The sequence below is a fragment of the Malania oleifera genome, chromosome 1, assembly GCF_029873635.1.
Source record: "Malania oleifera isolate guangnan ecotype guangnan chromosome 1, ASM2987363v1, whole genome shotgun sequence".
NCBI lineage: Eukaryota > Viridiplantae > Streptophyta > Magnoliopsida > Santalales > Ximeniaceae > Malania > Malania oleifera.
The window spans coordinates 85,155,721-85,227,809 of record NC_080417.1 but is presented as its reverse complement, the minus strand read 5'-3'; the positions used below and the strand labels follow the sequence as shown (position 1 = coordinate 85,227,809).

At 36.4% G+C, this 72,089-nt stretch overlaps 1 protein-coding gene across 3 annotated transcripts; it reads left to right on the top strand.

Moving 5' to 3' along the window:
* The first annotated feature begins 37,237 nt into the window (after positions 1–37,237).
* On the top strand, positions 37,238–63,349 carry LOC131159824 (probable inactive ATP-dependent zinc metalloprotease FTSHI 3, chloroplastic). 3 transcript variants are annotated; one of them, XM_058115005.1, is made up of 5 exons: positions 37,238–37,449; positions 37,609–38,820; positions 61,636–61,959; positions 62,393–62,693; positions 62,997–63,349. In XM_058115005.1, the coding sequence occupies exons 2-5, from the start codon at positions 37,621–37,623 to the stop codon at positions 63,188–63,190; spliced, it is 2,019 nt and encodes a 672-aa protein (XP_057970988.1). In that variant the 5' UTR covers positions 37,238–37,449; positions 37,609–37,620; the 3' UTR covers positions 63,191–63,349. The 3 variants fall into 3 exon arrangements, with proteins under 3 accessions (XP_057970988.1, XP_057971004.1, XP_057970996.1); XM_058115021.1 differs by lacking the exon at positions 61,636–61,959; XM_058115013.1 differs by having other exon boundaries at positions 37,238–38,820.
* The last annotated feature ends 8,740 nt before the right edge of the window (positions 63,350–72,089 follow it).

Sequence of the window (72,089 nt, the reverse complement as noted above, 5' to 3'; positions counted from 1 at the left end):
GCTCTTAAAGTCATATATTTATATATGGATTGTTCTTGGTTGTGAACACAAAATCATGCCTTAATATATCTTTTATGATGCATGTGTAATCCATAGGGATAGCTATACTGGTTGCATAAAAGAGTAAATTAATCTTTACCGGTATACTTATTTTAAAAATTTTACAATGAAGGCTTGTACTGATTGACATGTTAAATGAATCTAATCTTTGGTTAGTATAAGCAACTTGTACTCCAATTGATAGGGGGAGCATCTAAAATGAAAATTCTATTTTGCTATGCTCACCAACACTTCTTAGCATAGATATGTTTTAAATCATTGTGCCATGTGCTAAAACGTAGTGACTTTATTGCAAATCTTGAGTTGAAGTATGTTAATTTGCCACAGTCATTTGTTTTACCATATGTTCTTGCATGTGATTGTTAAATCTTTAGGATCATCGTGGTTATAATTTTCTGATTATATTTTAGTATGTGCTTAATTGACAAACCAGAAAATTTGGGCTTGCTTGTTTTAAATTAAAATATTTTTGCAAGCACACCTCCAATACCTTTTTGCAAACATCAAAGGGGGATACATAGTTTTATATATATACTCATATATATTTAATTACATGTACTTTTGGCAAGATATTCTTTTAGATAAAAAACTTTTTATCTCTTGCCTTATTATTATTATATACTATATTTTTTAAAATTGTATAACTGGTTCGGTAACTACACATATAAATGCATGTGAACTAGTTAGACTGTGCTTATGCTCAAACCAAATTTTTGTTATCATATGTCGTGTGCTTTAAACTCAAATCTTTCACGGGTCTTATGATATGTTTCAACTGCAATGGTTTATGTACATTTCGGGTCTAACTATGTTTTTCATGTCATTTAAATCTTTTAATGATCAGTTGTACTGTTGGTGTGCTTAATTGCCATATTTTTCAAAAACAGTTATATTTGTTTTCATGTCATTTTAACTGTTGCCAAAAGGGGGAGAATTGTTTGAGCAAAATGATTGCATATCTGTTATATCTTTCATACTCATAAACTAAATAATATGCATATTCTTAGGGGGCCTTTTTAGGCTAAACCCCATTTTGCTCATACGTGTTCATCATCATCAAAAAGGGGGAGATTATTGACTTTTTGAGTCCAATCTCTAGTTTTGATTATGACGAAACACAAGGATCTTATGTGTGATCTAGTTTGTGTGTAGGTTAAATTAGCAATATCATTTGGTGCACATGGACTTAAGAAGACAAAGACCCAGAATGTTTATTCACTATAATTTAATTAAGTTGTTATTTGGGTCTGTAATAATTAAAGCTCATTGGTCTGTAATAATTAATGCATTACATGCATGATAGGGTAGATAAGCTCAAAGGACTTAGACTGACCTTAGGACCCTCATGTTTGCATAAAAATGTGCCCTATTATTTTAAAATTAATCATTATATGCATAAGGACAACATTATAAAGAGAATAGGACCGAAATGCCTTGAAAGGGTATGCTCGGTCGACCGAACATTAATGTATAGGGACCTTCGATCGACAGAACCTCCATTGGGTCAACATTTTGACCCATCGGTTGATCTACTAGAAATATAAAGCAACTCCCTGGTCAACCGAATCCCCACATAGGAAACCTCAACAATTTGGTCGACTGACCAAACCAGTTCATTCTCATGCTAGTCGACCAAAGTTCGTAAAGTTTGGTCAACTGAACCTAATACAGTTGATTGAACCGTGGAGGTTCAAAATCGCCTTTGGACGGTCGATCGAACTTGTCGTTCAAAAATCTCCCGGTCGACCGAGCTTAGTGAGATGGTCGACCGAACCTTAAAAATGGTCGTACGATACTCTTGGGTTGTAAAATTTTTTACCCAGTTAAATGTGGTTAATTTTCTTAAACAGTTTTAAAACAAATTTAATAATTACACCTATGTCCCCAACGGTTAAAATTTTGGGCATCTCTATATATATGTCCTCATTTGCCCTGATTAAGTGTTGATTAGAAAATAGGATTAACCAAAAATGCTCTCAAATTTGCTAAGTCTTATTTGTTCATTCAAACCCCATACACTTTTTATTTTGCTATTCCCTTGATAGATCAAGTTCCCAAGAGTGTTATTGAGTGATTCATATTGCTAAAACTCTCCTTGCTTGCATTGATTGTTATTTTCATTAAGAGTTCTTAACTAGGATTCTTCCCCCGATTTAAATAATAAATCTTTGACTGGGAATACCCTTACAGCTAGTGAGTCTTTGCATCTTGATTGCAAGACTCATCAAGCTTGTCATATTTTGATTTGCAAAATATTTTTTACACAAGCTTACACATTTTCAAATATCTTTTGAACTATTTCCTTTTAAAATATTATATGAGATATTTTGAATATCATTCTTAAAAGACTTTGAAACTTGTGGTGATTGATTTACATTGATTATTTATTTCAAAGTTTGCTTGGAAATACACTCTAGATCTTAACTGTTGATTTACAATAACTTGAGTTTTACTAGACACATATTTGCACTGACCTTATAGTTCCTATCTGTTTGAGGTGCATTGATTAGTGTTTGTGTTGAATCGGTACATAGTTTGCTTAGTTAAGAAGCGTTTATTTGTATGCCAAATTTTAATATTTGTTGTATTCCAAGTGTGTGCCTGAAGAGGGAGACTAGCCCTATTGAATAGTCTCGGATTGGCTTAGACTCAGTTAGGAAACTAGGTGTACCATCCTAGTAAGGTGTGCTTGTAGGTTGAGGTCAACCCCATTAATTGAGCTGGCTGTAAATGGCGCCACTCCACCTGTTAAGTGAGCATTAGTAGAATCCTTGGGCTTATAAACTAGAGACGAGGACGTAGGCACAATTGGCCGAACCCTGATAACATATCGTGTGTGCACTTTACTTTTCATAATTTATTTTCTGCAAATGTATGTTATTTTATGAATTTTGCGCATGATTTAATTTTCGAATATTATCTGCGCATTTGGGTTTATGCTTGTATAGAAAGACCCTAAGTTGTGAAATACTGCTATTGGATTAGCTAAACCTAGGACAAAATTTTATATAACCAATTCACCCCCCTCTTGGGAATACACCAATTACAACAACTTTTCTAAGCACGGTTGATAGATGAGAAATGGAGGGTGAAAAGCACTTGAACGAACACATTTTTTGGTGTAAACCATGGTATTACCAAGGAGCAGAGCATGAAGCCTTTGTGTATTTTAAGTTGTATTTTTATATTTTATATTTCATTTCGGGTCTATAATTATATTCCAAGGTCTGTAATAATTAGTGCATGTCATGCATAGTAGGGACTATAAACTCAAAACCGTAGAATGACCTTAGGGAGTCGACCGACGGCAGGTTTTTTAGGCTTAATTGAAAAGCCTAGACCATTGATAAACCCTAGGTCCCAGCATATAACATTAAACTCCCAAAGGACCTAAAATGTTAAGTTTGAATGGGATTCGGGCGACCGAACCAGGCAAGTTAAAAATGTCTCGGTTGACCAAACTATTGACTGGTCAAAAGTTTGACTTGGTTCGGGCGACCGAATCAAAATGAGTTGAACTTCCTTGGTCGGTCAAACCCTGGCCGTAACTTTTTCCACCTTCCCCGAGCTTCCGAACTTCATGTTTAAAAAGCCATCGGGCGACCGAACTAAGGCCCAGACAACCGAACCTCGAGTAGGTTGGAAATCGCCTTAGACTCGGCCATCCGAACCATTTTTCAGTCACCCGAACTTCAAAAATTATTTTTCTTCACGTGTTTGTTCGGGCGACCGAACCTATGACTTTGTCGGCCGAAACTCTCAGCTGGCCAAAATTTACCGCCGGTTAATTAGGGTAAATTAGGGTTCTTTTACTTAAACATGTTTAAAACAATTTTAAGAATTACCCTTATGTCCCAATGGTAATATTTTTGAGTGACGCTATATATATATATGTTAATTTGCAAAAGTTAATGAGAGATTAGGGCTTTTGATTAAAAAAATTTCTCTGAAATTTTTAGAGCTTCACTTCCACATACAAACCCATATACTCCACCCTTTTTCATTCATTTGTTAAAACCAACTTAGTGAGAGTATCTTTGAGATTATCTACAAGCTTATACTCTCATATTGATTGTTAATTTTAGGACAGTTAAGCTCAAAAATTCTCCCCATAGATTTAACCTATAAATTCATTTTGTGGGGAAACTTGTTAAGCTTTGAGTCTTTGCACTTTATTGCAAGACTTTCGATTTTGCTTGTGTTTTTTTTAAGAACATTTTTTGACAAGCTTGCTTTGCAAATATCTCTTGTGCTTAATCTTTTGAAAATTATTTTGAAATATTTTATTATACTCTTGGAAATATTTGAAACATTATTTGTGGTTGATATATTTATGTAGATTGTTTCAAAGAAACTTTGCTAGCACACTCTCATACATTGATTGCACATTGACATAATATTGAGAGTAGTTTCACATATCTTCACTGATCTTATATTTTCTAACATTTGGAAGAGCATTAGTTTTTGATTGTGTGTATTGGTACATAATCTACTTGTATTAGAAGCATCTTCATTTGTACACAAAATTTATATTGTATTCATTGTTGTATTCCAGGCGTGGCCTGAGGGGGCGTTGATCTAGCCCATAAGGATTGGTAGGGCCTTCAACACCCCGCAAGGAGAGTGTGCAAAGGTTGAGGTCAGCCCTGGTAATTTGACCTGGTTGTAATCGATGCCGCTCCACCCGTTAAGTGAGTATTAGTGGAATCCTCGGGCTTGCGAGCTGAGGCGGGGACGTAGGCAGTATTGGCCGAACTCTGATAATATTTCTTGTGCCTGCTTTTAATTTTTATTATTTAAATTTCAGCACTTGAATGTTTATGATTTATTATTGTGAATGATTAGATTTACAATTGCATAAATAGACCCTAAGTTGTGTTGTACTGCTGCTGAATGTTAAACCTAGGAGAAAATTTTTAATACTCAATTCACCCCCTCTTGGGAATACACCAATTCCAACAAATGATGTCATAGAGATGGATAGACTGTAGTCATCAAATAAGATGAAGTTATAGAAATTTTGGTTGTTGATGAAGTCGATTTGGGGAGGGTGATGGGAGAGGTGTCACCAAAGCCATTGCAAAAAGAAAAAAGAAAAAAAAGTCATTGTAAATCATTGATGGCATAACAACCATAGTCGGCGATGTCAATGATGCGACCATGAGAAGCGGCAATCATAATCAAACCATTACACAAGGAAGTGGTCGCAAGAAAATATTTTCATGTCAAAACTACCAACTCTACCAGGAAATGAAACTAGAAATTTTTTTTAGTACTTATTGTGCAAATTAATGTGTAGCGAAAAATCAAATCACACAATGTAGCAACCAACAATGAAATATAAAGAAAACCACAATCATGCAGATTATATGAAAGCAATAAAACAATGACATGAAGAATTATGTGGTTCGGCAATGCCTACATCCACGGGAGCAAATGACTGTGAATTTTCACTATCATGTGTCAAAAGATATAGAGTTACAACATACAATATGTATATATAACTTTCTCAAAGGTTTTCCCTAGAATCCCAACCTATACAATTTCCCACTTCAAATTTTGAAAACTAGCACTGAGTCACCGAGCAAAATTGTTGACAGTTTCAGACATATCGTTGATGGTTTAATACTGAGACCAAATAGCTGATATAAAGTTGTAAATCCATTGACTATTTCTTCTAGATCTGAATAAAACCGTCGATGGTTTTAGGCAAACTGTTGTCGATTTCTTTCTACAAGTCAGCTTCTCTATTTTTCCACCATGTTTTCTTTGTACATGCGTTCCACTCAACATATAAGCCACATATAACAAAAATCTCCACCTTGACGAACATACACCTCTTAGGAGAAAACTAAAAACATAACCCACAGCTCCACCTAGGGCAATAGGTTGGGATCGCCTCCTATCTAGTAACTAGAGACATTAAGCAAGTCCAAGCAATGCTTGAACTTATCCATGGTAATAGACATTATCAATACATCTGCTGCATTCTTAGAAGTGTGAACTTTCTCAAGCAAGAGTTCACCAGAAGAGACCAACTCCCGGATCCAATGAAACTTCACATCTATGTGCTTGGTTCTCGCATGATACACTTGGTCCTTAGCCAAATAAATGGCACTCTGACTATCACAACATAGTTGAACTCCACCTTACTGTATACCCAACTCCTTGACTAAACCTATAAGCCACAATGCTTCCTTGATAGCTTCGGTGGCTACCATATGCTTTAACTCAGTTGTTGATAGTGCAACCAGAGACTATACCATGAACCTCCAACAAAGAGACCCTCCCACAAGGGTGAACACATACCCTGTTGCAGACCTCCTGTCATCCAAGTCCCCCACATAGTCTGCATTCATATATCCCACAACTGATGAATCACTTTATTGTCTGCCGAACATGATGCCATAGTATGATGTACTCCTTAAGTATATGAAAATTCACTCTGTAGAGACCCAAAGAATTATAGTAATTAAATAATAAAATAAAGGAGAGAAAAGGAAAATTCTAAAGGGGACTCAGCAGGGTATCATCGATGAGCATAGAGTGTTCATCGACGAGAGGCATTCTTAGGCACGTTGATGTGGATGCGTGTCTCGTCAATGAGAATTTACTGAGAGGGTTATACTCAAGACCTAAATTTCGTCGACAAGGGTGAAGTGTTCATCGATGAACCTCCTTCTTGGTCTCGTCGACAAGGCGACATGGCTCATCGACGCAGACATGTGGACAACACTCTATATAATGCCAAAAACATACTTTTTGCAAGAAATTTGCATGCTAGGCTCCTTCTCTCTCTAGAAATCTATCTCCCCTTCCTTCTCTCTAGATTTCCAGCTTTGTTCTTCACCGATTCGATGATTGAAAGCCGCCATGCTACTCCTGGGAAGATTCTCTTGAAGTTTGTTGGAGTAGATTGTTGGTTAAGCCAACTTGAGCACCATCCAAAAATCTGGGTAAGTTGGTTATTTTAAGTTTTATAAGGTATTTGGTAATTCTGGATTGAGGAAAATGTATTAGGTGAGATAATATTGGAGTTTTGTGGGGAAAATGTGAATTTCAGGGTGTTGAGTTAGGAACACACACAGTAGCAAGTTTGGTTAATTTTGTGGGCTTCTTAGTAAGCCAACTCAAGGGATAAATTAAGTCAGCATTTTTCATGAAATTATTTATTGTCATACAGTAGTTATTTTCAGAAAAATATGTATGATATATAACTATATTTGGAAATACTACTATTGAACAGGGAAATGGTTTTAACGCATTTTATAAGAAAATATGATTTCAGAACAAATTATGAGTTTAGAAGGCTACTTACGTTTGTGTGGCATGAGTATAATACTTCCATGAAAATGTTGTTATACTAAAATCTTATGATGTTTCCAAGATAAGCATGATATAATAATTTTGAAGAAAACCATAAAAACAGTATAGGATCAATGGTTTTAAGAATATTATGTTCAATAGTACAGGACTTCCATGTTTAATGTGTTATGATATGCTGGCGCTAGAGCCATGATTTATATGTTATGATATGACGACGCAAATGCCATAATTATGCATGTTATGTCAAGATTCAAGAAAATATTGTCATGTCATGTTCTACTCTGTAATATGAAACTACAATGTTTCAATATCATGAAATGTATTATATGTTATCACAACCAAGATGGCTTAATTTTGTTTCACGAAGCATGGTACCGTAGCTATATGTTCACGATTATGTTTATGTTAGTGCTACCACACATCTCAAATAGAGTGTGGGAAATGGCAGTCGATGTGGCTTTATGGGAGTATTATAGTTCCCTTGGTAGTCCGGTACCGGTGGAACAGGACCATCGTACTTACACACCTATGTTTGACTTAGCATGGTCGGCCAGCCATTGCTAGGTCCCGACTACGGGCAGTACAACCCTATCATGTGGGGGGTAAGACATGACAACAACTAGCTATCTATCCTAGGTAATATTTCAGTATGGTATAGTTATATAAGGTGATTTTTATATACAGAAATGTAGTATGTTAAACTATGTTATGACAAATCATGTTTTATTCAGATATGATACAAATTGTTTTTACCAAGATATGAATTATGTACTGTTTATATGTATAACACGAAAATACTCATATTGCCACACACTGATATTAGTTTATATCCCTTAATGAGAGGTGTCTCACCCCAGCATTACAATAATTTAGGAAATCCAGGTAGAAGAGCGGATAAAGCCCTACAGCAGTAGAGTTTGACTGAGTTGCCCTACCAGAAGGGTAAGTTGTTGAGCTAGGGTCAGCTTTTTTGGGTTAAGATCCTAGGATACCTTTATAGTCTTTTTGGGACATATACCTATATATAACAAATTTAGTAGAACTCTGGTATCGTGTTTGATGTGGTATGGCATGCATGTAATTTATATTTTCTGCTGCTTAGGTATTAAAGTTGTATGACAGGTATATCCCTAGTACTCATGGGTCTAGGTTGATCACGACTATGACAGTTTAGTAGGATGTTAAAATTATTATAAATATAACTATGTGAAAAAAATAAATAAATAGTGAAAATAAGCAGGTTGTTACACACTTGACTGCGTCCAAATACTATCTACCTATATTTGAAAAAAATTTGCTCACCACACTAACAAATTGTGTCAGATCTGATCTTGTACATATCATAACATACATTAAACACCCTATTGCACTGGAACAGAGGACCTTTGATATGTCATGAATATCATCATCCATTTTTGGGCACTGGGTGGTAAACAATTTAAAATTATTCGCCAACAGTGTACTTACCGGTTTTGCATTAATCATGTTAAACCTCTCCAACACCTTCTCAAGATAGGTGTCCTTAGATAACCACAATCTCCCTTTAACTATATCCCTATGAATCTCCATCTCAAGAATCTTCTTGGCCGCACCCAAATACTTCATGTCAAACTCTTTATTCAACAGAGTCTTCAACTAATTTACCTTGGTCATATCCTTCTTAGCAATCAGTATGTGATCAGCATAAGGCAACAAAAAAAAAAAAAGAAAAAAAAAACCATCATCAAGACTCTTTATATACACGCGACAATCATACTCACACCTCCTATAAATAATCCGAATCATGTAGGAGTCAAAACATTTGTACCACTGCCTCGTGTAAAGGGAGACTACAAGAAATAAGGGTATTAGTTTTAAACCATCACTAATACTCAAAAAATTGTCACTAATACAATTAGTGACGGTTCTCTCAATATTAGTGACGGTTCTAGCTTTGTCACCATATCTGCGGATACTAATACTTATTAGTGGCAAAATATTCAAATCGTCACTAATAGACTATTAGTGACGGTTCTCTCAGTATTAGTGACGTTTCTAACTTTGTCACCATATCTGCGGATACTAATACTTATTTGTGGCAAAATATTCAAACCGTCACTAATAGTGGAGTATTAGAGAGGGAAAAGAACTGTCAGTAATAGTCTACGACCGTCACTATTAAACTGCACATATGGTCGGCTCAACTTCGTCACTAAAGCGCATTTATTAGTGACGGATTTAATAACCATCACTTATATGACTGTAGTAGTGATGGTCAAGAAACCATCACTAATAGTACACTTTTTAGTGACGATTATTAAAACTGTAATGACCCAAAGAATAATGGTATTTAAAATGATAATGAGTGAGAGAAATGGAATCAGTAACAGAAGAAGCAGTAGACTTCATCAACGACATCGCATTTTGGAGATAATAATAATGATAATAATTTCAAGGAATTGCCAGGATTCGTCGATGAATACAAGGGTTCGTCGACGAGTGCATAAGGAAATTCATCGACGAATACAGTGCTTCGTCGATGAAGGTCTTCAGGACCTTCTCGACGAAGGCAAGATTTCATCGACAAGAAAATACCGAGCAAAGGTTTTGGGCTGCTCTTAATTTCGTCGACGAAGGGTAAGATTCGTTGACAAATTTACTGAAAGACTCGTCGACAAAGTGACGTGTCTTGTCGACGAATCTGACCCTATAAATAGCCAAAACTCATATTTTTATCAATTTTTAATGCCGCTCTCTCTCTCCTCTCTCTCTCTACGTCCCTCTCTCACTTCTCTCTTCGTTTTCGGGCCTGTTTCTCGCCGGATCGAAGATTTGAGGCTACCACGACACTTTTGGTGAAGTTTTTGCAAGTCTACCGGAGCTGATCGTTGGAAAAGTTGGGTTGAATTTTGTCCCAATCTCAGGGTAAGGCATTTTATTTAGTATTTGCCCTTCCCTCAGTTATAAGAAATGTTGTAGGTAAGAAAATACTGATATTTTGTTCTGGGGGATTTTATTTTCAGAAGGTTGAGATAGGAACCCCGCAAGTATAGAGCCAGAATTTTATAAGGGCTTTTCAAAGTTAAGGTAAGGGATATATACTATGCTAGGGTTTTAAGAATATTAACAGAGTTTTCATAGATACATATATATATATATATATATATATATACCAATTATTATGCAGTTTCTATAAAATGAATGTTTTAATGTTGTGTGGCCTGAGTAGATATTCATTTGATGTAGATTTATATAGATTTTATTCAGTTCATTATATCATTGTTTTCACAGAATGTCATGTCTTCCTGAATACCATAACACACACTTTATAAAGAGAGATTATATAGTTATAGCATCGAGATGCTACAGTTACTCAGATTTTACAGTTCAGAATTATAGCATATGGTTATTTTGGGAACATAATGAAAACAACAAAGGTATATATATATATATAGATGTACTTATATAATATCAGATCCTTGTGGAGTTATTACAGACAGATATAGTTTATAGAGCACGGTACTATTGCTATATTTAGATAGAGTACAACCACATATCTCAGATAGTGTGTGGGTACTGTCTAACCGTGCTCCGAGAGGATGCAACTCCCCAGTACATTGGGTTGAGGGGGCCCGTTAGACGAGGTAGCTGCCAGTCCCGCGCTTATGAGTGGATGCAGTTTGGCCGGGCTGAGGTAGTGTAGAGTATGATGACCTACCTGGAGGGCCGACCAGGTTAAGTCCCGCCTACGGGCCACACAACCCTGTCATGAAGGGTCAAATCATGACATATAGAGTCTCAGGGAAAAGAACACAGTTACATATTTATATATGTATACAGATTTATAATTTTCATTATATATAGTATGTTATAGCAGTATGAATAATAGAAAGCTCAAATGATACAGATGTTTTAAGCTTTTATACATGTGTTTTATAGATTTGTCAAATCATGCAGTTTTAAATATTATCATTATAATTTTATGACTCGGTCGCCACACACTAGTAATAGCATATTTCCACTTACTGAGCGTCGACTCACCCCATTACATTACCATTTTTTAGGTGAGACAGCTAGGCGAGTAGATCAGGCTCGCAGATAGAGAGTATATCGATTACCCTGGTTCAGAGGGTAAGTTTTGCGTAGGGTTTATGTTTTGTGTAGTGAGCACTGGGAAGAGAGGTGTATTATAAAGCTATGGTTGAAAATACTGAATTCTGGTATTGTATATACATGTATGTGTGGTTATGTGATTTATGTTTTTCTGCTGCATAGGGATGCCCATTACATGCAAGTGTTGGAGTAATTCATTATATAAAAAAAATGGAGAAAATTTTAAGGATGTTACATTTTGGTATCAGAGCCTAGGTTGCTAGGTTCTGTAGACTCTAGAGTGCAAAAGAAAATAATACCAGAATATAGGAAGAAGATTTGAGGTTTTATTCTGTGATCTGGATATGAGATTTCATGATTTGTTTTGTGTTTTTCCTGGGGTGACAATTCCAGGAAAACCATAGTAAACTGTTGACGAGTCATGTGTTTGGGTTGTAGGAGTTGATTTTGGGGTTAGGATCAGGAAGGGTAGTTAATAAAAGATTTGGAGTTTAGTTGAATAAGTTGGGTCTGTAGGAAAATAGAATTTTGAGACGGTGTTCTATGTGTTTGCAGGATGGACCTAGGAGGCAATAGCGCTCACGCTAGTGGGGATGATGGAGCTGGTCCTTCTGGCACAACAGGTGGGGATTCAGATGCTGTGCTACGTAGTGTGGCTCTGCAAGTTATGGCTAAGATAGCACGGAGTTCTAGAGAGCAGGGAGGTCCATCTTCTGCTCAGGGATGTACCATAGAGAAATTCATGAAGATGAATCCGCCAGCTTTTTCTGGAGCGACTGACCCTGCAGTTGCTGAGAATTGGGTGCAAGAGGTAGAGAAGATTCTGACAGTACTTCACTGCACCGATGAGTAGAGAGTTATGTACGCTACGTATAGACTAGCAGGGGAGGCTGAGAGGTGGTGGACGACCACTAGACTATTGGAGGAGCAGAGGACGATTCCAATGCCGATGACCTAGGCCCGTTTCAGGGATATATTCTTTGATAGATACTATCATGTTTCGGTCAGAGAGGCCCGAATTCAGGAGTTCCTGAGCCTGTCCCAAGGTTCGATGACAGTTCAACAGTACGCAACAAGATTTATCGAGCTCTCGCATTTCTGCCCATATATCGTCCCTAATGAAGTAAAGAAGGCCGGAATGTTCGAGAAGAATCTGAGGCAAGATATCTACAGGCAAGTGGCGGTACTGAGGATCCAGGATTTTGCAGAGTTGGTTGACAGGGCCATTATAGCAGAGGAAATTTTACCGAAAGAGATTCAGACATAGAGCCAGAAGAAGAGGACCGCACCTTCGAGCTTTCAGGTAGGTCCCAGCCAAGGCCCTTGGAGGGGAGGTAGATCTGGCGGAGGTTGGACACAGATAGTAGAGCAGGGTGGATCTTAAGGCAGTCAGTCTCCCTCCATTTATACCAGATGTGGACAGAGACACCCAGGTGAATGTTGATTTGGGGAGAATGTTTGCTACCGCTGCGGGAGACCTAGACATATGGCTCGATCTTGTTAGATGACACCAGGTTATGCACCGGCTCCTAGGCCATTTTGGGGAGGATACCAGGTGCCCCGCGGAGGTCAGCAGAGAAATACTACGTTGGCGAGGGTCTATGCATTGACACCGGGGGACGCTGAAATGGCTGGAGACGTGGTCACAGGTACCCTTACTGCTTTACCATATACAATTGTTGTTTTTTTTATACAGGTGCCACCCATTCCTTTATATCGGCGGGGTATGTCAGAATAATTGGGTAGAGACTCAGCTCCTAGATGTAGAACTATCTGTGGGTATGCCGATGGGATCTGTGGTTAGATGCAGGAGGGTACTTCAGAATTTTCCAGTAAGTATCTAGGAGAGAGTGTTGTTAGCCGATCTTGTGGTCCTAGATATGTAGGGGTTCGATGTGATACAGGGCATGGATTGGTTATCAACTTATCATGCAAATATTGATTGTCATTTGAAAGAAGTAAATTTTAGACCCTCGGGCGAGTCAGAGTTTAGATTTTCGGGTTCACGTGTACGTGCCTCACCACAGCTAGTGTCGGCTATTTAGGTGAGGAGATTATTACAGGGTGGTTGCCAAGGGTATGTCACATACATAAAAGAATTGTCAAAAGAAGAATTGAGACAAGCTGACATACCAGTAGTGAGGGAATTCCCAGATGTATTTCCAAAAGAATTGCCTGATTTGCCACCAGATCATGAGATTGAGTTCACTATAAATTTTTTGTTGGGATCTGCACTAATATTAAAAGCACCATACCTATGGCCCCGGTAGAGTTAAAAGAATTGAAAGAACAGTTACAGGAATTGTTGGATAAATGTTTTATCAGGCCCAGTGTGTCGCCTTGGGGTGCGCCAGTTCTATTCGTGAAAAAGAAAGATGAAACCATGAGGTTGTGCATCGATTATAGGGAGATAAATAAATTGACAGTCAAGAATAAATATCCTCTCCCTAGGATCGATGATTTATTTGATCAACTCTAGGGGACCCAGGTTTACTCTAAGATTGATCTGCAGTCAGGTTACCACCAGGTGAAAGTTAAAGCAAAGGACATTTCGAAGACCGTATTCCATACCAGGTATGGGCATTACAAGTTTTTAGTGATGCCATTTGGGTTGACTAATGCACCAGCGATTTTCATGGATTTGATGAATCGGGTGTTCCACCAGTATTTGGACCAGTTCGTGGTTGTATTTATTGATGATATACTGGTCTACTCGAGGAGTTTTGAGGACCACGAGTATCATTTGATATTGGTGTTGCAGGTATTAAGGGAAAGGAAAGTATATGCAAAATTCAAGAAATGTGAGTTCTGGTTAAGGCAAGTCACATTTCTTGGCCACGTGATCTCAAAAGCAGGTGTATTAGTTGACAAGCAAAATAGAGGCAGTGGTGAATTGGGAGAGGCTAGGAAATGTTTAGGAAGTCAGGAGTTTTCTGGGGTTAACAAGTTATTACCGATGCTTTGTGGATGGTTTCTCCAGGCTATTAGGTCCATTAACACGACTTACGAGGAAAAATGTAAAATTTGATTGGACTAATGACTATGAGTAGAGTTTCCAAGAGTTAAAGCAGCGGTTAGTTTCAGCTCCAGTACTAGCTATTTCATCAGGGGAGGACGGTTTTGTAATATATAGTGATGCCTCTTTAAAGGGTCTTGGATGCGTGTTGATGCAGCACGGCAGGGTTATTGCATATGCGTTTAGGCAGCTTAAGGAATATGAGAAGAATTATCATGTTCATGATTTAAAGCTTGCTGTAGTGGTGTATGCTCTCAAGATTTGAAGGCATTATTTATATGGTGGAAAGTGCGAGATTTTCACTGATCATAAGAGTTTGAAATATTTCTTTACTCAAAAAGAGTTGAATATGAGGCAAAGAAGGTGGCTAGAACTTATTAAAGATTACGATTGCATGATTAGTTATCACCCAGGAAAAGCAAATGTAGTGGCAGATGCTCTAAGCAAGAAATTAGGGGGATCCGTACTAGCATCTATGGAGATTCAACACTCAATTCTGGTGGATTTGGAGAGGCTCAGTATAGAATTGGTAGAGGAGAGTCCTCAGGCAGTTATTGCTAGTCTAGTGGTTCAGCGTACACTTTACGAGAGGATTAAAGCAGCTCAGGGTGATGATGTAGAGTTGGCAGTGGTGATGACTAGAGTGCGTGATAGTCAGGGTGAGGAGTTCAGCATATCAGATGATGGAGCTCTGCGATTCCGTACTAGGCTATGTGTTCCTGTAGATACTGAGATCAAGAGAACTATACTGGAGGAGGTTCACAGATCCCTAAACACAGTCCATCCCGGCAGTACTAAAATGTACAGAGACCTGCGAGAGTATTTCTGTTGGAGTGGAATGAAGAGGGAGAAGGCCGAGTTTGTTTAGCAATGCTTGACGTGTCAGCAAGTTAAAGTTGAGTACCATAGGCCAACAAGGCAGTTGCAGCCGTTGTTTATTCTAGAGTGGAAGTGGGACCACATTTTGATGGACTTTGTTACGGGGTTACCATCAGTGCGACAGGGATTGAATGCGATTTGGGTGGTTGTTGATCGTCTGACGAAGACCACTCATTTCATCCCTATTAAAATCGATTATTCCATGGATAGATTGGCAGAGATATATGTTCAGGAGATAGTTCGTGTTCATGGAGTACCAATATCCATAGTCTCGGACTGAGATTCTCGGTTTACTTTACAATTCTGGAAAAGTTTTCAGGAGGCTATGGGTATGTAGTTAGCTTTTAGCACTACTTTTCATCCCCAGACAGACGGTCAGACTGAGAGGACGATTTAGACACTAGAGGATAGGCTTCGTGCTTGTGTTCTTGATTTTGGAGGCAGTTGGATTCAGTTTTTGCCGTTAGTTGAATTTGCTTATAATAATAGCTATCAGGCTAGTATCGGCATGGCTCCATATGAGGCACTGTATGACAGGAGATGTCGTTCTCTTCTCTTCTCTTCTGGGATGAGCTAGGAGAGAGGCGAGTTTTGGGTCCTAAGATAATACAACAAGCATCTAACATAGTCCGATTAATTAGAGAAAAAATCAGTACAACACAGAGTCGATAGAAAAGCTATGTAGACACTCGCCCCCGAGAGTTGGAATTTGATGTGGGAGATCGAGTATTTTTGAAGATAGCTCCTCTGAAAGGAGTTATGAGGTTTGGAAAGAAGGGCAAGTTGAGCCCTAGGTTTGTTGGCCCTTTTGAGATACTTGAGAGAATAGGGTCAGTTGCCTATAGGCTAACTTTGCCGCATTCTTTGGCTCGTATTCATGACGTGTTTCATGTTGCCGTGTTATGGAAATATGTCCCAGACCCATCCCACATCATTAGCTATGCAGAGATAGAGCTTAAGGATTCATTGGTATATGAAGAAGTACCAGTATGGATTTTGGATAGAAAGGTTCAGACTTTACTCACTAAAGAAATATAGTTAGTTAAAGTTTTATGGAGGAATCACGCCATAGAGGAAGCTTCTTGGGAACTCGAGGAGCAAATCAGACAGAGATACCCACAGTTGTTCAACGAGGTATAGAGGTAATCAGGTAAAGTATAGTATTTAGATAGTGTTTCTTTTTCAGGTACATGTATTGATTTTAGTTAGTAGATAGTCTTTAGTTTTATATGTGTAATCTCCCAGAACTACCAATGTAACCACGGTATTCCTCCGCCATAAGTGAGGGTAGGTAATAAAATAAGTAGACCATTATCCTTTACTGAATGATGGAGAGTATAGAAAAAGATACAGATAGTAAATTTCGAGAACGAAATTTTATAAGGAGGGGAGAATGTAACGACCCAAAGAATAATGGTATTTAAAATGATAATGAGGGAGAGAAATGGAATCAATAACAAAAGGAGGCAGTAGACTTCGTCAACGAATGCGGAGTGTTCGTCGATGACATCGCATTTTGGAGATAATAATAATAATAATAATTTCAAGGAATTGCCAAGACTCGTCGATGAATACCGGGGTTCGTCGACGAGTGCATAAGGAAATTCATCGATGAATACAGGGTTTCGTCGATGAAGGTCTTCAGGACCTCGTCGACGAAGGCAAGATTTCATCGATGAGAAATACTGAGCAAAGATTTTGGGCTACTCTGAATTTCCTCTACGAAGGGTAAGATTCGTCAACGAATTTACTGAAAGACTCGTCGACGAAGTGACGTGTCTCATCGATGAATCTGACCCTATAAATAGCCAAAACTCATATTTTTATCGATTTTTAACACCGCTCTCTCTCTCTCCTATCCCTCTTTACGTACCTCTCTCACTTCTCTCTTCGTTTCTAGGCCTGTTTCTCGCCGAATCGAAGATCTGAGGCTACCACGACGTTCTTGGCAAAGTTCTTTGCAAGTCTACCGGAGCTGATCGTTGGAAAAGTTGGGTTGGATTTCGTCTCAATCTCAGGGTAAGACATTTTATTCAGTATTTGCCCTTCCCTCAGTTATAAGAAATGTTGTAGGTAAGAAAATACTGATATTTTGTTCTGGGGGATTTTATTTTCAGGAGGTTGAGATAGGAACCCCGCAGGTATAGAGCAAGAACTTTATAGGGGCTTTTCAAAATTAAGGTAAGGGAAATATACTATGCTAGGGTTTTAAGAATATTAACAGAGAGTTTTTATAGATACATACACATATATACCAATTATTATGCAGTTTCCATAAAATGAATGTTTTAATGTTGTGTGGCCTGAGTAGATATTCATCTTATGTAGATTTATATAGATTTTATTTAGTTCATTATATCATTATTTTCACAGAATGTCATGTCTTCCTGAATACCATAACACACACTTTATAAAGAGAGATTATACAGTTATAGCATCAAGATGCTACAGTTACTCAGATTTTACAGTTCAGAATTATAGCGTATGGTTATTTTGGGAACATAATGAAAACAACAAAGGTATATATATATATATGTGTACTTATCTAATATCAAATTCCTGTGGAGTTATTACAAACAGATATAGTTTACAGAACACGGTACCGTTGCTACATACAGATAGAGTGCAACCACATATCTCAGATAATGTGTGGGTACCATCTAACCGTGCTCGGAGAGGATGCAGCTCCCCAGTACACTGGGATGAGGGGGCTTGTTAGATGAGGTAGCAGTCAGTCCCGTGCTTAGGAGTGGATGCAGTTTGGTCGGGCTAAGGTAGTGTAGAGTATGATGACTTACCTAGAGGGCCGACTAGGTTAAGTCCCGCCTACGAGCCGCAGAACCCCGTCATGAGGGGTCAAATCATGACATATAGAGTCCGAGGGAAAATAACACAATTACATATCTATATACGTATACATATTTATAGTTTTCATTGTAATAGTATGTTATAGCAGTATGAATAATAAAAAGCTCAAATGATACAGATGTTTTAAGCTTTTATACATGTGTTTTATAGATTTGCCAAATCATGTAGTTTTAAATATTATTATTATAATTTTATGACTCGGTCGCCAAAAACTATTAATAGCATATTTCCACTTACTGAGCGTCGACTCACCCCATTACATTACCATTTTTCAGGTGAGACAGCTAGGCGAGTAGATCAGGCTCGCGGATAGAGAGTATATCGATTACCCTGGTTCAGAGGGTAAGTTTTACGTAGGGTTTATGTTTTGTGTAGTGGGCACTAGGAAGAGAGATGTATTATAAAGTTATAGTTGAAAATACTGAATTCTGGTATTGTATATACATGTATGTGTGGTTATGTGATTTATGTTTTTCCGCTGCATAGGGATGCCCATTACATGCAGGTGTTGAAGTAATTCATTATAAAAATAAAAAAAAATGGAGAAAATTTTGAGAATGTTACAAAAATAGTTACTAATAATTGACTATTAGTAACGATTATAGAACCATTACTAATATTTGGCCCCCATAAGGTTGATTTAGTGATGATTTTGGTCATTTAGTCATGGCTGACGATTTCTAAACTGTCACTAATACTTCATCTTCCCATTATTAGTAACAGTTTTGCAAACCGTCACTAATGCTTTAAAAAAATTAATTTTTTTTAATTCCTATAAAAACCTTTAATTACATTTTAAAATACATAAAATTGAACCAGAATTACTAAAACATTCATAAAATATTAAATTTTAAAAAAATAATTTATTCAAAATTAAAATACATACAAGTACAAATTCAAATTAAAATATAAAAATTAATTATGTTTAATTAACAAGAAATACAAGAAAAGTAAAAAGTTGTGGGCATTCAACCCAACTAAAGTGTCTGGCATCATTGTAGTGTTGAGAGAGCCGCAAACCCTACAAAATAATAATTTCACAAGAAATTAACTAGCTAGTATACAATGTTTGAACACATATATATATATATATATATATATATATATATATATATATGTACATAACATGATGTTGTGCTCATAACCAAAGAACAATTCATATTTAATCACTTATTGTATGCACTTTATGACCATTTTATCATATTTTATTTTTGAAAAAATCAATTGAAATTTTGGCAACATGCCATTTGTAAATAGAGTTTTTTTCCATAACAAAACATACATACAAGCCTGAAGCAATTCAGTATACTCAATATTTCAGTAATAATCCATTCAATACAAGCAGTTTAGTATACTCAATATTTGGCAATATTATGTTCCATTCAACACAAGAAGTTCAGTATGATTTGTTCAAACATTTCATACAAATAATCAAGTTAAGTAGGTCCTTGCAAACACTAGTTAAGCATAATTATTTTTCATTACAAAATTAAAATAAATAAAAAGTATAAGATGATTTGCATCAATACACCAAAATAGATGCAAATAGTCTATAACATCCTTAAGAGAAGCAATGAAAAAACTTTCTTGACTTCCAAAAACACCATCAATTCAAGCACAAAAAATGAACACCATCCTCATTACCATCCATTTCTCTCCCTTTGCCATTATCAAAAACAGGGGGCTATCACTGCTGATGATCTAAGAATGGTGATTAACTCCTCTATATATGTTATTATGCATGCATTTTCAATTTAGGATGAAAATCAATTTTCATTTAGCAATCACTCATCCACTCAATAACAATTTAAGCAAGCATCATATTATAAACATTTAGCACTTGATTTTTGGGCTTTGATTATTTTGGGAAAAATTTTAACAAAATTTCAGTAGCATATTGTCTGTAAATAGAACATTTCCCAAATCTGTAAATAAAAAAGAGTATACCAAATAGCCTAACAGTTTTCTATAGCATACAAAACATAAATCACTGCATCAACCATGCAGGTGGCATTCTATATAAGGCATGCAATCCAGTAGCTTAAATAATAGGTCATACAAAATTCAACTAACCTTGAACCTTTGTGCACATACATGGACCCCTATTTTGTACTTCATTTCCCCACCTCATCAACAAAGTCGTATCCTCTTCCAAACACAAAATCCTAGCCTCTAATTCCACAAACCGCTTCTTCCAAGACTCAACCTCAGCCTTGGTTCTCGCCTTCGCACACTCCAAATCCTTCATCTTATTCTTTAGATAAACAACAGTCTTCTTCTAACCTTCAGGAGAACTCCTCGAAGGCACCAATAACCTCTTGCATCTCTCGTTCCTCCTTTTTTCCCTATCACTCGTTACTCTGTTATCCTCTCGTGAATGAATGATTGCCTCTTTAGTGTCTGAAAACTAAGGTGTAGCCCTAAGAAGGGGGGTGAATTGGGTTATAAAAATTTCTTTTAAATCCTTTTATGAATTCTTAAGCTTTTATAATTCTTTCAAAGATTTCTTGACTTCTTTTAGCAATCACATAAAGGCTTAAGTCTTTTATTCAATCCACAACCACATCACAAATAAAAAATCAATCAACTACTCAAACCAATCAACCACAATATAAGTAACCAATCAATATATGCTTTGCAATTCTCTTGGCAATATTCAGCTTGATTGTTTGCAGCCCTGTGTATATGAATTTGTAAGTCCTGTAAAGAATGTAGTTGGCCTTTCAATTGATAATCAAAATAACATCCAATCACTCTTTCCAAAATCAGAATTCAAATAAACCTTTAGTTAATAGGTTTTGGGTTCTTAACCAATCAACGTACTCTCTTATAGTTTCCACAAAATATTGATTAACCAATGTACTCTCTTTCGGTTTCCGCAAGCCCAATAACAAATTAAACTTTGGTTTATTTAATTTCCAATACACGTTGTTTTTATGATTGAGAGAATTACAACATCCACACAGTTTATATTTTTGCTAGAATTTAAATATAATAAGGGAAGAAAGTGACACCGGTGTTCTTACGAGGTTTGGCTTATCCCTAGCCTATGTCCTCGCCTTAGGCAAACCACCTAAGGATTTCACTATACCTGTTCCTTTTTAGGCGGAACAAAAACCGTTACAAGTGAATTCCACACTCAAACACTCCTTCACTAGGTTAGAGCAAAGCCTCTCCAAGTAATACCCCACGCTTAGGCAACGATCCAACAACATGGAATCATCAAAAACACTGCAAGAATACAAGATAAACGCTGCGTACAAGAACTCTCTCTCAAAGAGTAGATTAGTATAATTTTAGAACTATATACTTCAAACTTTAAATATCAAGATGAAATAAGATGAAACTCAAGTATAGACTTCACCAAGATTCCTTCTTAGGATAAGGACCAGTAGTAAAAAAGGATTAGGATGGATCATCACTTCAGTATTCTTCAACAAAACAGATGAACAAGAGAGAGCTTTTGAAGAGATTTTAACTTGAAGGCTTGAATGTTGATTATAATCCTTTGGTTCTCTAATTCATTGGGTTAAAAAAGTATTTATAGAGTTTTCTTGAGAAAGATTTTCCTTATTTACCAAGTTGACTTGGAGTTGGTCAATTTTGCAAAAGATTTGAAATCCTAGAATTAAATTTGAAAATCTTCCCGTTAAGTTTGAATTTCAAAATCTCCGTGAAGTCAGTCGGCTAACTCACTCAACTGGGTCAATTTTGTGCAGGTCAGTCAGCTGGACAGGCGGCTGACAGCATTTTGTCGGTCCAAAAATTAATTCCAATAAATTGTCAGTCAGCTAACTGAACTTAGTTCAAAAATGTCAGTTGGTTGGATAGATCAGGTGTCAGTCTGCTAACTAATCACAAGTCAAAATGACGTCAGCTGGGCAGTTTATTCATTCTGGTGTTTTGTCAGTCGGCTGAGGAAATCCTGTGCAAACTAGTCAGTCGGCAGACCAGTTCATTTTTCTGGTTTTTCATTTTTAGTTTTCAAAATTAATTTTGATCTCTTGTTTTGATCTTTCATAAAAAATTTTCCAATATTTTAAAATAGGTTTCTAAGTCCATAAATATCCCCTAAAGATTCCCTAAAGAGCTTCAAAGTATTTCAAATGATATTTAAACATTAAAGTACTTACATAAAGACTTCTAAGACATTTGGACATTCTTGGCGCTTGAGTCTTCGTGTTTGTCTTTTCTTTGAGCTCTCTTGCTTTGCTTTCTCTTATCTCTCTTGTTTTTCTTCAAGCTTTGATATACTTTTAAGCTTTCTCTCATATTCTTGAAGCTTTAAAATATCATCTTGAAATCCATACTTTAAGCTTCTTTTGATCATCCTTGTATATATATTCTTGAGCTTCAAAAATTTGAATCCTAAAATATCATTACTCAACCAAATATGTTAAGTTCCATTTGTTTGTTAGCATCAAAATAGGATGTTAAGCCTTGTAAGGCCCACAACGTCTTTGTATTTTTTCTTCAAGTCTTCCAATTTATCTTCAAGCAAGCATTTACTAAGCACCAGTGCTTGATCAATGCTCCTATATAAGTGTGATTTTCACCAGAAGATCACTCATGAATGGAGAGTAGAATAGAGAGATGGCGCTCAGTAAATGCTTGCTTGAAGATCAATTGGAAGACTTGAAGAAAAAGTACAAAGACGCTATAGAGACGATCATTCATTTGTGAGAGGATAACAAAGTAACGAGCGATAGGGAAAACAGGAGGAAGGAGGGAATAGTGACGGTTGTTGGGGCCTTCGAGGAGTTCTCGTGAAGGTGAGAAGGAGGTTGTTGCTTGTCTGAAGAATAAGATGAAGGATTTGGAATGTGCAAAGGCGAGAGCTGAGGCGAGGGTTGAGGCTTGGAAGAAGCACTTTGTGAAATTAGAGGCTAGGGTGATTTTTTTAAGTGGCAATTGCGAGTTGATAAGATACACCTTCGCATTTATCTTGAGCAGAACATTTGTAAGATACTAGTCGATAACTCTAGTAGGAGCAATGCATGTAGTGACAATTCCAAAATCAGCAAGATTCCTTCACTTCCAAGGATCTTAAACATTAGATAAATTCATTAGAACCAACCAAAAATTAATTTTATAAATACAAAACAAACTAGCCACAACCATAAATAATTGCATAAAGTCATAAAACATTCTTAGGGTGAAGGCTAGCCCCTCCAATACAGAGTACAAAATAACTGGCTTGAGATAAATAACCAATTATTTCTTGTACAATTCAATTTACTACTTTTTCAAACTTACACAAATTCATCATTCATATGTAGGACTCAACATAACATGACATCAAATTTAGCATGCAATGTTTGTAAACTTACATATAAGTGGTACAAAAAAAGAAGAAGATATAAGTAAGCTTTGAAACACTTTGATCTATTTAAATATATATATATACACACACATCCATCCATCTATCCATCCATCCACCCATCCATACATACATACATACACACACATAAACTACCTTTTACATACCTTCTAATAAGAGGAGGAGCCACCTGCATCGTCTGGTCAAGATTGGCGCATCATTTGTTCGAGTTGAGCTTGCCTGTTCATCATGGCTTCCAGCCAGCCTTCAAAGGTGGACACCTTCTCTTTTTTTTGACCTTATAGATCATATCTCGTTTTGATTATGTCAAATACTTTGATAGTTAATGGTTGATGAGTTTGTGTGTAGGATCAATTGGAAGTATCATATGGTGCACACACATGGACTTAAAGAAGATAAAGAACCAAAACATTTATTTGTTGTAATTTAGTTAAATTTTATTTGGGTCTTTAATATTTAAATATCAATGGTCTATAATAATTAATGCATTGCATGCATGATAGGGTAGATAAGCTCAAGACCATATATGGACCTTAGGGATCACCCTATGCTGGATTTTTAGGGATTAGCTCAAAGACCTTAGACTGACATAGGTCCACATATATTGCATGAAAAAGCTCCCATAATCTTAGAAATTATTATCATGTGAATAGGGGTGACTTCAAAAGAAAAATAGGATTGGAATGCACAAAGTTGGGGTGTTTTGTCGACCGAACCAAAACATACCTTACCTTCGGTCAACCGAACCTCCCTAGGGTCAAAAGTTTGACCATTTGGTGGACTGTCCTTAAAATGAACATTAACACCTTGGTCGACCAAACTAGCACGTGGGGAAATCCCAATACCTTGGTTTATCGAACGTGAAGTAGAAAAGTGGCTTGGTCGACCGAACATCTAAATTCAGTCAACCAAACTTAGCCTAGTCGACCGAACCTCGGAGGTTCAAAAATCGCCTCAAGTCTGGTCGACCATCACCTCAATTCAAAAACTCCCTAGTCTACCGAACTGAGTAACCCGGTCGACTGAACCTTAAAAATGGTCGACCAAACCTCTCAGGTTGCTCGAATATTACTGAGACTAAAACGTGGTTAATTTTTAATAACCCTATTTAAACTTTCCCAAAAATACCAGATAGGTCCTTAATGGTTATAATTTTTTGGGTGTCTATATGTACCCCCGCATTTGGATAGATTAGTAACAAATTAGCAAATATTATTAGCAAATTCTCTCTAAAAATCAAAAACCCTATTTCTCATATTCAAGCTCTCCACTTCCATTCTTACTCATTCCCATTACAAAAATCATCTAGTAAGAGTGTTCTTGTGATTATCCTATAAGGCTTACACTCTCATATGCTCTGTTTGATTGAGATTTATTTTTACTTGAGAGTTAGCTTAGAGTTTTTCTTGGAGACTTTGTCAATAAGTCTTCCTTGGGAAAACTCCTTAGAGCTTGTGAGTTTTGCATTATCATTGCAATACTCAAGAGCTTGTATTGTATTTTGTTTGTGAAATACTTTTTACAAACCAATCTTAAATATCTCTTGTGCTTATTTTTGAGAAAAATATTTTTGAGATATTTATTTGTGTGCTAAAGATCTTTGTCGTTGTGTCTTGTGATTGATATTATTATTTTGACACAAAGATCCTAACACAATACACTCTCACATTCTGATTGATATACTAGCATTATTTTGAGAGTAGTTATTAAGACTACATTGAGTTTATCATATCCTATCATATTGTAGTGTGTTGATTATACTGGTACAAATCTATTTGTTTGAGAAGCATACACTTTGTACACAAATTGTATTGCGAATCAGATGTATTCCAGGTGTAGACTGAAGGGGTGATAATCTAGCCCGGAATGGTACCTCGTTAATTGACCTAGTTGTATTAGGTGTCGCTCCTCCCTTTAAGTGAGCCATAGTGGAATCTTTGTGCTTGTGAGCCAAGGCAAGGACGTAGACACATTTTTCGAAACTCGATTTCATATCAGTGTCCTACTTGATTTACTGTGCATGCTTGAGTAATTTATTTACGCAATTTAATTTCAGCTGCATTTATTGATTCATTTAATTATCTGCTTTATATTGACCCTAGGGTTGTGTAATACTGGTGTTGGATATCTAACCTATGAAAGAAAAATTTTAAAATACCAATTCACCCCTCTCTTGGGATTACAGTAAAACTAACACTTTCAATTGCTAGTTCTCCATTTCCACTGTATGCACTCGGTGAGCCATCTCCACTACACTGTGCTATGTAATTAACTAGTGTACTTGTGTAAGTAACATCCACATAAAATCTAAAAATAGCCAGAAAAAATGTAATGATATAGTGAAGCACAAAATACAGGTAGAAACCAAAAGCGTCATGTATTTTCATTAATTTAAGAGGCAGTACAATGTAAATAGAAACATCAAAGCACACGTACAACCATTCAAAAGCATGATAAAACAAAATATAGGAAAAAACAAATAAAAGAAAAGAAAGGAAAAGAAAAGCAAAGTGTGCATAAGCACAATACATAAGCAAATAAGAAAGCACATCAAAAGATCCCATGCATCTAGCCTATCCTAATCAGAGTTAGAATCAGAAACAGAACTGGCCGAGCAAGGTGAGGCGGCTACTGCTCTAGCAGCATCTCGGTCCTTTTCCATTTCCCCCAGAATATGGTGCAAGTTAGGGGTAAGAAGGGAGGGTCGTTTGCATGGCCTAAGTACACGGAGCGGCACTAGCTGGTTATACGTGTCCGCCAGAGGCCTCGCGCCAGCATCCAATGGCATGGTTAGCCTAATCATATGGAACAGCACCAGCTAAGCGAGCATGTCCTCTGTAAGTCCTGGGGTAACATTCGAGGACTGTTCTCTAATGGGTGGCGCAGCAGAACGTGCCGAAGGCAATTGCACATCCTCAAAAGTCACCCTTCGAGCTCTCGTATCCTCTGAAATTTGTTCGTGCTCAAAATGCACCTACAGTGGGGCATTTGGTGGAGAAGGGTGGGGCATTTAGCGGCAAGAGGTGACGGCGGTGGCTGCAAGAGGTGATGAATAAGAAGAAGAAGGTGCACCTATGGTGGGACGTTCAGAGGAGAAGGGTGGGGCGTTCGGCAGCAGTGGCAAACCCGGTGGAGCTGACGTGATGAGAGGAGGAGACTGAAGCACGAATGAAGGGGAGGAGGCTTTTCGAGGGTTTTGGGGGGAGAAGTGGGGAAAATTAGTGCGAGTTAGGTCTAAAATATTTCAGACTATTAGTGACGGTCTTAAACCGTCACTAATACTTATTAAATCGTCACTAATATTTAGTATAATTAGTTATATATTTTTAATACAGCAACTATTAGTGACGGTGTCTGAAAACTGTCACTAATAATCAGAGTATTAGTGACACTTTACCAATCCGTCACTAATATTCTGGCTAAATTTTCTATTTGACTATTTTACTCCTTTTGTTTTTTTTTTTTCAATAATAAATAAATGATAACATCAATATTTTATTAAAATGATATTTTGTAAAATAATTGAAGGTTTTTTTTATTAATTTTATATATTAATATAAAAATATATTTTTTGTACAATTATACTTGTTGGGCCTATTTAATGATGATTTTTTAAAATTGTGATATTATTATAATTATTTTATATAAGTACTACTATTAGTATTATTAGTAATTATTCCATTACTAATTTATTTGTATAATTTTGGTTTTTATTTATTTACTCATTTATGTATAATTGCAACAATATATTGATAGAAAATCCAAAAAACCATTAGTGACGGTCTTTCTCTTCAAGCATTCTACTTAAGCACATGCTCCTCTCGTTGTATTTTTTTCTTCAACTCATCCAAATTCTCATTTGTTGTGTGAAGCACACTAGCTAGGCTACCTAAAACATTAATTAATTATTTCTTTCCTGTTTAGATTACTGGACAATCTTAGCAACTGGTTTTATTTATCCATCACTAGCTACAAATTATATGGTAGTAAACAACTAGCCGACCATGGTCTATACACGGTCATTCCAAAATGTATGAACTCGAAAAGGTTTAAATTTATAAAATCAATCTTTTCAATCAATATTCACTATCAATGATAGCTCTTCCATCTTAATCGTCTACTATATTAAGAACAAACCTGGCCATATAGATCATTCTGCTCTGGAGTTTGAGAGATGGGTGTTGGTCCAGCTGGGCTAGGTGTTTGGCTTGACTCATCAGCTATGTCAGTTTCTAGGTATTTTGCCAAGGTGAGGTCATTTTTATGTTTGCGTTTCGCCAATTGCACTTGATTAGCCATTTTCGTTCCTACATTAGATCGACCTACTTGTGAATCAATCTTGACCATTGTCTCAGTCAACAAATGCATTATTAGCGACGGTTTATGAGAATCGTCAGTACTAGTTAATATAAGACTATTAGTGACGATCTTCCTCTTCAAGCATTCTACTTAAAAAATAATACAAACCTTAAACGCACTATTTCTTTTTCGAGCATAAAATTCCATTTTATTGTGTTGAATAGTTTCAAAAGATTTCACAACCTCTATTGCATTTAAAAAATCAGTCCAATCATTACAAAACTTCATTACAGATACAAGACTAATACAAGACATTAACCACAAAAAAATCTGAACCAACCGCGCGTCATGCGCTGCAGCTTTCCCCGACATTTTTCAAGCCTTTCCTAGAGTGCAAAACCAAAAAATAGACTACCCATGACCTCCAAAATGTACCATCTACCTCCCTACAAATTTTCATAACTTTTCGAATTAATTTGCTATTTTTCCAGAATTTTTCCTTTTTTTAATTCAAAAACTATTAGTGATGGTTATGCTAAACCGTCACTAATATTATTGACTTTCCCCAGTCAACACTACATTATTAGTGATGGTCACATGAATCATGACTAATACATGACTACTAGTGATAGTTTCGCAAACCATCACTAATACTACAACTAATATTCTTGACTTTTACCCGTCAAGGCTAATTTTTACCCCGGTCACTAATACTACAATTAATAATGGCCTAGTAGTGATGGTTTTGTGAACCGTGACTAATAATTTACTATTAGTGATGGTTGAGAAACCATGACTAATAATTCACTATTAGTGATGCCCTAAAACCATCACTAATAGTATAGAAACCATTGCTAATATTTTTTCGGGAAATTTTAGTGCCAAAAGTGGCTTCTCGTGATAGTTTAGTTATGGAATTATTGGTGACGGTTTGGAAACAGTCATTAAAAGTTCCTTATTAGTGACAGTTCTAAAAACTATCACTAATAACTGTATTATTAGTTACGATTTTTTAAAATCGTCACTAATAAGTGCTAATCGTCACTAATAATTCCGTCACCAAAAACTAGGTTTTTTGTAGTGTGACTTCCTTAGTTCACAAACTAAGTGCTCTTGTCTTGATTGACTAAACCCTTCTGGTTGTACTATGTAAATCAGTTCCTCCAAATCACCATGGAGAAACGTTGTCTTTACGTCCAATATCCAAGGTAGTGTTAGCCCACTAGGTTTCATATTGATTTTGATGATGACAAAACAAAGAAAAATTAGTGCATATGTTATATGAATTTGTTCTCCATGAATTATTATATGTTCGTTATTGTGTGTATGTATCATATGAATTTGTGCTTCATGAATCATTATGTTATAGATATTTTCTTTTATGTTTATATATGGAAATCATTTTTGGTATTTAGGATTAATACCTAATTAGAAATCAAATGTACCAATCAAAGGGGTAAGGACATCACATGCGTATGCACGTGCTTGTATTAAATTTGGGGTTGGCCAGTCCATGTCGGCTAGTCAACTAGTTTTTTCTATTTATTTATTTAATAAGTTGTTTTTTTCTTTCATTTAATAAGTTTAAATCATTTAAAATTAAATTTTCATCATTAAAAATTCTTAAAAAATTGGAGAAAAATCAGAAAAAAATATTTATCATTTTGGAACAAGTTTCACAATATTTTCTATTTATTTTATATTTTCTTATATTTAGGTTGTTTTAATCAAAAGTTCATTATTTTGAATTATTTAAAAAAATTTGCCTCTACATAAAATCATTTTGGAATCCTTCCACTAAACTTTGAATTTATTACAATTTTTTAGCTAATTTTTAGTTAATTTAATTAATTTATTTGAATATTTATGTATTTTTAGTTGTTATTAATTGGTTAAAAAAATTGTAGAAAATTTAGATAAAACCCAAAAAAATTTCTATTTGCTTTCTAGTAATTTATCTAAGTTTTATGAGTGTTTTAGGCATAGGCTTGACCTTAGAATGGGTTCAAAAGTCAAAATAAATAATAAAAAAAATATATAGGAAAAATGTTGGGGTTTCTAAAGCTTGTCAGTTGGACGCTAGGTTAGGGTTTCTAGTTTTTATTAAAATGGTAAGTAAAGGAAAAGAAATGTTTTTTTTTAAAAGCAAGAATGAAAGAGGAATTTTCCTTCCTTGTACATAATAAAATGTCAAATCTTATTATCTTTTTTAACTTACGTAATTGTATCTTACAAAATTAGAGAAGTAGGATTGGTTTATATTGAGTTCTCTTTTATGGATTGTGTGAATATTGCATTTGATTTGTTTCCTTAGAGTAATCATGTTTTTGTTTTAGTCTCTCTTATTTTGGTAACTTTGAATGCATGCTTTTATTGTTTATTTTGGTATATTTTCCCTTGCATCATTAAATAAAGTCTCCCTTGATTTTGACTTGCCTCTTGCATGACTTTTTGTTTAACCCTAAAATACTTTAATCAATCTAACGACGAACCTCAAGGTGGTATCTTGTGCATACTTTCAAGGATCTCGAGATGAAGGTAATCTTTGTTTTGTGTAGGATCTACCTTTACATCTAAGCAACTTCACATAACAAATTTTATCCAAAGATGGACCCCAAAGTGGTGTCTTGTGCATACTTTAGAGGATCTCGAGGTGAGGGTAATTGTCAACTTGGCTCTAGTGCATAGACCTTTGACTATCAATTCTTTGGACCCCAAATTAGCTAGTTGACCAATCAATTTATAGTAACTAGTTAGGTATTCTAACTTCATTTAAGATAAAATAGGTTAGTGGTGACTTCATTGACACAAAATTTTGACTCATATCTCAACCGTACTCATATTTCTCATTTCAAGCTCGCCATTCGTGTTAAGACAATTTGAAGATTCATCGCGATAGAGGTGAGCCTTTAGAAAAAACGTTGATATACACTATTACTAATACGTTATTTTGGAAGATAAATTATTTGTACACAAAAAATTATATTTTTTCTGACTTTGCAAGAACTAGTAGATAAAAGTTGAAAATAATAGTTTATAAAGTATTTTGTTATTAAAATATTAGTGGAACCAATGGAGATAAGTAAAAATTTGATGGTGAATAACCAATGGAGATAGGTAAAAAATTGATGGTGAATACCTAAACTTTGATTTACTCTTTTTTTTTTTTTTTTTGCTTAACATTTATAATGAAAACATTTGAGAAGGGGAAAAAACTAAATTCATGTTGGGGTTTGATATTAACAAATAAAGAATGATGTTTATTGATCATTATGGATGCACTGAATACAAAAAAGGGAATTTCACTGTAAATAATGAAAACAATTCATCAACAAATGAAGTAATAAATTTAAGGTTACATTTAGTTGGTCGAATATTTATCCTAATAATAGAATTGTTACAAGTCAATAATTTGGCACTTTACAAAAAAAAAAAAAATGTACTATTACCAAAAAGCAATTGACAAAAAAAAAATCTTTATGAATCCATAACAAGAAATAATTTAGGAATAACTATTCCAAAATTTCATCATGAGAATGTTTATTTTCATTCTATTAGATGCTAGATTGAATATTATTAACTTTTGCATGACTAATGTCTTTTTAAATTATGACATCAATATATAATTTTCATTACATTTTCATTTGTATTCCATCCTATGACGCAAGTGCAACCTAAATGTAATGACTACTTTATTTGTTTGCCACTCTCTACACTAAAGAATAAAATCATAACCAATATTTTTTTTTTTGCTTAAAAAAAATTTACTAATGCAACTAATGTAATTAATGAAGGTGGTTTCAACATATTATTCTACATAAACAACGATGTACAAACTTATGATACATCCATAAAGAGATTGTTTACTGTATTTAATTTTTATATGCACTTCATAAGCATGCAAAAATATCATGTTAAAATGTATATTTGCGAGTCAAGATTATTGCACTTGAAGAAAGAGCATGGATTTGATATCATATAAGTGACAAAAAAAAAAAAAAGGTTGTTGCTACACTGAAAATTACTTAATATTTTGTTATGAACAACCATTTATTCTTAATTTTTAAAAGATGGTTCTCATTTTTTCACTGATGTTATGTTTGAATTAGTAATGAAGAGAAAAAGAAACATGATGTTGTTTTCTACTAAAACCAGGTTGTCATTCATCTAAAATGATTTGAATATTTTGTTTTATTTTTTTTCAATTGAATTAATATATTTTTTCTAAAAAGGTGGTTTATCATTGTCACTTATATTTTCTTTTAGTTAATTCTTTATATTTCACCCTTCATAATATTAGTGTTAACTTGCCTCACCTCGTAGCAATAATATGCGACCAGTTCAATATGTAAAGTAGAGGTGACAGAGATGGGGGAGGGCAACCATACCTATATATTTGATGTGGGATAAATGTTGCTTTAGTTTGTCAAATGTAGATTGAATGAGGGTTGAATCCCAAACTGGAATGCAAGGCATATTCAATACATAACTTTTGAAATAAGACATAAAACCTTTTATTAATGCTTCATTACCTTTTTACATTGATAGAACCCTAGAAGAAGAGGGAGGGAGAGAAAGTTTGGTGAAACTTGAGGCTTAGGATGCTCTAAGAGAATCCCCAAACTTGGTGCAAGTTACAAATGAAAGAAAACTCTAATTTATGGACACAAGGCTTGGATTTCAAATGGTTTGGAATTCATAATGAATTGGTGCGGGTGCTCGTTAGGCCCCATCGTCCACCAAACTCAACACTGGATCCATACAGGACAAATGAGCCGACACAAAAAACAAAAGACTTTTAATAAAGTAAAGGGGGGGGGGGGCGATAACGACACATGGATGGTCGCCTTTGGGTGGAAAGTCCACTATCACATAGTACTTTCTGGACAGACTCAAATAAAAATTTACAAAGCTAACCTAAAGGTGGGCAGCTGTAAAATCACTCTCCTAACTTCACTCATAATTACAAGCTGAGCTGATCGACTATCAGTTAAAAAAGAAACTTTAAAGATAAAGACAAATTGTCTTCATCATCTTTTGAGTAAAGTGGCTGCAACTTTTGAAAATAGGTCTGGAGGTTGGCTCATCATCTTGAAAATCTTGAATGCTGATGAAGAAAGGTACTCATTACTTTTGAAAATGCATGGCTGCAATTTTTGACAATTGTTACAATTATTTCTTCTTTGAAGACTTTTGAGCATTTGATCTCGAAGTCATCTCAACGTTGGATCTTCTTTATGAATAAAGTCATACCAATTCTCTATATTTGATCCCAGTAAATTCAAATCAACAGTCTTATGAGGATCATGATCATTGGAAGAATCAGAGTCATCTGATTCTAAGTGTGCGATCATCTTGATTAATTTGGACTTTATACTGCTAGATTTGGATTTTCTTGAATAGAGTGAAACAATATCGTCTTCTTCAAAGACTTTCGTTTTATCTTTTGATTTTGGATAGGAACTTTGCAATGGAGAATCATGACCAGAGGCTTAAACAAGTCAGGCACGAACTTTTCCTTCTGACATGGTGAATTTGTCCCACCATCTAACCTTGTAAATTCTTTTGATGGTTTTTGAAAAGCATATTGAACTTTCTTCTGGAGGAACTATAGCATAGTCCCAACTGGACTCAGGTGGTAGTGCGGGCTGCGGGAGTGTCTCTCACGAGGTCAGGTGTTCAAACCCTCCCGGACTCGTTTTCGCCCCTAGACTCCTGAATTTACCCTCCCTTTGGAGTTGTGGGGTCAACTTCAAGGGGTGCAGGATTAGTCACATGGACCGTAAAACGGATGCGTGGATACCCGGTGCGTAATCCAATAAAAAAAACAAAAAATTCAAGTTATCATAAAATTTGAACAAAATAGTAGAAGGCTTGAAAAATCGCCAGAGAGGGTGTAACGCCCCAAACCCGAAACTAGGGTTCAAAGTGTTATTTGAAAGATATCTCTGATACCACCTCGTGATGCCCCGAACCCGCCAAGTGGGGGCTATGTGCCACGTGTTTTATTACCTATACCTGACTCTCTATTAGTTACGCAGCGAAAATAATAACAACTCCTCAATAGTATACCAGAGTTTCTACATCTATATACATCTCAAAAACATAACCCAACATCCAGTATTCACAACTCTAAAAACATAAATATATTACAACCCCAAATATTATAACCAAAGTTTATACCCTTTATCTCAAAAACGCTATAACAACCCTATCTCTCTAAGCTCAATCTCGCAGAGGTCATGAAAAGATGAAATTCAACTATCGAGTGAGACACATTTCAGTAAGGATAGAATACATTAAATTAGCGTGTGACAATCATGAGGTTTAAGTACAACATATATGTTAGCCTTAGTGGCTACACCATCATTGTTTAATGTGTTTTGATGATATTAACTTATATGTTGTTTTTAGCATTTTCCTATCTTTACAGATCATGTTTAGTACAGATACTCGTACATGAATTATTGGATCGACAGCAAAGATCGAACCGAGTGGACGTCAAGAAGGAAAGATCAAAAGGACACGTACTCGGAAGGACCCAAGCACAACCAAAGGAAGTTTAATTGTAGAATTATATGTAATAAGGGTTGTGTGAGGTAGTATGTTTTGTAACTCTTGCGAGTGTGTTTCTTACATAATTTATGAGTTAGAGTTGAGCAAATGCATGCATACTAGGACACATGAGTATATAGGATTGCACTAAAGTCACAAACTCAATATTCATAGTTTTCTAAGTTAAAACAAGAGTTTGTCAAATGAATCCTAAAACTCAAATACATTTTCAAAGGGACAAGTTTTTAACATCCTAGTTTTAAGAACATTTTTATACTTAGTCCCGATTGTGTTAAAACAAGTTTTATGTCCTAAAGGTTTAAAGAAAGTCAAGTATATTTATAAAAGGACATACTAAGCATATAAGATATCAAAATGGGTTTTCAAACGTGTTTTATTAATCAAGATATCTTATATTCAAAAAGAAACTCATTTGGACAAGTTTTAATCTTTATTAGACTTAATATATTTCATATACTTTTGTCCAAGAATGTTTTGAGTCATTAAAACGCTTTTTGAAAAGGAAAAACAAAGCAATCGTCACTACCGTAATGCTGCCTTGAGTCTTGAACACCTTTCGATATTTTAGGCATAACCTTTTATAAAAAATTTCAAAAAGGAAGATCTTGGTGTCCCTAGAAAGCTAAGACAAAATGCCACAACTTTCATGTTGATGACTTTTTCTAATTTAGGACACTAGTCAACGAAGATAGGGGATTCGTGAACGAGTTGCAGTGTCTGATTAGTCGACGGGAGCAAGGGCTCGTCGATGAGTCCAATGAGCAGAACCGCTCCAATGGGCAGAAAACGGCTAGTTTATCAAATAAAATAATTTTTCTTCCCCCCAACGACTAGTTAACGGCTCCTTTGGCTCTTGGGCTATAAATACTAGCTGTTAGACTTGTATTGATATGATTTTGAGCATTGTTGATCATATTTGTGAAAAATATCATTTTTTTCCAAAACCTAAGCACATTGCACTTTGCATTTTAGTTATTATTCACAAGTGCTCAATCCTCTCTTACTCACTTATCTTGTAAGATTCATTCCTTAAGAGAATAGAGTGAGGATTTGGTTGTACTTCATATTGGCTCATTTAAGGAGTATTAATTTGTATTTCCAATCTCTCCTAAGGTTCTTTGTGAACCATTGTTATAAGGTTCTTTGTGAACCAAGGCTCTTGGTAAGTTTTGACACTTTTGTTTTTCCACGAATTATTAATTTTGTTTACTTAAAAATCACTTTATCCTTTAAAATTCATTTCTAAATTATGAATAACTTTTTCTTTTGTTAAAGTATTAATGTTTTTATTCTTATTTTTATGTCTTTTGAGGATTTCTTCTTTCTTTCTTGTAATGTGGTCGTTTTGAGCTTCAAAGCTAAAGTTAATGTCTTTAATTGAAAAGGGTTTAAAAATAGGTTCTGACTTCTTAACTTGTTTGCTTGATTCTCCTTTTTCAAAAGTAGAATTAAACTTGATATCTATTGATTCTTCCAAGAGATTTTCAATTCTTGTGGATTGATTTACAATTGTTTGTAGCATTTGATTTGTATAATTATTTTGACTTATTATTTGATCAAATTTATTGCTTGTTTCCTTAACTTTTTTGTATGGTGAGGCTATAACCTTTGTTCCTTTGCAATCTATGTTGATTGAGTGTGTGGGCGGATGTATTGAGGATAGATAATTATTATCTAAAACCTTACAATTCTTTTTATTATTATGAATGATATTGACCGACATAAAAAAAAAAGTTGACAAAAAATTAACTTTAAATATCTTCAACATGATTGAGCATTATTCAAATTCATCTATCAAACCAAAGAAGTTTGATTAAATTTATTTGTTTAAGATTCAAGGTTAGTATGATTTTGTTTTTTTTTTTTTTTTAAATTTCAGTGTTTGGTGATCAATTTAGTTTAAGAGATTTTTTTTTGGGTTAACCAAATTAAATGATCCAATGTATGTATCTTAATAAATAAATTATAAATATATAAGTACATAAGTAAATATATGTTAAAAATATTTATATTATATATAAATATAATATATTTATTTATATTATATTTATGAATGTATGTACGGGTGGCTTATTTATTTATTTATTTGTAAGACAATTAAGTAATGATACACTAACCAATGAGATTAAAAATACGTAATATTCCAATTAATGGGAATTTAATAGAAAATCTTAAGAATTTTTACAAATTAGGGTTGGAAATATGACAACTTCTTGTTTATTTTGTCCTATTTTAATATTATAATATAGACATATTGCATGATACTTATCATGCAAAATGACCCAAGATAAAATTACAATAAATGTCCCGAACAATTGAATGTGTGTGGAAGGAGAATTGAACTCTCCTCTCCTCTCACGAGATCATGTATTCAAACCCTCCCGAGTTCATTTTCATTTCTGAATTCCTGAAATTTACCTCCTTTTGAAGTTGTGGAATCGACTTCAAGGGGCACGAGATTAGTCACGTGGATCATAAAACGGATACGTGGAAATCCGGTGCGTAATCCAAAAAAAAAAAAGGAGAATTGAACCCTCATCTTTCTAAACAAAAATAGGGTCGTGAAAAAGGTTAGAGTTTGAGTTTTGATGCTATAATACCTTTATATTTGAGTGGAAAAAAATAGAGAGATGAACTATCGAGTGTTCGAAAAGTAAAAATATAAATAAAAGAGTGGGAAAAAGAAAATGACTGCATGGATTATGAATAATTGGGCGGACATCATGTGACGGGCTTATGCGTTTCGCTCTTTATATTTTTTTTCACGAAGAGCATTAGTCATCTTGAATTAAAAATAGATTTGACATTGTAGAGGTCAGATCTTCCGCTCACACCCACGAAAACAGGCGTGCCTATCCGCGCGAGTGGATAAAACCTTCGTGTGGCCGAAACACCTGAATTCTCGACGCGTCTATGTTCATTGCCCTGAACACACCAACCAAAGAATGCCCCATTTCCTTTCCAGTTTCCGTCTCCAAGCTTACTGTGCAAGGTATTGCCTTTTTTTTTTTTCGTCCTTTTGAATCCCCATCGTTGGACACTCCTTCAGCTATTTATGATTTTGCCGTTTTCCAGAATTAGTCACCGGTCATTGGGTGCAGGTATTTAGTGGGTTCTTCTAATTTATCCCCGTTTTTCTGTTTTGTTTTAGAATGAAGATTTGATGTATAAAATGGCTTCTTTCTCTGTTGTTTCTAATGATGGGCTGTTGACGACTCGAGAGAAGTTCAAAGTTCATATAAAGAAGAACGTATCTTTGGGAGGCTGCAGAGGTCTGGGTTGTTCATTGACTACCCCATGCTGTAGTTCAGCCTCTTCTCGTTCGTTTGGGTCTGGTAATTGTTGTAAGTCTCTATATAGGTTGGTCTATAACGGTAAAGTTAGGCCATTGATCAATGGATTCAGTCCAGATAGACGAACCAAGTTGGGGAGACGCAGATTATTCGAGAGAACTTCATTTTCATTTCCTTTGGTGGGCATTGGTGATTGTAATCCTCAGCCAGGGTTGTTCTGTAACAGAATAATTAGGTCGGTGATTAATGGGAATACTGGAGATAAAGAAACTCATTCGGGAAAAGGAGGAAATGGTAATTTCAAAAAGCGTTTCTCGTTCAGATTGCGACCCAGGTTGCGATTGTTGTCCATAAGGTTGAGAAGGTTTTCAGCTCAGTCAATGTTGAGGGACTTGGGGACATTTGTGCGTAAGAATATGAGGCGACTGACAATTTCTACCTCCATCTCTGTCACATTGGTGTTTTGTTATTTATTTATGAACTTGGCAGCCTTGCCATCTCCAAGAATTGTTCCATATTCAGACTTGGTAGTGAACCTCCAAAACGGCTATGTGTCAAAGGTTCTGTTTGAGGAGGGTTCTCGTCGTGTATATTTCAATAAAAATATGAACTCTAAGAGTGTTGAAAATGCACAAATGTCAGAAGATAAGTCATTGGTGGTAGATGTTTCAAATGAGAATGTGGTTGATGCAGTGGCAAGCGATGATAGTGAAGGTACGGGCAAAATAATGAATGAAAATGTGTTGAGAAAATTTTTCAAGACTCGTGTTTCTGCCCCTGAGTGGCAGTACTGTACTAGAAAGATAGATCATGATGAGAATTTTCTTCTCGGTTTAATGAGAGAAAAAGGAATCATATACAGTTCAGCTCCTCAGTCATTGTTTATGTCTATAAGGAGCATTTTGGTTACCGTTTTAACTCTATGGATTCCATTGACTCCTCTAATGTGGCTTCTCTATCGTCAACTTTCTTCTGCTAATAGCCCAGCAAGAAAACGACGTCCTAGCAGTCAGATGATCAGCTTTGATGATGTGGAAGGTGTTGATGCTGCTAAGGTGGAGCTCATGGAGGTAAACTGTCTATCTCTTGATGTTACATTAGCTAAGCGAACTTACTGTATTTTTGTTTAGCTCATGGAGGTAAACTGTCTATGATGTTACATTAGCTAAGCGAACTTACTGTATTTTTGTTTATTCGATTAGCATAATGTTGATTCAATACATGTTGATTAACTATGGAAGTGGAGGAGTATCATGAATGTTCATTTTCTTGCTTTTTGCGTAGTTTAATTAGAGTACAAATAATTAATCAATATTGGTTTAGTTTTGAGACTACAAAGAAAACTAGGGATTAATTCATCATACAACATTACTAAACCTGAAAAATGCATTTATTGTTCTTTTTTGCAATTCTCTATTCTTAAGTAGCTTGCTATGTAAAATCATTTTGTTTTTGATACTCTCTGCGTGCGTGTGTGTGTGTGCACGTCTTATAGCGGAGAGGCTTGAACCTAAATTGATTGGCCACTTCAGGATGCTTGGTGCAGCAGACTTCTACCACGTGTTTCCACTTAAATAATGATTTGATCCTGTGAGAAATTGAATGCCAATGATGTTGGATTGATGACCTTTTCTAGAGCTCACCTTTGTGCTGACCGCTGAGCTGCTTGGGGGTGGGGTGGATAAATAATGTTATACTGTTGTCATGAAAATTATTACATGGTATGAGCATGAAACCTCTAAACAATTCACACATGATTGTAGAACTGGCCATTTGTGCGCAATCCTTAGAATACTATAACTACTTGTGCATAATAAAAGAACATTTTGTCTTAGAATCCAGATATAGATATTAGATCTTTGATTGAAGGCTGGATTAGCAGATACTTTATGACACAATTAAAATGTTCTTTCTGAAGAACTCTCAATACCCCCAAAAGCTGTTGCGTTCTTCTCACTTTCTCCAAATTGTGCAGTATAAGTCAGCAATAAGCTTTTTATGTGACATGGCCTATTTTATTCCCATATTTGCATAGTCAAAATAAACAAATAACACTTTTTGACCAGTTAGTGTTCTACCTTCAATGCTTCATTGAGTAGTTTGTGGTCAAATTTTTTTTTTTTATTTAAATATTTTAAGAAAGAGCCGGTAGCCAACCGCATAGCGGCCCGTCTCAAATTTATTAATAACCCTCACTTATGGCCGAGGAAAATCGTGGTTACAAGCAAAACCTTTGGGAGAAAACAAATGAACAATAAAACCCTCCTAAAAACTAACCACAAACCTAAACCAAAAACAGAAAACCAAAACTACACAAGCCAAACCAAATGGCCCACAACCTACCTAAATCGCACAACCAAGCAAACTACACAAACCTAACGTCTAATTGGTTCAATTTTGAATCCAAATGATAGGCAATAAACCCCAGTTTCTGAGGTATGGCTGACGGGTTCTTCTTCACTGCTACTTCACCTTCCATTGGCTGCTGTTCCCAATGTTTGTTCATATCACCAAAGGTAATTTGATGTTAGAAAGATTCTTGTTGTGTTGGTTTTTAACTGGATTGCTGGTTGGTGCATCCTGTTGCCTTCTTTCAGATGAAAACTGCTCTGTCCTGTTGTTTGGGATAGTTTCTTTGGTTGCTTGGGTGATGTAGTTGCTGGATGGTGTGATTTTGTATTATTTTACTTATCTCAGGCTGCTGGATTTATGGTACTGCTCCATGGCTTGATTGCTGGTTGCCATGCATGGGTTTTTGTGGTTGTTCAGGTTTTACTTGCTGGGAACAGTTGTTGTCAGATATGGCTTTTTATCTTTGGGTGATTGGTGAAATGCTGTTGTCAGTTCTATGTGGTGTAATTGATTTACTCTTTGGTGTATAATTTCTGATTGGTGATTTGTTTTGGTGTTTAGCTTATTGTAAGTGCGTGGAACAATGAGTTCATATGGTAAATCTGGGGTAACCAACTCTGAAGGTGTTGTGATATATTGATTACAATCCATTGCATATGAATTTTATTAAATAGAGGGAACTAAATCTTCCAGGAAGCTGCTGTTAAAATAGCTCTTATTTCAAAGTCATGATCTTCCATATGTAAAATCTGGTAAATAAGTTGAGGGGTGCAAGAGGATGCCCAAAGTTGTACCATATTATGGAATGGTATGGAACCACATATCAGCTGCTATATTTTGTTGATGATGCTTGCCAAGTTGGTTTTGGCCTTTTGGGACCATTTCAAGGAGTTACATTCAAGTGCTAGCGATATTAGTTGAATCCATCAGGCATCATAGCCCTATTTTAAGATGGAGTAAGGAGAAAACAATTTAAAGAGTTTTGTTTTGAGGTGCGTAGATTTTTGATGAGCTAGATTGTTTAAGCCTATTTCTTCTGATGTTTCAAAGATGTTCGCAATTGGATGATTTTATTATGGTTCACTTTTTATGGTGCCTTCAAACTGAATATGGGCCTATTTGTGCACAGATCCTTGGAGTCTTGAAGATCTTTCTTTGAGTATAAGCAACCTTAGTTTAACAAATTGAATCCCAATCTATAAACCTTCTTGATAAATCTACATTTTTTGTTGAAGGTGATCAAGGTGATAGAGGAGGTGGCAGCGGTAGAGAAGATAGAGGAAGTGTTATTGAGATAGGAAGAGGAAGTACCAGGGATGAGCAAAAATTTAGTTAGTTTGGTTTTCATTTTCCTAATTTTAGGTTTTTAGTTTTCGGTTCAGTTTTAGGGTTTAATATGTTTGGTTAACCAAATTAACTGATTAGTATATATTAATAATTAATAATTAATAATTAATAATTATATATATAATTTTATATAAATTTATATATATATTATATATATATATATATATTGTGTATGTTATGTTATTAAATTGGTTAAAATTAGTTAAGCGATTTAACTAAAATTCGGTTCGGTTAGTGTAGAAATCTTGAGTATCTTGAAGTATTTTAGGGAAGTATATATGTAGGGGATTGTATATTACTAAGAGAGATTCTTTTAGGAGACTGTTTCCATATTTAGTTTTTGCCGATTGTATTATAAATACTGTATATTGGTTTGTACGAAATTATTCAAGAAATACAGAAATTCCATTCTATTTTCATGGTATTAGAGCTAGGGTTTCTAAACCTTAGTTAGCAATGGCAGACGGTGTTGTCAATAGCAGAGCTCCGTTGTCCAATCAATTCCTCGATGTCTGCTCTCTATCTCAACCGAAAACCGCAGTCGGTGGTGGCGGTGGCGATGAGCTCAACGTAGACGACATCTTTTGGACTGGTGATGCCGGCACGGATCAGGCGCACTGTCGACATCATCCTAGGATTCCGCGAGCGGAGAAATCTGGCATTCTAGCCGCATTGCCCGACGATGACCGGGATGGGATTCTCAGAGGCTGCCCGGTCTTGTGTTGCGATGCTTCAATTTCCTCACTGTCGTTCTCATCGTCGTCGCTGTCGTCATCATCATCATCATCAAGGACGATTCCTTCCACGCCAAAAACCCTCTCCAAGCAAGCACGAGAGAGTGAGCCCTGAGTTGTCGCAATCGATGCCTTCTCGGAAGTTCCATCAGTTGGCTCCGATGAAGGTGCCAGTGCTATCGAATGGAAGGCCTTTGATTCAGTAGTTGAAGCTCCATGAGCCAAAAAACCTTGGAACATCCACAACAAAACTCGGCCATTCAAACGTCGATGAGTCAGGTTCGCCTCGAGTTGCAGACATCATCTGGCGGCAGATGCAACCGTCACCCTCAAGTCACAATCGCACAGTCACCGTCCTCTCACAATCGCAGCCCCTAGAAGACCACTACTACAGCTGCAACTGTAGTGGTCATTTGGGATACTCAACAAGCAGGGATGCTGATCGCCTTCTTCACTCTATCAGGAGGCCAAATCCGGTGTCAAACATTGAACCTGACCTCTTTTGCAACGACGACGCCCCCGGCTCCAAATTGCTGGATCGCCATTTGGGGGAAAAGCACTTCCAGGGCCTGAGGTAATTTTTCCACACGACAGGCTAACCGAGATATTGGCTTCTTCCACACGTATTCCTTTTGGTTTGTTAGCCCATCGAGGTAATTTTTTGACAGCCTTAAATACCATCTCTTATTCCAAATCATCATGTTTAGTGAAAGGTTTGGAAGTGGGGAAGGAGGAGATTACGATCTCACACCTTTAGTTTGTTGATGGTACCATTTTTTTCTTGGAGGATCATAGGCCCTCTTTTTTGAATATTTTGGGGCTCCTCCATATTTTTGAAAGGATTTTAAGGCTTAAGATTGATATGGGGAAGAGTATTACAATGGCAATTAACGTGCCTGTAGAGTGTGTTCGAGAGTTATCTTTGGAGATAGGGTATTTTGAGTTGGAGTGGCTCCTATCTAAGGGTTCCTTTTTTTGGGGGGCGGGGGGGTGGTATTCCTAGGTAAGTCAGCTTTTGGCACCCGGTAGTTGAGAGAGAGTGCAAGCATCTACATGGGTGGAAGGGAGCTTTTTTTCTAATCCAGGCTTGTCATTCTAGTATTCCATTGTGTTTTCTTTCTATTTTTAAAATTTTAGCGGGCGTTGCAAGCAAGATCAAGAGAATTATGGGAGATTTTCTTTGGCCAGGGGTAGGGGGTTTTAAGGACCATTTGATAAGTTATAAGGTAGTTTGTAGGTCTAAACAAGAGGGCAATTCGGGTCTTGGAAATTTGGTGTCTAAAAACATGGCTCTCTTGGCCAAATGGCTTTAGCGCTTCCCTTTAGCGGATTCTTCTTGGGATACCAAGTTGGGTTCTAGATGTTCTTTGGAAGGTTCATGGAAAGCTATTTCTTAGATTTACCCTCATTTTTTCCCCATACTAAATTTGTGTTGCATTAGGGGTGTATTATTCGTTTTTGGAAAGACTTTTGGTTGGGGAATATTATCTTGTCCACCTCTTTTCCTCACCTATTTCAATTGAGATTAGGATTGAATGATCCCATCTTCTCTTCCTTGTTGATTCTTATGGTCCTTTACCTTTTTGAAATTTTCATTTTAGGAGATCCTTTAATCATAGGTAAACAAATTAGTTATCTTCATTGTTGGTCCTATTGAATATTGTCGGGTATCCTCGAAAGTTGATAGCTGATCACTGCTGTTGAATCTCTTAGGGATCTATTCTTGTAAATCTTTTTATGAATTCTTGATTAGCAGCAACTTTTCCTACCCACTCTACAAAACTATTTGGAAGGCCAAAATACCCCCTAAAATCAAAGCTTTTATTTGGTTGGTTGTGCTTAATAGGATAAATACTAATAACTTGCTGATCACTGCTGTTGAATCTCTTAGGGATCTATTCTTGTAAATCTTTTTATGAATTCTTGATTAGCAGCAACTTTTCCTACCCACTCTACAAAACTATTTGGAAGGCCAAAATACCCCCTAAAATCAAAGCTTTTATTTGGTTGGTTGTGCTTAATAGGATAAATATTAATAACTTGCTGTAGATTAGGAGGCCTTTAAAAGCTTTCTCTCAAGATATATGTGTTCTTTGTTTTAACTGCTCGGATTCGCTCCTTATCTTTTTTTGCATTGTAGTTTTGCATGAAAGGTTTGAAACAAGTTATTCAGTTATTTTGGAGAAAGTTGGGTTTGTCCCGGGATAGTGGAGGAGTTTATGGCAATATCTTTTGTTGGGATTGGTAGGGAGTAGGAAGGAAAAGCACTAAGTGCTTTATTTGCAGTATTTTGGGGTTTGTGGAAAGAATGAAAGTCACGTATATTTTTAGGGAAGAAATTAGCATTTTTGTTGGTGTGGGAAAAGATTCATTTTCTGGCTTCTCTGTGATGCATGGTTAGTAGTAATTTCAAGGGGATATGCTTTACAAATATTCAGCAAGATTGGCATTCTCTGTTGACTTCGTAGGCTATGCTGATTTCCTTGGGCTGTTTTTTTTTTTTTTCCACTTTTTGGTTTTCTTATTTTTTTTTCCTTGGGGTTCCCTAGGCTTTGTTAAGGAGATGTCTCTTCTCCTCATTGTACATTCTTATTTTGTCTAAAAAATTTCTTTTGCTATAAAAAAAATGATATGCAACTTGTTATTGCACAATTTCTTAACCCTTTAATGCACATAAGTCATGAGTCTTCTTATTAGGATGAGTTCCTAGACTCTCTTCAATGATCCTAGACACAATTGATACCTCTTCTTGGCTAGGCACGGACCTTGGCTTGTCCTTGATTCCTAGTCGTTGAGGTTTGCAATGAAATTCAAGGTGAATTGCCCACTGTAGAGATTGAGATGCTTGTTGACGACTTAATTTATTTACTATTATTGCCCACACCTAAATCGTGGAATGACTACAATTGTTTACTCTAGAATTCCTTAGTTATTTGACATTTTATTTTATCAAGAATCCCTTTCAGATGATTTCTTCTTCATCCATTGAATATGCGCTCCGCCCACTTTTTTTGCCTCCACGTGTTCATTGACCAAATCTAGTGCACAAAATTTCCTGTCATTCTTGGATATGGGCCGAATGCATATTCACTTGATTTTCGATTAGATTTAAATATTAAATTAATTTCTTATTTGGAAGTAAGTTACTTTATGAAAGTTTTTTGGAGCCTTCTATGTCAGGAATAGAAATGCAAGGAGAATTGCAGAAGGCTTCAGGAAAAGAGAGAGGAAAAGAATGCTCTCTGTATATTGAATATGTACAGCAAGATTACAAACACGTGTTTATATACAATTACTAAAGAATATTGTAACTACCTAAGGAAATACATTATTACCCTTTATATACAACTGGGCAAAAGAAAAGGACAACTAACTAATGGAATCATAAGGGAATTTGAAAAAAGAATGGCAGACTTCATTCTTCGGTTGTGCTGTGTGCTGCTCTACTCTGATTTCCTTTTCTTTCTTTGTATGCTGTGCTGTGTGCTGTTCTGAATTAATCTCCAATATCCCCCCTGGAAGATGGAGCGTAAAGATTTACGACTCCCATCTTGGATAAGTGAAAATAAAGAACTTTCGAAGACAAAGCCTTTGTCATGGTTTCGGCAATTTGAGAAGAGCTAGGAACATAACGAGTGCAGAGGCTTCCATCTTTGATTTTGTCACAAATTAAGTGACAATTGAGCTCGATATGTTTGGTTCTTTCGTGGAAGACAGGATTTGCAGCGATGTGTAGGGCAGCTTGGTTATCACTGTGGAGTAAAGCTGCTTGAGGATGAGGAACTTGAAAGGTGGATAAGATGAACCGTAACCATGTTAACTCAGAATAGGCGGCTGCCATCGATTTATACTCTGCCTCTGCCGATGAGCGTGAAACAACCGATTGTTTCTTAGACTTCCAAGAGATCAGGGAAGAGCCAAGAAAGATGCAATAGCCCCTTACAGATCCTCTGGTGTCAGGACAGGAAGCCCAGTCTGAGTCACAGTAGGCCTCAAGTTGAAATGAAGAAGAACTGGGGAGAAGGAGACCTTGACCAGGGGCACCCTTGAGGTACCTAAGAACTTTCTGAGCTACCAGGAGGTCTGTATCAGTAGGTTTAGCCATGAATTGGCTTAAAGTTTGAACACTAAAACATATGTCTGGCTGAGAGAAAGTGAGGTACAGCAGGCGACCAATCAGTCTTCTGTAAATAGTGGGGTCTGATAAAGGAGTACCTATGGACTTGGTGAGTTTGAGGCTTTGTTCCATAGGAACCTTAGTAGGAGTGCCGCCCAAGGTTCCAGAATCTACTAAAATGTCCACTGTATATTTCCTCTAACAGAAATGTGTCCCTTTAGATGACCTTGCAGTCTCTATGCCAAGGAAGTATCGCAATGTGCCAAGGACCTTTATTTGAAACTTGCTGCGTAGAAAAGCCTTTAAATCATTCACAGTATTGAGATCATCACTTGCGACAAGTATGTCATCAACATAAATGATTAAAGCAACAAAGATGCAATTTGTGTCATGGGTGACAAGGCTATAATCAGCCTTGGATTGAGAGAAACCTGATTCAATTAAAGCATTTGAGAATATAGAATACCATTGTCTCGATGCTTGTTTGATGCTATACAAACTTTTGAGTAACTTGCAAACTTGGTTGGGATAACCTTTGTTGTAACCGGGAGGCTTGTTCATGTAAATGTTTTCATGTAAATCCCCATGTAAGAAGGCATTATTTACATCAAATTGATGTAAATGCCAACCCTTAATCGATGCAATAGCTAAAAGACATCTTATTGTGACCAGTTTTGCAACAGGGGAGAATGTATCTTGGTAATCGACACCCTCAAGTTTGTAGCCTTTGGCTACTAATCTGGCCTTCAACCTTTCAACACTGCCATCAGAATTATATTTAATTTTGTAGCCATATTTACAGGCAATAGGTACTTTTCCAGGTGGTAAAGCAGTGAGTTCCCAATTGTGATTTGCTTCCAAGGCAGCCAGCTCATTATCCACAGCTTGACACCAACCTGGGTCCTTAATGGCTTGTTTATGAGTTTGTGGTTCAATGCGAGTGGAAATAATGGTGGAAAAGGCTTTATATGGATGTGAAAAAGATTGATAGGAAAGATTATGATGCAGTGAAAAGGGTGTACCTGAGGAAGACATAAGCTGCTTGTTCAACTCTGGGATAGGAGCAGTAAGGGTAGTTTGTTGGCAGTGGAAATCCTGCAGATAGCTGGGTGCACTTCTAGTTCTAGTTGACCTGCGAGGGAGGATAGGAGAGGTGGAAGGTGGGGAAGAAACAGGGGAAGAGGAAGGAGAGGTTTGGGAATGGGAGTGCAGTTCCTCAGGAAGGATGGGAGTAGGTAATGGTTGAGTGATGGGAGGAGGGGAATGATCCTGAGGGGAATTAGAGGAGAGGATAGGGTGTGGCATAGTGGTGAGGGGAGGAGAATGCAAGGGCAGAGAAGGGAAAGGAAGAGAAGGAGATGCTGTGTTGGGTATTAGGGAATGGAAGGGAAAAATTGTTTCATGGAATTGGACATCTAGGGATAGAAATACTTGCTCAGTTTGTAAATCAAGTAATTTATATGCTTCAACTCCGAAAGGGTGGCCTAAAAAGACACGCTCTACCACGGGGGTCGAATTTCTTCCTCCCCTGAGATAGTGTAGAGGCATAAGCAAGGCACCCGAAGACTTTTAAGTTTTGGTAACGGGGTTGGGGTATAGAAGATGGTTTCATAAGGGGTTTTATTATGAAGAAGGGGGGTGGGGGCTCTATTAATAAGGTAGACTGCTGTTAGAACACAGTCAATCCAAAACTTGAGAGGGAGATGTGAATGGAATCTTAATGCGCGAGCCACATTCATGTTATGTTGATGTTTTCTCTCCACTGTCCCGTTTTGTTGGGGTGTTTCCACACGACTCTTTTGGTGTATAATGCCTTTGGTTTGATAGAAACCTTTCATTTGGAATTCAGGTCCATTATCACTCCTAAGTATCTTAATTTTTGTCTGAAATTGGGTTTCAATTAGATTGCAAAAGGTGACAATACTAGTTCGGGTATCAGATTTATTTTGAAGCTTATAAACCCAAGTTGTTCTAGGGAAATCATCAACAAGTGTGAGAAAGAAACGGAATCCATCAGTGGCAATGGTGGAGTTGGGACCCTAAATATTACAATGGACAATATCAAAAGCATGTAAAGATGAATGCTCAGAGTGTGGAAAAGGGTAACGATGCTGTTTGGCTAAAGGACAAACAGAACATGGCATTTGATTATGGAATTTCAGATTGCTTGTTACAATGGGGTCAATAATTAAAAGTAATCTAGATGGAGAGATGTGGCCAAGTCTATAATGCGATAAATCAAATAGAGAGGCTATCTGAGTAGCAGAAGCAGAACTGAAGTGATCTTTATGTAGGAAAGTAGGCCAAGCATCAATTAGAGTAGAAGGTGACACCTGTGGATTAAGAAGATGATAAAGTCCACCTCTAACTTCACCCATCCCAATCGTTGTCCAAGATGCTAAGTCCTGAAGAAAGCAAAAATTAGACAAAAAAATTAGGCAGCAGGAATCATGTTGAGCAAGTTGTTTGGCAGAAAGTAAATTAAAATGAAAAGAAGGCACACACAATACATGATTTAGCACTAAGTGCTCAAAGAGTCTCACAACACCAGTGTGGGTAACAACTTCTCCATTAGGTAACTTGACTTAGTAATAAACAGTAGCGGTTATGGATGTGAAAAGAGAGGTACAACATATCATATGATCAGTTGCGCCTATGTCAATTACCCAAGGTGAAGCGTGTGAGTTATGAAATTGCTCTGTGTGTGTGGCGCTGAACAAATGGCCATACTAGAAACTCGAGAGGCACTGACATGATTGGAAGATGGAGATGGAGATGGAGATGGAGAAGGCTGATCAACAGAGAGAGAAGCCATGGGTGAGCTGGTTTCCTTGGGATGCAAAAGAGCAAGAAGTTGCTGATATTGGCTCTTGGTAAGGGCCTTAGATTCAGTTGGATCATCCTCATGATCAACTTCTGGAAGAGCACGAGAGTGGGTGGCAGTAGCTACAAAACTTCTGGATTTCCCATGGAGCTTGTGTCCAGGGGGATAGTCGTGTAGTTTGTAACATTTATCAACATTGTGGCTAGTTATGTGACAATGTGTACATAATGGAGGTTCAACATTACCAATCTTAAAACAATTATCGAGAGAATGGCCTGGAATCTTACAATGGGAGCAATATGGTCGACTAGTTTTCTGGTTATTTGAGTTGGTGGATTTGGGAGGATATTTGGTGGGGTTGTAGGCAGGTCTGGCCATCATAGCCATGAAAGGTCAGAAGGGGCAGATGTGAAGATCATTTGGTCTTGGCGTTCTTGTTGCTGAACCATAGAGAAAACTCGGTTAAGAGGTGGTAAAGGATCAAGGAGCATAATGTGGTCTCTTGTGTTTAAGAGTCAGACAACCCCATGAGGATTTAATAGGGAGCATGCGTTAAATAAGGGAGACCTTGCTTCTGAGGTTTGGAGGAAGGTTTCGGTGGAGGTAGGTGTTCCTTTCCTTAGGCAACAAAGTTGGAAAGAAAGAGTCCAAATGTGGTTTAATAGGGCTTCCAGGTTCTCTCAATTGGGTTCATTGATGGGTTTGATTCCTTGTTTAGTAGTTTGGAGGCTGTGGAGAAGGAGATATGTGGCTAGAATGGGAGGAAAATTAGAGAGTAGTATTGATGTGTGGCTCTCCATTAAGTATTGGGTGGGGGTTTTGAGTAGGAACATGACAGAATTGGTTCAGTTAAAGGATGCGGATGTTCGGATATTGCAAAATCTAGAAGTGCAAATTATGAACAAAAGAATTAAAACTATGCAAAGTGTGAGATGGCTAAAATCGAGGCAAGGGAGGTTGAAACTAAATTTGGATGGGAGCAGCCTGGGGAACCCAGGGTCGGCGGGTGGTGGTGGCATCCTTAGAAACTATACAGATTCTTTTGTGATTGGTTTTTCAAAATATTTTGGTGCTTATTCAAATAATGAAGCTGAATTGAGAGCTGTGTTGGAGGGAATAAAGATTTGCAAACATTTGGGACATACCTGTATCGATATTGAATGTGATTTGAATATTGTAGTTAATTGGATAAGAGTCAGGAAGTGCTCATTGTGGTATTTGTGGGATTTTTGGGAGCAACTTATTGGTCTATTGGAGGGAGTAGATTTTTCGATAAATCATTGGTATAGAGAAGGGAACAAAGTGGCAGATGCCTTGGCTCGACAAGGTGCTAGGGGGAGGAATAGTTTGTTTACAAATAGTAGTAAACTCCCTAGAGTTAGCAATGGTTTGTATAAATTGGAGAAGATAGGTACGGCTTATATGAGGCATGTTTAGCTAATTTCCTTTTGGTTTTAGCTTATGCTTTATGTTGTTTATCTTTTGTTTTTTTTGTTGCGTGAGGTTTGTTTTGTAGGTCTTGTTTTGTTTTGTTATGTTTGGTCTTGTATCCCGGTTTTTGACTGGATGTTGGTGTTGTTCTTTGGGAGATTTTTAACGTATTGTCTTTTGTTATCTCCCATTGATTGTCTTGTAACCATGGTATTCCTCCGCCAAAAGTGAGAGGTTATCAATAAATAAATGGAGGTGCCGCCCTTCTTAAAAAAAAAAAAAAAAAAAAAAATCCCATTAGGGTTTGAATGACACAACCACAATTGTAACGATCATGAAGAACCTTCAATTTTCCATAGTCACAATTGGGAAGAGGGTCATACATAGCAAGCTGTTCCCACAAACCTTTGAGATGACCAAAATAGATAGTGGAAGAATCCCGACTTTGTGATAAACCAGCTAAATCAATATGAGGACTATTTTGTTGAGTAAAATGATCCCTAAGTTCCACCCACAACATTCTGGAATCATCAACTAAAGCGAGACTTGATTTCACAGAAGCACTTACAGAGTTCTGCAGCCAAGACACAACTAGATCGTTGCACCTCTCCCAAGCTTCAAGAAGGGGATCTCAAGAATCAAAAGGTTTAAGAAGCGTGCCATTGATGAATCCGAGTTTGTTCTTTGCACGAAGAGCTCGGCTAACAGCACGCGACTAGCTGACATAATTATCAGCAGTCAGGAGGTCAGAGACCAATGCAGTGGCAGGGTTATCACCATTCTCAATTCGGAATGGGTTAAAAGGGTCAGAGAGATTCAGGTATTGGTCAAAAGAGATCTCTCATTGGAGAGTTTAGAAGCATCATCTTCAATATTGAGTGCCATTGAATCCTACTTTGATACCATGTTAGGAATAGAAATGTGGGGAGAATTGCAGAAGAAGACTTCAGGAAAAGAGAGAGGAAATGAATGCTTTCTGTATATTGAATACCTACAGCAAGATTACAAACATGTGTTTATATACAATTACTAAGGAATATTGTAACTACCTAAGGAAATACATTATTACCATTTATATACAACTGGGCAAAAGAAAAGGACAACTAACTAATGGAATAAGGGAATTTGAAAACAGAATTGGCAGACTTCATTCTTCAGTTTTGCCGTGTGCTGCTCTGCTCTGATTCCTTTCCATTCTATGTATGCTGTGCTGTGTGCTGTTCTGAATCAATCTCCAATATTCTATGCTTGCATTTGATTTCACTAGATCTGTAGTGTTTCTCTTGTTCAACTCTTACTTTGTTGTCATGGAGTAGTCACATGTGAGTTGTATGGATGATTTGGAGCATTTGAGTGATAAATCTTTAATTCGATAACTTATTATTGAAGTCAAGTCTATGTTAGGGAAATCTGATTCAGAAATTAGGGATTTGTCTATATTTAAGGAAGAAGACATAAAATAAAAATGGCGAAGTTACTTCAGTAAGCTATTTAATGAAAAGCAAGTAGAAGGCTTAAACTTAAATTGACAAATAGGAAAAGGGCTTAAAAAACGTGAGATTTATTCTCAAAATTAGTGTTAATAAAGTTAAGTCTGCATTAATAAAGATGAAAAATTGAAAATTTAGGACCAAATAAGATCCCAATTGAAGTTTGCAAATGTCTATATGATAATGAATTTTACGGTTAACTAAATTATTTAATACAATTAATGGAGGAAATCACTTTAGTACCTATATACAAAAATAAAAGAGAAATTCAAAATTGAAAAAAACTATCGTGGAATTAAACTTATGAGTTGTGCAATGAAACTTTGAAAAAGGGTAATTGAACAAAGATTAGGTTACAAGAGGGTTTCAAAAAATCAATTTGATTTTATGCCTAAGAGATTTACTACAGAAGCTATATATCTTTTAAGAGTAATGAAAAAGTTTAGGGAAAATAAGAGACTTACATATGGTCTTTATTGACTTAGAGAAAGTGTATGATAGGGTGCTTAGGATAGTTTTATGGTGGATTTTAGAAGGAAAAAAAAAGCGTAAGTAGTAGGTAAATTGATGTCATTAAGGATATGTACGATGTAGTAATGACTAGTGTTAGGATTGTAGATGGAGAGTTTAGGGAATTTTCAATCACAATAGGTGTACATCAAGGATTTGCTTGATCCCTTTTCTTTTGCACTAGTAATGGATGAACTTACTAAAAATGTCCAAAATAAGGTTCTGTAGCGTATGTTGTTTGCAGATGATATTGTCTTGATTGTAGAGAAGAATCTTATTTAGAATTATGGAGATGAACTTTAGAATTTAGAGGTTTTAGGATTAGAAATAAGACATAATAACATGAAATTTCAGTCATAACAAGAGGATTATTGGAGAAAAGATTAAATTTGATAGTCAAGAAATTAATAGCACTAGTAGATATTGATACCTTGGATTTATTATTCAAATTGAAGAAGATGTAATACAGAAAGTTAAATTAAGCTAGGTAAAATGGGGAAGTGCTTTGGGTGTGTTTGTGATCATAGAACATCCTTGGAATTAAAAGGGAAGTTCTATAAAATGGTTGTAAGACTAGTTATGCTATATAGATTAGAATGTTGGCCAACTAAGAAACTACATATCCAAAAAGTAAACTGGCCGAAACGAGAATGGTGGATGAGTGGTATAACATTAAAAGATACATTAAGGAATGTACATACACATGGTGAGTTAAGTGCAGCTCCTGTTATAGATAAGGTAAGGGAGGGGTGACTTAGATGCCCTGAACATTTGCAATGTAAGACAAATAGTGCACTAGTGAGGTGGAGTGAGTTAGTTATTATGAGAGGCAATAGAATGCATTACTGCTTTTCAAAAAAAGTGGTGAGTTTAATTAGTACTGATGATAAGTGTTGAACTATAAAACTGTTGAAAGTTATAAGTGGTATTTGGTTATGTTTAAAACAAGTGGTATTTGGATATTTTTATTATAGGGTGCTATATGATTATTTTAAATTAAAATATTCATATTTTTAATTAACAATTTTATGAATAATTATTTTAGTTATTTTTTATTAAAATTTAAATATTTTCTATTAAATAAGATAATATAAGATTATTATTTTTAATTAGCAATACTCTTGTTATTAATGTATCTTTATAACATATGACTATCAAATTAATTTATGATGAATAATATTATTAAAATTAAAAATTTTAATTTATATAATGTTAATTTAAATTAATAGATGGTCCTTCGCCGTTCTGAAATTGAATTATATTTTTTTAATGACTAAAATGTCATAATACATAGTGAAATAATATATAATTATTTTATAATATTTTAAATAAAACTATTAATATTATATAACTAAAATTAATTAATAACTATATTAATTTTTTACTTAAAATTTAAGTATTTTTTATTAATTATAATAAAGTAATACTGTTATTTTTAATTAAATATACTCTTATTATAAGTGTATATTTATAACATATGATTATCACATTAATTTATGTTAAAAATGATATTAATAACTAAATTTAAAATTTTAATTTACATACTGCTAATGTAAATTTTTGATAGATGGTTCTTTTTATTCATGAATTATATTTCATTAATATTTAATATGTTATAATACAAAACAAAATAATATATGATTATTTCTAATATATTTAAAAAATAGTTTTTAAATAAAAATTATGTTAATTATTATTTTTAATTAAACTTTTTAATATTTTATTATGAAAAATAATATAATATTATTTTTTTTATCAACAACAATCTTGTTTTTAGTGTATGTTTATAACATATGATTATCATATTAATCTATGTTAAAATAATATTATTAAGTAAATTTGTATTTTTTATTTTTTAATATTAATTTAAACTAATAGATGACTCTTCTTCTTCTTCTTTTCATAATTGAATTATGTTTTATCAATAATTAATATGTTATAATATAAAATAAAATAATATAGATTATCTTTTAATATATATTTTAAATTAAAAAATAGCCACTAAATTTTTTATATATGCAAAACTGATTCAGTGTCTTCTCAAAATTCACTTTTTTTTTTTTAAGAAGGGCGGCACCTCCATTTATTTATTGATAACCTCTCACTTTTGGCGGAGGAATACCGTGGTTACAAGACAATCAATGGGAGATAACAAAAGACAAACGTTAAAAACCTCCCAAAGAAAACACCAACATCTAGCCAAAACCGGGTTACAAGTCCAAACAAAACGAAACAAATCAGGACCTACAAAACAAACCTCACACAACAAAACAAATCAAAAGATAAACAGCAAAAAGCATAAGCAAAAACCAAAAGGAAATTAGCTAAACATACCTTATATAAGCCGTACCCATCTTCTCCAATTTATACAAACCATTGCTAACTCTAGGGAGTTGACTACTATTTGTAAACAAATTATTCCTTCCCATAGCACCTTGTCGAGCCAAGGCATCTGCCACTATGTTCCCTTCTCTATACCAATGATTTATCGAAAAATCTACTCCCTCCAATAAACCAATAAGCTGCTCCCAAAAATCCCACAAATACCACAATGAGCACTTCCTGACTCTAATCCAATGAACTATAATATTCAAATCACATTCAATATCGATACAGGTATGACCAAAATGTTTGCAAATCTTTATTCCCTCCAACACGGCTCTCAATTTAGCTTCATTATTTGAATAAGAATCAAAATATTTTGAAAAACCAAATACAAAAGAACCTGTATGGTCTCTAAGGATGCCACCACCACCCGCTGGCCCTGGGCTCCCCAGGCTGCTTCCATCCAAATTTAGTTTCAACCTCTCTTGCCTCGGTTTTAGCCATCTCACACTTTGCATAGTTTTAATTCTTTTATTCACAATTTGCACTTCCAGGTTCTGCAATATCCGAAAATCAACATCCTTTAACTGAACCATTTTTGTCATGTTCCTACTCAAAACCCCCACCCAATACTTAATGGAAAGCCACACATCAGTACTATTCTCTAATTTTCCTCCCATTTTAGCCACACATCTCCTTCTCTACAGCCTCCAAACTACTAAACAAGGAATCAAACCCATCAATGAACCTAGTTGAGAGAACCTAGAAACCCTATTAAACCACATTTGGACTCTTTCTTTCCAACTTTATTGCCTAAGGAAAGGAACACCTACCTCTACCGAAACCTTCCTCTAAACCTTAGAAGCAAGGTCTCCCTTATTTAACACATGCTCCAAATCTTCTGATTGCCTCATCTCACAACAATTACACGCCGAAACCTGAGAAACCCCCACCCTTCTCACCTTTTCATCAACACTTAGGCACTCAAAAGCAGTCTTCCACATACAAATAAAAATTTTCTTCGGTAACCATTTGTTCCAAACCCACTTAGCCCAATCAAATTTCGGAGCTCTAACTCTGATAACATCCCATGCGGATTTTGTATTAAAGCAACCATCCTTTTCTGGGAGCTAAAACAGAATGTCTGAAGAATTTCTAAGATTTTCCACCTTTTCCATCACTTCATCCGCTTTACTAAACCCTAGAATCCTCTGCAAATTTTCCACATCCCATGCATTGTTGATAACCAAATCTTTTATTTTGATATGAGATTGTGCACCATTTGGACAATTTGCAAACAAAGGTCCCGAATTTAGAAACATATCATACCACAATTTTACATCTCCTTCTCTAACCTTCTACTTAGATTTACTTAATAGTTCAGGCATATCCTGCAGAACTTTCCTCCAAAAGGAAGAATCCGATCCATGCGATTTGCAAAGAGCAATATGTCCTCCTTTCACATATTTAGCTTTAAAAAATCTAGCCCATAAAGAATTCTGCGTTAATAAATGCCAAACAAACTTCATGAACAAAGACCGTTGCACTTTCGAAATGTCCCTTACTCCAATACCCCCTCCTCCACAGGAACACACAATTTCTTCCAAGCCCTTCATTTCATTTTTTATTTTCCATCCTTAAATCCCCAGAAAAAAGAGGCAAACATACCCTGAATTTTTTAATCACCAGTTTCGGTACATTTAGAATAGCTAACAGATGCAATGACATACTTGAAAGCACATGTCTCAACAAAACAAGACGACCTCCTTGAGACAACAGTCTACTTTTCCAGCCCTCAACTCTCTTACTAATTTTTTGGATTAAAGGGTCAAAATGACAGCCTTTCAATTTACTATTCACTATTGGCACACCTAAATACGTAAAAGGAAATTTACCCTCAATAAAACTAGTCTCTTGAAAAATTTCTCCTTTTCTCTGAACACCCAACTTGTTTGAGAAAAAAATAGTTGATTTATCTTTATTCACCCTTTGGCCAGTCCAGTTTTCATACTCCTTAATCACCTCCATTATCTGACTAACAGATTTTTTTCCAGCATTAGCAAAAATAACAACATCATCCGCGTACATTAAATGCGATATAATAGTTGCACCACACGGGTGTGCAAATGGTAAAATTCGCTTCTCAGACAACTAATTTAGAAAGAATTTCTTCCATGATGATGAAAATATACGGCAACAACGGATCCCCTTGCCTCGAACCCCTTTTTGACTTGAAGAAACCTCTATAAGTGCCATGTATCATGACAAAAAACCATGGAGTGGAAATACAATTCTGAATCAATTTACAAAACCAATTTGGAAAACCAAGAGCCTTAAAAATCTAATCTACCACCTGCCACTCCACTCGATCATACGCTTTGCTCATATCAAACTTTAGCATTATATTACCTCCTCTCACCCGCCTATGTAATAATTTTGTCATCTCTTGAGTAAGCGTTATATTTTCAAAAATACTCCTCCCTTTCACAAAAACACCTTGTTCTGAAGATATTAAATCACTCATCACCAACGAAAGCTTACCAACAAGTATTTTGGAGAAAATTTTATAGATTACATTACAAAGGCTTATCGACCAAAATTTATCAAAAGACCGAGGATCCTTTACCTTAGGAATAAGCACTATGTAAGAGGAACAAAAATACCGAGGCATCATATCACCTCTGAAGAATTCTCTTACCGCATCCATCACATCATTTTTAATAATCTTCTAATAGGTAATATAAAAAGAAGACCCAAACCCATCCGGTCCCGGGCTACTATTCACAGAAATAGACGAAACAGCTTCATAAACCTCCTCCTCGGTCGGTTCTTCCCTCAGCTGACCTATAGACTCCTCAGAAATTATCGAATGGATGATATCTTCCAGGTTTGACCTTTGCACCGAACTATTTTGCCCTGAGAATTGCTCAAAATACTTCACAGCCTCATCATGGACCATCTGCATATTTTCTAACACCGAACCATCAGGAAGCGTCATTGAATTTACACAAGAATTTCGCCTCTTTTGCGTCATCACAGCATGGAAAAACTTTGAATTCTGATCCCCATCTATCAACCATTTCATCTTTGCTTGTTGCGCCAATCTAGTCTCTTCCCTTCTATACCAAACCTCCAATTCAGCCTTAGAAACAAGGAACTCTTCTTCAACTGATTCCGAGTATTCTGTCTGCAGTAAATTCTCATATTTTTTCACCCTTTCCTCCAACTCTCGAATAAAACTACCAACACGACCGAAGATCTGTTTGTTCCACACCCTAAGCCTTTGTTTTAGCCTTTTTAATTTACCCGCCAATTTACACAATCTTGAATCCGCCACAATGTGTTCTCTCCAAGATGATTCAACCATTTCCAAAAAATATCCATGTGACGTCCACATGTTCTGAAACCTAAAAGGCGCTGGCCCATACCTCTCCATACTCGCACACAGCTGTAATAAGATAGGAGAATGATTTGAAGTATTTTTTTTCAACAAAGAAGTCTTAGCTTCACCATATTTTATAGAAAAAAACATTATTAATCAGTACCCTATCCAGTTTTGCTCAACTTCTTCTCAAACCTTGTTGGGCATTACACCATGAAAATTGACTTTCTTCGAATTTGAGGTCCAATAACCCACAACTATTAATACAACCATTGAATTCAGCCATAGATGAACCCAAGCGAGGTCTATCTCCCACGCTTTCCTCATCTGACTGAATTACATTAAAATCTCCCATAACAACCCAAGCCACGTCAACACTCGACATCCCCTGAAGCTGTTCCCATAAATCTATTCTCTCAATATGATAACATTTAGCATATACAAAAGTAAGAAGCAGAGAGTCTCTATCATCTGTTACCAAAACTGTCACATATTGATTTAAGGTACCCACCCAATCCACTTGAACATCATCTTTCCAGAACAACCAAATCTTCCCACCTTCCTCTACATTAGAGCAAAAGTTAGTAAATTACAAATACATCGCCCACCTTTGTATCTTTTCTATATCTTGAAAAAGTTCCGAGATTGCCAAAATCGAAACTTTCTGATCCTTCACTATTTGTTTCAATCTTCTCTTCGACATGCCCAACTCTCTTATATTCCAAAACATAATTTTGTCAATCATAGGTTCAACTTTTGAGGTACTGCCTTAGACCTCTTAGACTTTCTCACTTGTCCATCATCTTTATTTCTTCCTTCTGATTCACCTACTGTCACATTACCTGGATCAGAATAATATTCTTTTTGAGTATCAATGCAAACCTCCAAATCTCCCTCAGATACCACATCATAATTATCCCTCCACACTCTACCCTCCACTTCACCCTCTCTCTCATCTACCTCCTCCACTAAAATCAACTCTCCATCCTTATCATTTTCAACTTTTCCCCTCCCCCCTTCATAAACAATTCCGATTTCCTGAACAGACCTAGAACAATCTCCCCGTTGTACCTGCACCCCTACCACCCCTGACTTCTGGTCTTTACAACAATCAGCTTTCTCTCCACTATTCTTCTCTACCAAATTAACGTCCTCCACTTTTTTAGTACCCACATTATTATCCTCATTCACAATTTCTTTATTTTTCTCAATCGCCTTCGACGGAGCATTCACGTTTCCATCCTTCTTCTCCTCCACCCGTTGTTCCCGACTCTTCAAAACAGGATCTTCCTCTTCAATTATCATATTCTCTTCCCTACTCACTTCTTTCCGAACCATCCCATCTACCTCCTTCCTCATACCTACCTTCCTTTTATCCTTAGGCTTAACTCTAAACCGGCATACTATTTCAGTGTGACCTTGCCTACAACATTTGTTACAATAGAAACCCCTCTTCTCATATATTACCCTTTGCCAATTCTATTTTTGTTCTACTACCAACGGAAAACCCTCCACAGGATCCTTCTGCAAATCCACTTCAACACATAATCTCACACCCGTGGCTCGTGTTTTATATAACGTGGCATTATCCGTTCCCAAGAATCTACCAAATCTAGTGGCCAAACTCTGTAAACAGTCCATTCTATATAAATGTAAAGGCAGACCTGGTAAGAAAATCCACTGAGGTGCGATTGATGGCTCCTTGTTGACATCAAAATTCACGGACTAGTTAAAAATCCGAAATTGGCATCCTGCCACCCATCTTCCTTCTCGTACCCATGCATGAATGTAGTCCTTTTCCTTTACCAAATGTAACAGAACATGGTAGTTATCCATGAAACTTATCATGGGAACTTCAGAGAGGCCCCAAGATTGGATAATATGCCTTCGAAGGACATCAATAGACGACTTTGCAGAAAGAAATTTAAGCACCAATGCAAACTTCAGATCCTCCGCAGCCTTTTCCATCTCCACATCCGAGAAAACAAAACCTAATTCCCCATTAATTAGTTCCGGTTTCCTCAATGGGATTTTGAATTTTGAAGATGGAATTGGCCTCTTCAAGGCTTCCGCAAACGATTTTCCCCCAACGAAACCTTCCCCCTTTTCGATCTTAACATTCCCCAAACCACTCCCTGTCTCCCGTATACTAGCATCGACACCTCCCTTCAACCCTCTGGTAACAACTACCGAAGATGGTTCAGTCATGTCTAAAAAATAAATTACCTGTTTTCCATATTGACCACCAAAAAGCAAATACAAATAATAAATAAAAAATAAAAAATAAAAAACCAAACCTGCAGTCCCGTAGACCTACGTCTGCTGTCCCCGTATGTCTCTTACGCAGATTCGCCGTCACCACTACGTCTTTTCCCCAACCCTCCTTGCAGCAACGCCGGAGCCGATCACTGCCAACGCCGGAGGCGAAAACGCTGCCACTGCTTCCTGGAACTCCGTTGCTAGGAAGTTGGATCCACTTCGACGACGCGACGACTGGCGAACTCACGAGCGAAGCAAGGCCACAGTTCCTGCTCTTATCGCCGCTTAGAGATCCACCTTCTCAAAATTCACTTAAGAACTCAAAAAAGTGATTTTGGAAAAACACTTTTTGCAATAAGCACTTAACAATACAAGGCAAATATCACTTTTTGTAGAAGTGCTTATTTTAAGTAATACATGCTATAAGCACTTTGTTTTCTAAGTGCTCTCGAATGGAGGGTGGGAGCACTTGAAATTGTCGGGGGAAAATGCCCACGATCGTGTAAATTGGTAGAAAAAGATGCGTTTAGCCAACCCCACATAGTGAGACTTAAGGCTTGGTTTGTTATTGTTGTTGGATTTGTTTGTACTTGGTAAGTATGATATTTTAGGGTTTTTTTTGTCAATTTAGTGTTGCTTTGAGTGTTTTAGTTATTTTGGGGTTTTATTTAATTGTTTTAGGGTCATTTTGTAATTTTTTATTGTTCTGGGGTTAGTTTTAATAACTAGGAGTTGCAAGTTTTTGTGCCCAATGTACAAGGAAAATTGCAAGTCTTTTTTACTGTCTTCTGCGAAGAAAGATAATGGTGACCAACAACTCTGAAGGAAAATTGTTTTGAAAGTTGCTCTTCCTGTCTTATTTCACATGTTATTGCCCCCCATGGATCTAAATCAAAATGAATTTACAGTAGAATGTTTAATTATTTTAATTGTATAAAATGACAGAGGTTGATATGCCTATTTGTAGAAAACCTGAAAAACCCTTTTCCTATAGATATTTATTTTTTGTATGGATCCTATTTTCCCTTAGGTTTCAGAAGAATCAAAGTATTGTTAAAACCTCTTTTGATTCAGTTATCATTTCCTTTTGACTGACAGGTTTCCTTCTTTGTAGATAGTTTTGTGCATGCAAGGGGCTATTAACTATAACAAACTTGGAGCTAAGTTACCTAGAGGTGTGCTGTTGGTAGGTCCTCCTGGAACAGGGAAGACATTACTAGCCCGTGCGGTAGCTGGAGAAGCAGGAGTACCATTTTTTACTGTTTCTGCCAGTGAATTTGTGGAGTTATTTGTTGGAAGAGGGGCAGCTCGCATTAGAGACCTTTTTAATGTTGCAAGAAAATGTTCTCCATCAATCATATTCATTGATGAGCTTGATGCTGTTGGAGGAAAGCGTGGTAGAAGTTTCAATGATGAACGTGACCAAACACTAAACCAGGCAATTTCTCCGCAAGTTTTTACTACTCTGTTATCATTCACTTAAATCCTTAATATTTTTAACAAAACCCAATATTTTGGCATCCTTCTGATTAAATTCTTGTAACCTGATTTTTATGAGCACTATTAATTATATGTGAATGTTATGCATGAGAGCTAAAACTTGAGAACAATTCTATGGAATATCAGGGCTTTTTTTGTGTTTATTACCAAATTTCTTGCTAATTTTTGTGTGGCTTTTTTCATTTATTACCAAGTGTCTTTCTAAATTATTTCTTTTCTTACTTTTAGTTTGCTTTTTCACTATTATGCTTTCCTGATTAGTTATTCAATAAGCTGGTGAATTTGCAAATTCTAAAGTTGAAAATGTGTCTACGACAGTGATTCTGTGTTCTAAATCAACTGTCAAAACTATCTTCTTTTGACCTCTGTAGTTGCTGACGGAAATGGATGGATTTGAGTTGGACATGAAGGTGGTGGTTATTGCTGCTACAAATAGACCAGAAGCATTGGATCCAGCTCTGTGTCGGCCTGGCCGTTTCTCAAGGAAAGTGCTTGTGGGAGAACCCGATGAAGATGGAAGGAGAAAGATCTTGGCTGTGCATTTGAGGGGAGTCCCTTTAGAGGAGGATGCATGTCTTATCTGCAATCTAGTTGCTTCTCTGACCCAAGGTCTTGTTGGAGCTGATCTTGCAAACATCGTCAATGAAGCTGCTTTACTTGCTGCTCGCAGAGGTGAGGTTGACATCAATATATATATTCAAATTTGTAACTGTGCCTAATACCGCATACAATCATAGAAAATGTCCTTGGCACTTTGTAGACATGATAATAGCGATCTACTTCTAAATGTGACTTTGATCTTTGGCATAGCTTGTTTCTACAAAATGCCCCCATTGACATTAATCTGCCTACTTTTCAGTTTTTGTTTTGTTTTCTAGTGGCATTTTTATTGAAATGGAAAATGTAAATTTTATGCTAATAGCTAAAAAACTAGCACTGACAAAAAATGTACGTGATTACTATTCTGAGATCCAGGTGGTGAAACTGTGACAAGGGAAGATATAATGGAAGCAGTGGAGAGAGCAAAGTTTGGGATCAATAGGCAGCCAAATCCGAATGCAATAAGCAAGGAAGTGGGGAAACTGTTCCCATGGATGCCATCTCTTTTGGGAAGAAACCCAAGACAGGATGGCTTGCCATGGCCCATAGGCTACCAAACTCTGAGTTAATGAGTGAGTTTTTCATTCTTTGTTCATTTTTTTTTTGTTCACGTCTGAAATGTCTGATCATTTACTGCTGCTATCTGACTGGGTCAGAAATTTTGATTCTTATTTGTATGCTTATGCTCAATCCATTATTCTTTGAAATGAATGGGGATGGTTTGTTGCTGTTGCTCCCTATGTGAAGGATGAACTTGCTTCTAAATGGTACGTCTAAAGTTGGTCTGTGGATTTAGTATTGGACCTCTTGAAAGGTTATTCGTGCTGAACACCTTTCATTTATGAATTCAGCAGTTCTAATTTGTAAGATCAAGGTCATCGGGTACCCTCCCACCCCCTGGCTGATGGTAAAATAGCACCTGTAGTTGCTTGCAAATGTTATTTTGCCATTATCCAACTACACAGTATTCCTTAAGTTCAAGATGTACAGTATCCGTTATAAAATTTACTAATGACTCATTCGGTTTGTGGAATGGAATAAAGTTTCGAATGGAATATTATTATAGGAATGGAATTGAATGTGTGATTCCGTTCCATTCCTCCAAGTCATCTCTATTCTCGTGAGCATTCCATTATTTAATGGAATGGAATGGAATTACCACTCGTGTGAACATAATTATTTGAATGCATAAGTGGGTCATTGCAAAAAATATTGGAAAACTTTAGGGTTCTGTATCGCAAGCATAATTATACAATTAGTAGTTATCGTGCAACCAGTATACAATGTTTTTTTTTTCTTTATACATTTAATTAATTGTATGCTTGTTTTTATTTATTTATTATTATAATTTAATTAATTTTGATTAACATATGTCAATTTGCTATGAAGTATTATACATTGTTGAGTGAAACATGGCTTTTGAGTAAAATTTTTTGTTGAAGTTTGGATCATATTGGGGTGCTTTACTCGTATACTTGGCATCACGAAGTACTGGTCTCTTGATGAATCCAGTTTATAGTAATTTTATGTTCTCATCCACAAAACAAAGCAAACATTAACCTAAAGCTTTCGCCCACGGCATGCTGACACTCTGATGCGAGTGAGGATCTCACCTTTGCGGAAGTGGCTTGTGCCAAAAGGGTTCTTGGGTGGTTCTGAGCAGATGGAAGAAGAGCAGTGGAGAGTGCGCAAATAAGGCAACAACTGAAAAAATTGAAATAGACAATTACGTAGTGTGTAGTGCGAACACATGAACAGAGTGACCATTAGAAATGAGTCTCAAAATATTAAGGTCCATTTGAAACTCAAACTATTAAAAAGAAAAAATAAAATATTAAATAATTCATATTTTTATGAAAATGAAAATAGAAAATTATCATTAAGCACTAAAGGATTGATTGGTGTGAAGGGTGTTCCCATTTGTCACCATATTTAATTTTTAGATTGAAATCAATCATCTATTCATAATTTATATGATTGTATGAAGTGTATTGTTAAGAATGGAGAAGAATGATTTTCTCTATTGATTCACACTCAATACAAGGATTACAAGGGTATATATACATAAGAGAAATGGAAAAAAAAGGGAAAGTAAGTATTTTACTAAAATGGAAATTATTTATATCATTAATACTCTCCCTCAAGTTGGAATATGGAGATCCGTAATGCCCAACTTGTGTGATAAGTTTTGGAAATGTTTACGACCCAAAGTTTTGGGGAAGATATCGGTAAGCTGAATGTGGGTAGGAATATGCTTCGTGAAGAAGAAGTCAGCTCGTAACTTGTCATGAACAAAATATGACAATCGATTTCTATATGCTTGGTACGTTCGTGGAAAACAGGATTCTGGGCAATATGAAAAGCCGCTTGGTTGTCACAATATAAGAGCATAGGTTGAGAATGTGGTACGTCGAGATCATGTAAAAGAGTTTTGAGTCATGTAAGTTCACAGGTAGTGGAAGCAAGTACCCGATACTTAGCTTCGGCGGAGGAGCGAGAGACTGTAGTTTGTTTCTTAGTGCGTCAGGAAATTGGACTAGTGCCCAGCTGAATGAAAAACCCAATGGTGGAGCGGCGAGTGAGTGGACAACTAGCCCAATCCGAATCAGAATAAGCTGAGACTTGAAGAGTGTTGGCAGTAGGAAAAAATAAGCCTTGACTTGGAGATGCTTTAATGTATTGAAGAACACGTACAACAGCATTATAGTGCGACTTTCTGGGTTGGTGCATAAATTGACTGAGAATATTGACTGGAAATACAATGTCGGGACGAGTGATGGTAAGATAGATCAAAAGTCCAACGAGTCGCCGAAACGAGCTTGGATAAAAGAGTAGATCACCATCAGCATTATTGAGCTTCAGATTTTGTTCCATGGGAAAGTGTGCAAGACAAGCACCTAGATGATCGCTATCGGTGAGGATGTCAAGAGCATATTTGCATTGGTTGAGAAAAATGCCAGTGGGAGAGCGAGCTACTTCCAGGCTAAGGAAATATTTCAATTTGCCAAAATCCTTGAGTTTGAATTTTTGAGCGAGCATGACTTTGACAGTATTAATATCGGAGAGATCATTGCCTACCATGAGAATGTCATCAACATAAATAAGTATAAGAGTAAAAGACCGACCCCGAGAGCGGGTGAAAAGAGAGTGATTGGCCTGAGATTGGGTGAAACCCGTAGCAAGTAAAACAGAAGATAATTTAGAGAACCAATTGCGAGAAGCTTGCTTGAGGCCATAAAGTGATTTCTGAAGATGACAAACACGAGTCTCCCCTTGTTTACAATAACCCGGAGGAGGGATCATATAAACGTCCTCATCGAGGTTACCATGGAGAAAAGCGTTGTTGACGTCCAATTGAAGGAAATGCCAATTCTGAGCGACCGCCACTGCAAGAACACACCTGATAGTAACGAGTTTAGCAATAGGAGCAAAAGTATCATGATAATCCAAACCTTCTACCTGAGTGTATCCCTTGGCCACCAAGCGAGCTTTGTGTCGCTCTATGGATTCATCGACCTAGCGTTTTGTTTTGAACACCCATTTACAGCCAATTAGTTTTTTTCCAGGTGGAAGGTGTTGAAGAACCCATGTATTATTGGTTTCTAAGACTTGGATTGCAGAAGTCATGACATCACGCCAATGGGAGTGTAGCACAGCCTGAGAATATGAGGTGGGTTCGGGATGTTGGGACATAACAGAAAGAAAAGCCAAATGTTGAGTAGATAAGCGATGATAAGATAAAAAAGAGGAGAGACAATGAACTGTACCTGAGGAACATCTTGAAACTTGTGAAGTCGTCGAGGACTTTGGCAAAGTGGGGCAGATATAATCAGTTAAGTGAGAGGGATGTGTGACAGCTCATTTGGGGTCGTGAAGAGGTGGGTGGAGGGAGTGGTGGTGGGGGGGGGGGGGGTTGGAGGAGAAGAGGGTGAGGGTGGGGGTGTCGGGGAGGGGACCAAGGGAGAAGGAGAGAGAGATGAGGGGCTAAGGGTAGGTGTGATTGGTGGAGGAGGTAAAGTGTAGGAAGGATGTATATTAGGAATAGGAAGAGGAAGGACTGAAGAAGATGTAGGAGTTGGAGAGGTGAGATGATAGGGAAAAATATTTTCTTCAAAAGTGACATCACGGGAGATGAAAATTTTTTGTTTTCAAGATCGTAGACACGATAAACCTTATGATGAGTAGGATAACCTAAGAAAACACATCGAAAAGTACGGGGAGAGAATTTATCGCGATGTTGGCGAGTGGTTTGGGTATAGCACAAGCATCCAAACACTCGCAAGTGTGTATACAAAGAGGTTTTCTGAAAAAGAAGTTCATAAGGGGACTTATGATTGAGGCTAGGTGAAGGAGTATGATTAATTAAATAGGTGGCTATCAAAATGCATTCGCCCCAAAAGGAAACGGGAAGATTGGCTTGAAAACGTAAACATCGAGCCACATTAAGAAGGTGATGATGTTTACGCTCGGCAACACCATTTTGCTGTGGTGTATCCACACATGTGTGCTCGTGAAAAATGCTTTGATCATGGAAAAAAGTTTGAAGCAGGGTGGATAGAAATTCTCGATCATTATCAATGCGTACATGCTTAACAGTGCAATTGAAATGATTTTTGACCATGGTGCAAAAATTTTTAAGGCAAGTGAAAGTATCAAATTTCATGCGCATAAAATAGACCCATGTAGCATGTGAGTAGTCATCTATAATTGTTAAAAAGTAATGTGCACCAGAGAGTGAAGCGGTAGGATAACCACCTCATATATCACAATAAATCCAATTAAAACAAAATGTGCTCTTATTTGTATTTAAGGAAAAAGGTAAACAAGTGTGCTTTGCTCTAGCACAAACATCATAAGGCAAATGAGGAGAAGAAATATTTAAGTTTTTCAGTATACATGAAATGGAAGGGTGATCGAGACGTTGATGCCAAAGAGTAGTGTCAAAAACAAGTTGAGAGTGGAAAACTGAGGCGGAGGGGGGTTTATAGTGGTAAAGCCCATCACGTACTTCACACGTTCCAATCAGCCTCCTCGTTGATAGGTCCCGAAAAACACAAAAGGTGGGAAAAAATATAGTAACACAATTGAGATCAGTGGTAAGTTTGTTGATGGATAATAAGTTAAATTTAGATAAAGGCACATAAAGAACATTAGAAAGAGAGAAATTAGGAGAAAATCGCATAGTGCCCATATGAGTTATAGGAATAATGTCACCATTTGGAAGCTTAATGAGACATGGCTGATTGAGAAGTTAAATATTATCAAGAGAAGACAAATTGGAAGTCATGTGATTGGAGGCACCTGAATCAACAATTCATTCAGTGTTAGAAAGAGAAGCAGAATGACAAGAGGGGAGGTTACCAGTAAAATTGACAAAGTTGGTGTTCAAGGGTGATAAGGGATCCAAGAGTCGACGACATTGTTCGTTGATGAGACCAGGGATAACAATCTCAGAAGAGGTTAAAGAATCTGTGACATTATGTTCAACCATTGAAGAACCAGATGCTTCCATAACAGCCGATAGTTCACTAAATTTCCCAAAATACGATGCACTGCTCAATTCCACAAAATCATCAAATAATCACCCAAAGTGCGACAAATTTAGAACATAATTCATTGAACCAGCCACGAACTTGCAAGCGTTTCTCCATCGAAAACGAAACAAATCATCACTAATCAAAATCGAATCAAACAATCCGCATAAGTGAAATCTTCAAAAATTTTCAAGGAACAATCTGGTATATGGAAGTTGCCATAGATGGGAAGTTGCCCAACCCAACAGTTAAAAGTATCAGGTTCAAATTCTAACAATCAGCTAAGATAAACTCTGTATTAGGGATCTTTTTCAGAATCAACCACCTGCCTTCACATGGATCTGAAGCCGTTCCGGAAAAAGGAAAAGAACCCTAATTCCGGAGAATCATAGGTGAAAGCAGCGTCGAATTGGTGGCAAACGCTAAACAAATGAAATCTTGAAAAGCGAAGAATCTTGATCCGCCAAGCACCAACAGTGAATAGAGACGGGGAAGGAGATCCAAAAACCCTAAATGAAGAAGAGAAAAGAACCAGAAACAGAGAAATTTGGAGAGAGAGAGAGAGCCGAGACAACGCCGGAACGAGAGGGAACCAAGACAGAGCCTGAGACTGAAAGCTTGAGAGACCAGAAGAGAGAGGTAGCCCAGAGAGACTGAGAGCCTGAGAGAGGTAGTTGAGATGGACGAGGTGAAGCGAAAAGCTGAGACGTCGTTGAGAGCTGCTACTGCTCTTCGCCGGAGAAGACGACGTTGGGTGGTGATGGCCGTCGAGAAGCAAGGTGGAAACGAGAACACTGGACTGAATGCTGGGACTGCAAGAGGGAAGCCGGACTACAAGACTGAACCCTGGAACTGAGAACTCTGAAGAACTGAGAGATATGAATAGAGAGGGCTTGGCTGAGAAGGAGGGTCTCGACGAATGCCAAGTTGAAAGAGAGAGCTGCTCGTGAGACCATCGGTGGCAGCAGAGACGGCCGGATAGGACGAACTGACAATCGGAGAGACGAGCCGTGAAAGACGCACGCTGGAGAAGACGCTGATGAGTCGCGACGAAGATACGTTGGGACGGCTGGAGTGTGGTCCTGTTGGGTGTGTGCGGCGGCGGTAGAAAAAGTTAAGAGAAAACTAGGTTAAGGAAAAAAATTTTTATTTTTTATTTTTCTTACTCTGATACCATGTTAAGAATGGAGAAGAATGATTTTCTCTATTGATTCACACTCAATACAAGAATTATAAGGGTATATATACATAAAAGAAATAGAAAAAAAAGGAAAAGTAAATATTTTACTAAAATGGAAATTATATATATCATTGATATGTATATCCTGATTAATTTATGTGTAATGAGTATGGGTTGTTATCATTGCTAATGTTGTGAGCTAGGTTAATGAAATTGGTAGCAAACAACTTTTTTAAAAATTATATATATATATATATATATATATATATATATATATGACCTTTCATTCATTAGAAAAGGTGAGGGAAAAAACAACTGTAAAGGACACAAATCAGGGTAGCCAGTGGGCAGAGAATCTTTGAAAGGCTAAAAGCAACTATAAATGAGACAAATTAGGGTAGCCACTAGGCACAGAATCTTTGAAAGGCTAAAAACAGAAGAGGGACTTGAAGGACGCTGTCAAGGAGTAGAAATAGGTGGGCGCAAAATGTCTAGAGTCTTTATTAAGAAGAAGGTGCCTTTGTTGGTTCCAAAGATCATTGGTCCTTGTATCAGTTTGTCCTTTAATGGACGTTTTCTCTCTCTCTCTCCTCCTTTTTGAAGGATTCGTCGGTCGGTGGCAGAAGTTCTATGAATTTTAAATTCAATTTTTGTCCAATGATTCCACTTCTAATCTTCTTTCCTAACAAAATAGTCTATTTTTTTATACTAAATATTATTAAAATTGGGAAATTACTCTAATTTAATTTTCTGAGTTTACATCCGAGAAAGACACAATTGATGGACGGACTCTTCACATATTCCATGAAAATGAGGTAGCACCACTTGCAGAATGCGGAATCAAGTTTGTCAAGTGGGAAAAAATAATATTAGTGAGAAGGAATCCGCGTTCCTCATAGATGGGGACCTATATCTACTTATTAATGGGATTGGATTCCCACTGACCGGATGCGTGTGCGCAGGCGTCACTATGAAAGAATTAAAGATTCTTTCTCCTCTTTTTTGTTATTTATTTATTTATTCTTTTCATCTTTCAATGTAAAATTTTATTTCTTTGTATTTTTTATTTTTTCTGCATTTCTTCTTTTTCTGTATTTGTACTTTATAAAATAAAATTCTGATTGGTTTTGTTGTATTAACTCCGGACAATTTGGGATGTCCGCAATCATCTTCATTTTATTATTGTTATAATAATTAATAATATTTGGTATATTGATCGATCTTCCTTATTCCATGTTGATTATATGAGTCCAATCCCAATTTGATAATATGACAAATCACTTTGTATCTTATCCGTACACTGAGCATTTGAATAGGATTAACTCTTAGCACGCACGGATGGTAATGACACAACGGAAGCCATAAGAAACTCAAAACTCTCATCGCATGATGACATTTGAAGAGCAAAAGAAATGAAGACCAAATTTGTCAATTGTAATTGCATTAAATTTTTGGGTCTGTGATAATTATATGGTATGTAATAATGCATTGTATGCATGATAGGGTTAAATGTTTAATGACCATAGTTTGACCATTAGGTTCCAAAACCCTTCAGATTAAAATGTCATAACTTTTTCACACAGGATTGAGAATTTTTGAAACAAAAATAGGGCCAACAATCATATTTTAATTGGCCTTGATCGACCGACCCTTGAGTGTTCAAAACACCTCAATCAACCGATCTATTATTTAGGGATTTTATATTGCTCAGCCGACCGATCGTTTTAAACTAAACACTTCTTTGTTGACTAACCTTTAAAATTTCTCATTTGTGAAGACTTAGTCGACTGACCTTTGTGTCTTAAGAGTGATCAGCCAACCAACACTGTTCACTCGGCAGACTGTTCACTCGGAAGACTGGCCTTACGCCCAGCCGACCGAACTTACAAAGGTTCGAAAAATCGCCTTGGCTAGCCGACCAACACCTTTCACGGCCAACCGAACCCCTAAATACATTTCAAATTTCTGTGTGAGGTCAGCCGATTGGCACCTGTGTCATTCGACCGAACCTCTCAAGATCCCGAATTTTTACTGCGCTAATCCGGGTTAAATTATAATTAAACAATTTCTAAAATCCCCTCCATGTCCTCAACGGTCAAAAATCTTGGAAAGTCTATAAATAGCCCGTTTGTAAGCATAATTAGGAATCTCAATTAGAAAAAATTCTCTTTAAATTTTTGTGCTATTATTGCTTACTCAGTTTCAAATTCAAGCATATTTTACACTCTCTTCATCATTCTTTCTCGCTAAAATCATTCTTAGAGGAGAGCATTAATTTCATCCTCTTCATTTGCAAAGTCATTGCAAAGTGAAGAGTGATTGATATTCATCATTGTGGGCTTATTTATTACATTTCTTTAAAGCATACACACTCTCTCATTCATTTGATTTTAAATACCTTTTTGAGAGTGTGCTTTGAGTATTTCTCATTTTATTTCATTGGTAAAATTGTTGGCAAATCTCTTAATAGCTTGTGAGTCTTTGCAAGATTCAAGGGCTTGGTTTGTGGTTAGTGCAAAAGCCTTTGTGAAACTAATCTCTATATCTCTTATATAACATATATGAGAAATACTTTTGGAGATAATATTTGGGTATTTAGATTTTTGATACATACTTAGTGAATATTATATTTATCAAAGATCATTTGAACCTTCATCTCTCACATTATTTCAAAATATATATTATTTGAGAGATTAAATTTTGAATACTCTACAGAGCATCGATTCCTGTCATACTAGAGTGCATTGGTTGAAT

Coding starts and splice junctions, on each gene's coding strand:
- LOC131159824 (XM_058115005.1), top strand. CDS start 37,621: ATGTATAAAATGGCTTCTTTCTCTGTTGTTTCTAATGATGGGCTGTTG. Junction 38,821..61,635: donor CTAAGGTGGAGCTCATGGAG/GTAAACTGTCTA, acceptor CCTTCTTTGTAG/ATAGTTTTGTGCATGCAAGG. Junction 61,960..62,392: donor GTGACCAAACACTAAACCAG/GCAATTTCTCCG, acceptor TGACCTCTGTAG/TTGCTGACGGAAATGGATGG.